The sequence below is a fragment of the Amphiprion ocellaris genome, chromosome 18 (genome assembly GCF_022539595.1).
Source record: "Amphiprion ocellaris isolate individual 3 ecotype Okinawa chromosome 18, ASM2253959v1, whole genome shotgun sequence".
In the NCBI taxonomy this organism is placed as follows: Eukaryota; Metazoa; Chordata; class Actinopteri; family Pomacentridae; genus Amphiprion; species Amphiprion ocellaris.
In genome coordinates, this window is record NC_072783.1 from 6,721,387 (window position 1) to 6,793,475 (window position 72,089).

The 72,089-nt window shown below is 39.4% G+C and overlaps 3 protein-coding genes and 1 long non-coding RNA gene across 8 annotated transcripts in view; 2 read left to right on the forward strand and 2 right to left on the reverse strand.

Annotated features, from left to right (window-relative positions):
- Positions 1–9,435, reverse strand: part of a1cf (apobec1 complementation factor) — a 17,813-nt gene extending 8,378 nt beyond the window's left edge. For all 3 annotated transcript variants that reach the window (XM_023270206.3, XM_023270205.3, XM_023270207.3), the window contains exons 1-7: positions 9,304–9,435; positions 2,641–2,791; positions 2,421–2,555; positions 2,214–2,344; positions 1,800–2,038; positions 712–876; positions 493–590 (exon numbers count right to left, since the gene is read on the reverse strand). In XM_023270206.3, coding sequence (XP_023125974.1) covers positions 493–590; positions 712–876; positions 1,800–2,038; positions 2,214–2,344; positions 2,421–2,555; positions 2,641–2,742 — 870 coding nt within the window. In that variant the 5' untranslated portion in view covers positions 2,743–2,791; positions 9,304–9,435. The remainder of the gene's footprint in view (positions 1–492; positions 591–711; positions 877–1,799; positions 2,039–2,213; positions 2,345–2,420; positions 2,556–2,640; positions 2,792–9,303) is intronic.
- Positions 9,436–12,662: 3,227 nt separating this feature from the next.
- On the forward strand, positions 12,663–51,145 carry LOC111568989 (cGMP-dependent protein kinase 1-like). Of its 2 annotated transcripts, XM_055004580.1 has the most exons (9): positions 12,663–14,807; positions 24,533–24,699; positions 39,147–39,260; positions 44,444–44,549; positions 46,841–46,904; positions 46,980–47,057; positions 47,162–47,256; positions 49,812–49,877; positions 50,790–51,145. In XM_055004580.1, the coding sequence occupies exons 1-9, from the start codon at positions 14,497–14,499 to the stop codon at positions 50,866–50,868; spliced, it is 1,080 nt and encodes a 359-aa protein (XP_054860555.1). In that variant the 5' UTR covers positions 12,663–14,496; the 3' UTR covers positions 50,869–51,145. The 2 variants fall into 2 exon arrangements, with proteins under 2 accessions (XP_054860555.1, XP_054860556.1); XM_055004581.1 differs by lacking the exons at positions 49,812–49,877; positions 50,790–51,145 and having other exon boundaries at positions 47,162–47,260.
- Positions 51,146–58,493: 7,348 nt separating this feature from the next.
- Positions 58,494–72,089, forward strand: part of LOC111585265 (cGMP-dependent protein kinase 1-like) — a 15,549-nt gene continuing 1,953 nt past the window's right edge. The window contains exons 1-11 of one of the 2 annotated variants that reach the window (XR_008599481.1): positions 58,494–59,049; positions 59,144–59,246; positions 66,129–66,268; positions 67,863–67,952; positions 68,042–68,183; positions 68,971–69,134; positions 69,217–69,339; positions 69,410–69,472; positions 69,546–69,612; positions 70,069–71,206; positions 71,310–72,089. The exon at positions 71,310–72,089 is cut by the window's right edge and continues 1,953 nt beyond it. Coding sequence is in view for 1 of the 2 variants with exons in the window: in XM_055004578.1 (XP_054860553.1) it covers positions 58,910–59,049; positions 59,144–59,246; positions 66,129–66,268; positions 67,863–67,952; positions 68,042–68,183; positions 68,971–69,134; positions 69,217–69,339; positions 69,410–69,472; positions 69,546–69,612; positions 70,069–70,167 (1,131 nt within the window). In the remaining variant the exon portion in view is untranslated. Of the gene's footprint in view, positions 59,050–59,143; positions 59,247–66,128; positions 66,269–67,862; positions 67,953–68,041; positions 68,184–68,970; positions 69,135–69,216; positions 69,340–69,409; positions 69,473–69,545; positions 69,613–70,068 lie in introns of both variants that reach the window. The other variant, XM_055004578.1, reaches the window with a different exon arrangement.
- Positions 63,707–65,257, reverse strand: LOC129347393 (uncharacterized). Its single transcript, XR_008599482.1, has 2 exons — positions 64,249–65,257; positions 63,707–64,134 (listed from the first exon to the last, which is right to left on the reverse strand). It is a non-coding gene; the product is annotated as an uncharacterized LOC129347393 (long non-coding RNA).

A 72,089-nucleotide genomic window follows, 5' to 3' on the forward strand; every position in this document is an offset into this window, starting at 1 on the left:
GTACACCACACACACACACACACAGACACACACACACACACACACATATATATACATATATATATATATATATATATATATATATATATATATATATATATATATGTATCTACACTACCGTTCAGTAGTTTGGGGTCACTTAGAAATGTCCTTATTGTTGAAAGAAAATCTGTTTTTTTTCAATGAAGATAACATTAAATGAATGATAAATCCAGTGTCGACATTGTTAATGTGGTAAATGACTATTCTAGCTGGAAACAGCTGATTTATAATGGAATATCTACATAGGGGTACAGAGGAACATTTCCAGCAACCATCACTCTTGTGTTCTAATGCTACATTGTGTTAGCTAATGGTGATGATTAGAAAACCCTTGTGCAGTTATGTTAGCACATGAATAAAAGTGGGAGTATTCATGGAAAACAGGAAATTATCTGGGTAACCCCAAACTAATAGGATAGATCGATAGATCGATAGATAGATAGATCTGACCTTCCCGTTGAGAGCATTCATGGCGTTGATGGCGTCCTCCCTCTGAGTGAAATGGACGAAGGCATAGTCTCTGATCTTCTTCACTCGTTCTACTGCACCTGGAACATACAGTTCAAACCTTCACGTCCTTCATGTCCTTCATCAGGTCCTAGTCCCAGTCTGGGTGCTGCTGCTGCCTTCAGGGACAGTTGGACATCAGCGCTGCCGATGTTTCAGTACCTGGTTTGAGGCTGTTGAACTCCTTCTCGATGCTCTCCTCGGTGGTCTGCAGCATCAGGTTCCTCACGTACAGGATCTTCACCGTTGCCATGGTGTCCTCATCTACCTCCACCTCAGGCTCCGCCCAGTCCACAGCGATGGCATGACCCCACAGCTGGATACGACCTGAGAGACACAACAGGTGACTAGATATGACCCGAGAGACACGACAGGTGACTAGATATGACCTGAGAGAGGACAGGTGACTAGATACGACCTGAAAGACACGATAGGTGACTAGATACGACCCGAAAGACACGACAGGTGATGAGATACGACCTGAGAGACACAACAGGTGACTAGATACGACCTGAGAGACACAACAGGTGACTAGATACGACCTGAGAGACACAACAGGTGACTAGATTCAACCTGAAAGAGGACAGGTGACTAGATACGACCTGAGAGACACGACAGGTGACTAGATTCAACCTGAGAGGACAGGTGACTATATAAGGATCAGATTGTGTATTGATTAATGATTTCTGATCGGTAAATCTCAGGTCTGAAGGTCTTTATGGTTGCGTCTGATAACTGTGATCACATCATCTAGAGATTATCTTATCAGAGCTGTCCTCCTATTGGACGCTGAGCCAGTGACGGGGACTGTGATTGGCTGATAACCGGTCTTACAGTTTCTGAGGAGACTTTGACATTTTTTATTGTCTGTTTGGTACTTTGGCTGCACATGTTCAGAACATCTCAACTCCATGTTCAGGGTTCAGAGTTCTGGTCTGACGATTGAAGGAATCAAAGATATGAGAGTCAACCAACAAAAGAATTCATTTTATGGATCTTCCTCCATCAGAGTTTGTCAGTGTTTTTCATCAGAAAGGTTGATCTTAAACACACCAGCAGGGAGATTCTACCTAAACTCCAACAACATCTTGACTGAACATCTGGTTTTGTTTGGGTCTACCTGGAAGCAGCTTCAATGAACATCTGGTTTTGTTTGGGTCTACCTGGAAGCAGCTTCACTGAACATCTGGTTTTGTTCAGGTCTACCTGGCAGCAGGTTGATGGAACATCTGGTTTTTTTTTGGGCCTACCTGGCAGCAGTTTGCGTCGAGCCATGGCGGCCGCTCGGTGACTCTCGTACTCAACGAATGCGAAGCCTCGGTTCTTGGATTTGTCGGCAGCGCTGGGATACACGATGACGTCCACAACTCCATCTGTGACCTTCCTCATCTCCGTCAGAATCTCCTCACGCTTCTTGGTTTTGGGAATCCCGCCCACAAACAGACGGCAGTTATCAACGCTGGCGCAGACGCCGAGGAGGCGGCCGTTCCTGCAAGACAGGAGAACATAAAGTTCTCATCAGATTAAAGGTAGATTTTTAAGGAAAATGATTGATGAACCGGTTAATCAGTAATATGCTCAGATTACCAGTAGAACATGTCAGTCCTTCAGTGAAACACTGAAACTTTTCTAACATCCTGATGTAGGAGCAGAGTGAACCGCACCTGATCTCATAGTTGTTGAGCTGCTTCATGGCTGCCTTGGCTTCCAGTTTGGTGCTGAAGGTGACGAAGGCGTAACCTCTGTTGTTCCCGTTGAAGTCCATCATCATCCTCACCTCGTAGATCTTTCCAAACTGCAGCAAGGAAGAAACAAAAGACGTCAGAACATTCAGTAAAACAGGACAATGTCTTACCAGAAGCTTCCCTCACCTTCTCGCACAGAGGAACCAGCTCATCTTCAAACAGATCTCTCGGTAGTTTCCCCACAAAGATCTCACTGCCCCTCTCCGGTGGGGGTCCGTCCCAGCTGGGCGGTGGTCCTCCATAGCGCCGCTGTCCGTTCTCCTGAAACACAACAAGAACAAACTTTATTCTTCTGGACGTGTTGATTCTCCAGAGATGAGGAGTTTCTGTTTTCAGAGTTTCCGACCTGCCGCAGTTGGTATCCGGTTCGTTGCATCAGCGCCCGAAGCGCCGCCTCCTTCTGCGTCCCGGCCAGTCCGTCCCCGCCTGCTTTCTGATTGGATTCCATTGGGTGTGATTGACAGCAAAATGTAAATCAGGGAAATTAAAGGTGCTCACTGGAAACAGCAGAACACAATGACAGACGTGTTACTTTTGTTGTTCTACACCTGAAGCAGCATTTAGTGTTTAAACTTCATAGACCGGAAGATCATCCTGAACCATCCTGATCACCAGGTCCTCAACAAACACCCTTTATAACATGTTCTAATCAACATGGAAGTATGAATCATATCCAGTCAAGTTAATTTATGCAGCACGTTGAGAAAACTGAAATATTCTCTAAATGTTAGAAGACAGACAGCAACAAACACGTGCAAAAACACAGACAGAACACAGTAAAAACCGATAAATTCAACTGTAAAAGAAAATAAAACTAATATAAAACAGTAAAACAGTCAGTCAAAATGGGAATAAACTCTTTTTAGGTCAGTTACTTCATGAATAATTGAAAAATCCTAAAGCATTAAGATCACTAAGAGCATCCAAAAGCGTCAACGGAGTGGAACATTACACATAATTCAGCTCATTTCAGTTTTATTTAAACAACATCAATTCACAACCGCTGCAGACTGTACGAATTTAAAGCAAGAACAGAAAACCAACCATCCAAAGCTCTCTGGATTCCAGGAGTTTCCCAGAAGCTGTGGTTTGAATCTCATCATAACCCCGATAAAGTGTTCTAGATCAGAACCCTAACCCTAACCCTGATCAAGTCTTTAGACATCGCCTACCTAAAATTCTACAGTACAGTTCTTCCTTTATCAAAATCCTTTTCTAAAACCATCATCATTTGGTAAAAATATCCCGACTTTCTAAAAAGATTTGATCTTTCCTTAAAAATATCCTCACATCTAAAAAAGTCTCCATGTTTGATTTCCTGAAGATCTGCAGAACAAAAAGAGCTGCAAAAGACCATCCATCATCTTTCCATCCATCCTTCATCTGTCCATCCATCCATCCATCCATCCATCCATCCATCCATCATCTGTCCATCCGTCCATCCATCCATCCATCCATCCATCCATCCATCCATCCATCCATCCATGCATCCATCGGTCCATCCATCATCCATCCATCCATCCATCCATCATCCGTCCATCCATCCATCCATCCATTCATCCATCCATCATCATCCATCATCCATCCATCTCCATCCATCCATCATCATCCATCCATCCATATCCATCCATCTCCATCATCCATCCATCCATTCATCCATCCATCCTTCATCGTCCATCCATCCATCCGTCCATCCATCATCCATCCATCCATCCTTCATCCATCCTTCATCCATCCATCATCATCCATCCATCCTTCATCCATCCTTCATCCATCCATCATCCATCCATTCATCCATCCATCCATCCATCATATGTCCATCCGTCCATCCATCCATCATCCATTCATCCATGCATCCATCGGTCCATCCATCATCCATCCATCATCCATCCATCCATCCATCCATCATCCATCATCCATCCATCATCTATCCATCCATCCATCAGTTCATCATCCATCCATCCTTCATCCGTCCATGATCCATCCATCCTTCATCTGTCCATCATCCATCTATCCTTCATCCGTCCATCCATCCATCCATCCATCCATCCATAGAGTTCAGGGTCTCCTTGGGTGCTTTGAGCAGCTCAGATGATTTATGAATCCAGAGGAACTTTATTCTGCTTCTTCTCAGAACCAGCTGGTCCAACGTTCACTTCATCTTGTTCATCAGCACTCTTCAAATATTATTATTATTATTGTTGTTGTTGTTGTTATCAATCAGCAGCAGCTCACAGATGAACACATTCAGGTCGTTTTGTGTTTGGTTGTTGATGTGAAATCATCTGAAAGGTTAAACCCAGAGTGGAGTCCAGAAGCTGCTAAAACCAGCTGAGAGATGAAAGCATGAGGAGCAGCTGGTGTCCACAGCGAGTGTTTTCCTGGTGGGAGATATGAGTGTTTTCCTGGTGGGAGATACGAGTGTTTTCCTGGTGGGAGATACGAGTGTTTTCCTGGTGGGAGATATGAGTGTTTTCCTGGTGGGAGATACGAGTGTTTTCCTGGTGGGAGATACGAGTGTTTTCCTGGTGGGAGATATGAGTGTTTTCCTGGTGTCCACAGCGAGTGTTTTCCTGGTGGGAGATACGAGTGTTTTTGCAGAGAGCAGCAGAGGTGAAGGTCTGTTCTCTAATCATTGACAGACTGTGAACACAAACCCTCTGATCAGCCTCACCCTTTATCACACTCTGAACGCTTCTTCTCTTCAGGTCTGCATCCAAACCATCTGAACTCACACAGTCTCTGGATGCTGAATGTGAATTAAACCAACTCTGGATAAACTGTAGTTTACAGACGCTCCTGAATGCCTCACAGCCATCAGTAGTTTTTATCTAAAGTCCTGCAGCTGAAACCAGAAGCACAAACGTCTCCTGAAGATGAAACTGAAAGTTCTGCAGATGGTTGGATCTTACAGTCTGGTAGTTTTTATTATTTAGTTTCCACTTAGCCCCGCCCATGACGACTGTGATTGGTTCAATGAAATACGAACCGGCCAATAAGGTTTTCTCCCCAGAAGAACAGATTTAGTTAGTTTAAATGAATATAGATGTTTGGCAGATAGATAATAATTCTGTGGTATTTTACAGATTTTGTTTTCTTAGATTCCTTTAATGATCCAATTAAACACAGAAACGTGTTCATGTTGACTAAAAACAAGACGACGCTGTAAATAATGTTCACATCACAAATCTGTATTTCTACTAGTACTGATGAGTTTTTTTTGGGTCTTTGGAGTTTTTGTTTGTTTGTTTTCCAGTGTGCTTTGTATTTATTCCTTTTATTGAGGAGATTTGATATAAATCAGTTTGTTGCTGGAATTAAAACAAGTTTCTCTGTTTGACAGAAAGAACTGAAGGATTCACTCATCTGACTGTGGATAAACAATAACAACACAATAACAACAATGATATCACAACAACAACACAATAACACAAACAACAACAGTAACAACAAAAACAACAACAGCACAACAGCAACAGTAATAACACAAATAACAACAACAATAACACAAACAACAATAACAATAACACAATAGCAACAATAACACAAACAAAACAACAGCACAAAAACAACAAAACAGCAACAATACAACACAAACAACAACAACATAAACACCAACAGCACAAACAACAATAACAATACAACAACACAAAACAACAACAACAGCAACAACAAAACAACACAACAATAGCAACAAAAGAGCAACAATACAACAACAACACAAACAAAAACAAAACAACAACACAAACAACAGCAACAACACAACAACACAAACAACACAGACAGCACAAACAACAACACAAACAAAACACAGAATCTAATGAATGTAACTATCAGTTTGTAGAGAAGTGAGACTGTTGACATCAGAGAAACTCTGAGATGAAATAAAATATTAACTTTAAGTTTTTAGATATTTATTCTGGATAAAATGTAAACAATTCAGGGAAAAACTCGAGTCAGAAACACGAGACAATAAATGAATTTAAAAAACGTTTTAACTCGTTAAACACTTTAGGAGAGTTTTCTTCTATAGAGATATTTTTAAGAAGACCCCATTTATCAGCCACAAACTGTAAAAACAGAAAACAGCTCCAGATGTTTAACTTTCCGACGGTCCCTGAACGCATCGTGACGTGCTGTCAGGAAAAAAATCATCAAATCTGAGGCTAAAATCATGAAGTTAAATCAGAACTGCCTTAAAAAGTCTCCAAAAATGAATCATCGGTCAATCTGGAGCTTCAGAGGAGTTCAGTCTGTTGATGAATCTACTGCTGGCTGCTGTTTAAATAATCGATTATTTTCTGTATTTAATTGATCAGCTGTTTGATCTAAAGTGTCTTTAGTGGTGAAAAATGTGGATCAGAGTTTCCTCAAACATCTAAAGGTCTTCGGTTTACTGTCAGAGAGGAAAGAAACCAGAAAATATTCACATTTAGGAGCTGAAAATATTTCAGCTCCTAAATGTGGATATTTTCTGGTTTCAGTAAATATTCACCCTTAAGGAGCTGAAATCCGAGAATTCAGACTCATTTTGTTTAAAACTGTTCAAACTAATGAGTCAAATATCAGAATAATTGAAGATTAATGATCAATAGCTACAGACTGAAGCTTCTTTCTGTCTCCAGAACGATTAAAATGATCTAAATGTGAGCAGATCGAAGGTTTTCTGTTTGAGGAGTCGATAAAGTTTTGTTTCTGTCGGGATGTTTCAAGGTGGAAATAACAGCAGCTGGAACCTGCAGCCAGATCGACCAATCAGAGCCCAGAACAGAGAGGGGCGTCAACCAGCAGCCAATCAGACGCAGCTATACTTTAATATATATTATGTAACTTTAATACCATCAGGAAAAGGATGTTAGTAAGTTAATATTCATAAACTATTAGACAGGAAGTGAATTCAGATCCTTCATGTGTTAAATCAGGAGTGTCCAACATGCGGCCCGCGGGCCAAAACCGGCCCTCCAGAGGGTCCAATCCGGCCTTCAAAGTGTAAAAATTCCAGAGAAGACATTAATTGCAGATTGTAAATTAATAAAACTATAAATTTAAAATAATTTCTAGACCATGACAAGTTGTTTTGATCATGAAGTAAAATACTAGATTGCTCATTGTTCTGTTGTTGTTTTGTGTCTCGTTTTTGTAATATTTTGTCTTGTTTATTTTTTTGTCTGACTTTTGTCATTTTTTCTCTTTTTTTGTCATTTTCCATCTCATTTTTGGAGTATTTTGTCTTTTTTTGGTTGTTTTTTTGCCTCGTTTTTGCTATTTTGTAAATTTTTACTCTCATTTCTTGTAGTTTTATGTCTCATTTTTGTAATATTTTGTTTTGATTTTGTTGGTTTTTTCGTCTTTCTTTGTAGACACTGTGAGCTGGAAGTTGTAATGTGGAAATGATAAACTGAGGCTTGCTCTGGGGTTCAGCTTGACTGTAACTGGTGCTATATAAATAAAACTGAATTGAATTGAATTGAATTGATATTTAACCACAAATTTGAGTTAAAATTAAGACAATGATGTAAAATTATTTATTATAAAATATTCAATCAACACCAAACTAACAGAATGCTGCACTTTGTATTATTATTATTATTATTATTATTATTATTATTATTATTATTATTATTATTATTATTATTATTATTATTATTATTATTATTATTGTGTATTTTTAACAATTTTTGCAGAAGTTTTTATGTAATTTTTTTTATTGGTCCAAATGCAGCTGAATTTGTTCGTTAATTTTCATATTTAGGGTTAATTATTGGTTTAAAATATAAAAATATATTTTAATGGTTTACTTTGGTTTCATTTTGATGTTTTTTTTAATAATAATGTTTTCTTGGTGTTTTTTTAATTATTGAACTTTAATTATAATAAAAATAGTAATTTATTCAACAGAGTTAAAATGAATTACAAAAACTCTCGTTCATTTCTGACTGAACGGTTTGAATAATTCCTGTTTTCCTGCAGTCGAGTTTCATTTTTCAGCTGTTTCAGGCTGAATTTCATTCATTTTAAGCCAAATTTCAGACATTTTAAGCTATATTTCCAGGTGTTTTAATCCATACTCCAGGTGTTTCTAGCTATATTCCACATATTTTAGACTATAATGCAGATGTTTTCAGCTATATTCCAGGTGTTTTAAGATATATTTCCAGGTGTTTTAATCTATTTTTCAGGTGTTTCAAGTTATATTCCAGATGTTTTTAGCTATATTCCAGGTATTTTAGGCTATAATCCAGGTATTTTAGGCTATATTCCAGGTGTTTAAAGATGATTTCCAGGTGTTTTAAGCTACATTCCATATGTTTTAAGCTATATTCCAGGTGTTTTAAGCTACATTCCATATGTTTTAAGCTATATTCCAGGTGTTTTTAGCTATATTCCAGATGTTTTAGCTATATTCCAGGTATTTTAGGCTATATTCCAGGTGTTTTTAGGTATATTCCAGGTGTTTTTAGCTATATTCCAGATGTTTTAGCTATATTCCAGGTATTTTTAGCTACATTCCAGGTGTTTTAAGCTACATTCCAGGTGTTTTTAGCCATATTCCAGGTGTCTTAAGCTATATTCCAGATATTTTAATCTATATTTTAGGTGTTTTCATCTATATTCCAGATGTTTTAAGCGATATTCCAAAGGTTTTAAGCTATATTCCAGATGTTTCCAGCTATAATCCAGGTGTTTTTAGCCATACTCCAGTTATTTTAGCTATAATCCAGGTGTTTTAAACTATATTACGGGTATTTTAAGCTACATTCCAGATTCTTTTAGCTATATTCCAGGTGTTTTTAGCCATATTCCAGGTGTTTTTAGCTATATTCCAGGCATTTCTGTCCGTCCAGACTGACACGTTCTCACTCTTCGGTCTGTTTGTTCAGTTTGCTGCTTTCAGCTCTGAAGCACCAACAGAGAAGAAGAAAAAGAGGAAGACGCTTCCTTCACGTCCTCTCTGAGTTCAGAACGTTAAATTTAAAGCTCGGTTTGGAGGAAAAAGAGAAAAACTCACCTGAGCAATTTCAGGATCACCTCCGTCCGATCAGAGCCGAGTCATTGTGTTCACGTGTCATCAGGTGTGTGTGTGATCATCATATCAAACTCCAAAGGTTCACTGTCCAGTTAATGATTAACGCCGCTATCTGTGGACATACAGCAAACACACACACACACACAGTAACACACACAGCAAATACACACCAAGAGAGTGTTACTGTGTGTCCTTTGACCGACTCTATCTGCTCACCAACTAACACAAGCACACATCTTCTATTTTTGTGAGGCTGACATGGTGTCTCCCCTACCCCTAAACCTGAATCTAAACCTGAATCTAAACCTGGATCTTAACCTGGATCTAAACCTGAATCTAAACCTGAATCTAAACCTGGATCTTAACTTGGATCTAAACCCGAATCTAAACCTGAATCTAAACCTGGATCTAAACCTGAACACTGTATTAATTTCCATTGTTACGCTGATGACACTCAGTTGTATTTATCTATGAAGCCAGATGAAACTAATCAGCTAGGCAGACTGCAAGACTGTCTTAAGGACATAAAGACCTGGATGACCTGTATTTTCCTACTACTAAATTCAGACAAGGCTGAAGTCATTGTATTTGGCCCCAAACATCTTAGAAACTCGCTTTCAAAGCATATAGTTACTCTGGATGGCATTACATTGGCCTCCAGTACTACTGTGAGGAACCTCAGCGTTATTTTTGACCAGGACATGTCCTTTAACTCACACATAAAACAAATCTGTAGGAATTCATTGGCTTCCTGTAAAATCTAGAATAGAATTCAAAATCCTTCTTCTGACATATAAAGCTCTTAACAACCAATCTCCATTATATCTTAAAGACCTGATAGTACCATATTATCCTAGCAGAACTCTTCGCTCTCAGACTGCAGGCTGAATGGGAGGCAGAACATTCAGTTATCAGGCGCCTCTCCTGTGAAACCAACTCCCAGTTTGGGTTTGGAAGGTGGACACCCTCTCTATTTTTAAGACCAGGCTTACAACCTTCTTTTTTGACAAATCTTATAGTTAGGGCTGACTGGGGGACCCTGAGAGGGTCAATTGGTGTCTTCATTTGCACAAATTACTTCCTCTTGGACGTCCCTTAGTTCTGCCCCTAGTTCTGCTGCTATAGGCCTCGGCTGCTGGGGGACCTCTTTGGGTGCACTGAGCCCTTCTCTAACTACCTTTATATTTAATATATATACCATTATTGCATTGCATTCACTCTGTTTCTCCTTGTGTTCTTTCTCTCAGTGTCCCTGGTCCCAGAGCTGGATGCTTCAGATCTGTGGTTGTTCTCCCATCAACTGGCCTAGTCTCCATCATGTCCACTGTGGGATGTTGCTGCTGACCTTCCTCCAGTTCACTGCTTCCAGCTTCCCATTTCCACCAGTCTACTCTGCATCACCCTCACTATACCTGATATGCTCATCTACATACTGTTTGAATTTTACTACCAGCTATACATGTAGGATATTTAATGCCAGAGCCGTACAACATAACAGTAAATTCCCCCTTTACCTCTACCCTTCTACCTCTCTTCTGTCCCTCTCAACCCTCCTTCCAGCAGCAGATGGGTCCCCCCACATCAAGAGCCGGGTTCTGCTCCAGGTTTCTTCCTGTTAAAAGGGTGTTTTTCTTGCCACTGTCTCCTTAGGGCTGCTCTGGAGGTTCATCTGGGTTCTGGAAAGCGTTGTGAGACAATTTGACCTGTAATTGACACTATATAAATAAAATTGAATTGAACTGAACATAAACCCGAATTGTTTCTTTCCTGCTGAAGCTGTTTCCCACCAGATGTTGAACAGCTGCAGCAGGTTGTAATGACGCTGATCAAACAGCAGATGGAGCCAAAACATTTCAGATTCAAACGGGAAACTCTGAAAACTTCAGATCAATAAATCCTCCAGTCGAAGCTGCAGGAGGTCAGAAGGAAACATCTGCTGAAGGAGGAGAAGAAGGAAGATCTCATTTAACTCCAACAACTCTACATTCCTTTATCATTCCATGCCTATTTTTCTCATTTGATGTCTCATTTTTCTCATTTGGTTTCTAGTTTTTGTCATTTTGTCTCATTCTTCTGTCGCTTCTTCTCCTTCTCCTTCTGTGATGGATGAATGGACACAGGAACAGTTTATTTGTAGAGAAACTCATCGTATCTTCAGGACTGGTTGGTCTGATGGAGCATCAGATGAATAGATGTTCCTCAGCAGAACGTCTGTGGTCCAGATCTCCTTCTCTTCAAAGTCTCTGCAGACTAGTGAAGCAGAGTTTGGTGATGTGAGGTGAAACTAGATAAGAGCTTCTTCCTCTGTGGTTCCTCTGAGTTCTGCTGCAGTAGAACCTGAAATATGTTCGGTTCATTCATCATCTCCTCCAGTAATAATACAATAATAATAATAATAATAATAATAATAATAATAATAATAATAATAATAATAATAATAATAATAATAATAATTTATTATTAAAACTGTGTAATATTCTAATGTTTTAAAAACTGAAAATAAACAGAAATGTTTGTCCAATATTTATATTTTATTTGATTTAAATACAGTAAATTTATCGTCCGACATTTTTTCAAAATTTATTTTTAAAATCCTGATTTTTTTTCAGTCAACCTGTAAATCAATTTTTTTCTGTGATTTTTACTTTTTTTTAACAAAACAGAGAAAATCTGTTAAACTTTATTCAAGCCTTAAAATAAATGTTCTGTTTGATGATGAATAATATCTGTGAATAAAATAAACATTATTTGCTGATTTTTTTTTAAAAGACAAAAAAAACTATTAAAAAAGGACGAGTTTTAATTTTTTTTTTTAAATTAGTTCCAGCTTTGACCTGATTTTATTTTTTATGTTTATGTATTTTTTAAAATTATTTCTAAAGATTAACATGAAAATAAAACTTTATCAGGTCTGATTTTATTGGATTTTATCTGTAACTTAACTAAACAGGTGACGCCTGAAGAACAGCAGGAATGGCTTTAAAATAGCAGTTTGTTAATATTAATGATTTATTCTTTATTATTATTATTATTATTATTATTATTATTATTATTATTATTATTATTATTATTATTATTATTATTATTATTATTATTATTATTATTATTATTATTATTATTATTATTTCCATTCTTCAGGATCTTTTATCTCCTTCAGATCTTCCGGTTCGTTTTGAGCTGAAAGTGGTTCATGAAGAACTTTTAGCTGCTGTCGGTTCTGACTAAACTGACTGGACCGATGAGCGGACCCGGTACCGGACCATCAGACCACCCGGTACCGGACCATCAGACCACCCGGTACCGGACCATCACACCATCAGCCTCCGGTCCACCGGAGAGTCTCCGCTGCTCTCCCTCTCTCCGCCTCCTCCGCTGCGCTCAAACCGAGCGGCGGTTCTCAGCTCGTCTCTGTTCCTCCGGATCGTTCCTCGTCGTTCAGACCAGACGGAAGTAGAACCCGGAGAACCAGGAGGTTCTTTTTCTGAACATCTGCTGATCGTCGCTGCGGATCTGCGGACTGAATTCTCACTTTTCGTCTGTTTTTTTTCTTCACTTTTCTCAGATTCCTGCTGGTTCGGTGCGTGGGTTCTGGAGGAGATGTTCTAGAGGAGATGTTCTGGAGGTTCTAAAGCTTCTGTTCTATCATCTCTGGATCTGTTTCACCTCCCAAACCCACCAAGAGGAACCAGAAGAGCAGCTGACGGTTTTCAGAACATCTGTTTTATTCAGAATTCCTGGATCTGGGGAGGAACCCGCAGAAACCCAAAGTACCTCAGGAACCAAGAAACATTCAGAACATCTGATTCACAGAAGAACCTTCTAGATCAATTCTAGTTTATTTATTTATTTATTTATTTATTGGCTTCATGGTGGAATTTGACAACTTTGAACATCCTGATAGTGTAGAGAAACCCAGAGGAACCCAGATGAACTCCTCTAGAACCCAGAGGAACGTCTCTAGAACACAAGAAATGAAATATATTTTTTAATAATTCGGAAGTTCTCCACCAGAACCTGCAGCTGAACATTCAGGGACCATTGGGAACCCAAAATTCCACATTAGAAAACTCAGAAGAACCTTTTGGATTCTGAAAGTTTTTTTTTCTTTATGAACCTTTTCTGACACTTGAGGGAAATACCAAGAATGTAGAGGAACCCAGAGGAACCTCACAAGAACACAAGAAATACGACATGTTCTGGAGTAATTCTGATGTCTGCCTCTGAGAACTGTTGGGGTTCTGTAGAGAACCCTGAAAAACGTTAAGACTTTAAAACTTTAATGAGTTTTATAGATTCTCAGGAACTCTATAGAACCCATTTAGAACCTTGCTGGATTTCTGAGGACTTATCCAGAGGAACCACAGAACGACCTTTCAGACACTTAGAGGCTCTTTGGGAAGCTCTAAAGATTTCTGTAGCTCCTAGAAGAACCTTTACAGAAACTCTGATGGGACCCTTGAAAACTCGATGAAATCGGAGTTCTGCTGGGAGTCCAGAGGTTCCTTCAACGCTCTAAACCCAGTAGAACATGGATTACATTCAAGACTTTACAAACGTTTGATCAGTACTGTAGATTCTACAGAAATTTTGAAGAACCCTTCTAAAACCACTCTAGAAAACCCTTTAGTCCCTCTGAAAATCTGAGGATTTATCTAGAAGAACGTCTGAAAACCTTGAGGTCTCTCTGGGAAGCTGTGAAGGTTCCATCTCTTACAGAAACTCTAAGAGGACCTTTGAGATCTTGATTAAATCTGAGGTTTTGCTGGCAGTCTGTCCCAGAAGAACCACAAGAACCCTGAAGATTGGTCCCAGAGGAACCCTGAGAACACCTTCAATGAGAGACCTGAAAGACTCTGATCAATGCTGGGAACAGATTTTGGCCTCGAGTAACCTTAGAACTTTTATGAATTCATTAAAGCTCTGAGGGAACCTCAGATCCTCTGAGGAACCCTACAACAAGACACTGAGCATGTTGGAGCATGTAACGGACATTGAAGAACCCAAAACAAAATGTTTAAGTGCCTTGAGGAACCCTAAAGAACCCTGTGGACCCTGAAGACCTCAGAGAAATCAGGGTGGATCAGCGGAGGAGTCTGAGGACCCTGAGAGGAACCTGCAGAGCCTCTGTGGACCTTCATAAAGTGTCGAGGAATCCCGAGAACCTCCAGAGAACCGATGGGAACCCTGAGGGACCTTCAATACGCCCTACAGGAGAAGATCGAGGAGCTTCGGCAGCGTGACGCTCTGATCGACGAGCTGGAGCTGGAGCTGGACCAGAAGGATGAGCTGATCCAGCGGCTGCAGAACGAACTGGACAAGTACCGTTCCGTGATCCGACCGGCCACGGCGCAGGTCCAGGCCCACGGTCTGGTTCTCCAACCCGACCAGCACCGCAGCAAACGCCAGGCCATCTCCGCCGAGCCCACGGCCTGCGACATCAGCGCCCTGAGCCACGTCACGCTGCCGTTCTACGCCAAGAGCCCCAAGTACGTAAGGTTCCCAACTTCACAAGGTTCTCCACTGCTCTCCAAGGTTCTTTAAGGTTCTTCAGTGTTCGTTGTTGTTCTTTGTTTCACATTTTTTCATGTTCTTTAAGGTTCTTTCTTTAATGTTCTTTATGTTCTTTAAGGTTCTTTCTTCAATGTTCTTTATGTTTTTTAAGGTTCTGTCTTTAATGTTCTTTCATGTTCTTTAAGGTTCTGTCTTTAGTGTTCTTTAAGGTTCTGTCCTTAATGTTCTTTAAGGTTCTGTCTTTAATGTTCTTTCACGTTCTTTAAGGTTCTAGTTCTTTAAGGTTCTGTGTTTAATGTTCTTTATGTTCTTCAAGGTTCTGTCTTTATTGTTCTTTATGTTCTTTCAGGTTCTGTCTTTAATGTTCTTTCATGTTCTTTAAGGTTCTGTCTTTAATGTTCTGTATGTTCTTAAAATTTTGTTTTTAATGTTCCTTATGTTCTTTAAGGTTCTTTCAGATTCTTTCTTCTGTCAGGAATGTTCAGATCAGAGTTTATGTTCTTACAGAACCCGCTTAAACAAATGGTTTGTTCTGGTGAATATTTGAGACTTTAGAGCAGGCGTCACTAACTGGCGGACCGCAGTCCGGATCCGGACCCAGACACCGTCTTATACGGACCCGGATTTGTAATCAGTAAATTGTAACAGGATTTAAATTTGACCAGTCGCTTCTATTTTACCGGCGCAGCTTTTCCAGTGTTTACGGCATTGGTTTATCAGCTCAGGAAACACACAGACCAATTACGTACGAGTTCAGTCATCCCACGTGACGCTACTCAGCCAATGAAGTCTCTGTATTACAAGGCGCGGAACATCGCTCTGTCTGCATTCCGATAACAGCTGAGAGGCGAGGGACAGACGAGAGGAGGACAAGCAGTAAAGAAAAAGAAATAAAGCGACACCGAGAGGAAGATGAAGGGACGTGTGAGCCAGATAGGGATAGAGTAAAAGGCAAAGAAACTGGTGAGCCATAAAAAATTACAAATGTCTAAAAAAAGTGGACAGAGTCGTTTGTGTTTATTCTTCCCTCTGAGAGCACAAAACCTCTGTGTTTGATATGTTCAGAGACCGTGGCACTCAAAAGTGGGAATGTGAAACGCCACTATGAAACAAAACACAAAGATTTTGACCAATCGTACCCCATCAAGTCTGAACTGAGGGCACAGAAAATAAGCAGCCTTAGAGCCCAGTATAATCAGTCCACCAGGATCCTGACACATTCATTCACTGCCCAGCGACGTGCTAACAAATGTTCCCTCAGACTTGCTTGGATTCTGGTGCAACACAAAAAAACATTTAGTGATGGGGAGGTTGTCAAGGAGTGCATGAGTGCAGTAGCTGAAACCTTCCTTGAGGGAATACAAAAAGAAGAGCTTTGTAACAGAATAAAATACCTATGTCAGCATCATCAGCTCCAAAGAAAAGTGACATATTAACCAAAGATGTACTAGCTCAACTAGACGAAGCTCTTCATAAAGCACCATGTGTAGCTTGGGCTGTAGATGAGTCCACTGATGTGACTGACGATGCTCAGTTATTAGTTTATGTCAGGTTCTTCAACAAGGACAAGAACATTTTCTGTGAAGACCTGTTAGGTCTTACTCCCCTTCAGACCAGTACAAGAGGAGAGGACATCTACCTGGCCATTAAGGAAATGTTAATAAAGAGAGGAATAGAACCAAAACAAGTGGTTTCAGTGACTACAGATGGAGCCCCTGCCATGATAGGGAGAGAGAAAGGAACTGTGGTGAGACTGAAGAAAGATAATCCTGAGCTCATTCCTTACCACTGTGTAATTCACCAGTCTGTCCTCTGCTCAACCCTGTCAGATGAGCATGCTGAGGTGATGAACACAGTGATGAAAATGATAAACTTTCTCAGGGCATCCTCCTCCTATCAGCATCGCATGCTTAGGGAATTCCTCAGAGAAGTTGAAGCAAATGCTGATGATCTTTTGCTGCACAGCAATGTGAGACGGCTAAGCAAAAGCAGGGTGTTGGAGCGGTTTTGGTCCATCAGAAGGGAGGTAGCAGCTTATTTGACAGAGGTGAAGAATCAAAAGGCAACACAGTTTTATCTCTTTTTAAAAGATGAGAAAAAGATGGATAATGTGGCCTTTTTGGTTGATATCACCTCCCATCTCAGTGAACTGAATTTGAAGCTTCAGGGCAAGGACAACTCAATTAGTGAACTGATAACATCTGTCTGCTCCTTTCAGAGGAAACTTGAGGTGTTCAAAGAAGACCTGCAGGGAGACTGTGTCCACTTCTTAGCATTGCAGCAACAGATGTGTCTTCTTTTGTTGACTTTGTTGATAAGCTGATTGTAAACTTCAGCAAACGTTTTGACAGCTTCAGCTTTTATACAGCAGCTGACCTTGTTCATTCAGAACCCATTTCTCCTCACAGATGTCAGGGGGTTCTCAAAGGAGGCCACACAGCACTTCAAGTGGGAAATGCTGGGTCTCTTCAGATGGAACTGGTTGATCTCCAAGTAGATGTGGCCCTTAAAGAGCAGTTCAGAGGAACCGACCCTGCCACTTTCTGGCTCCAAATGGTCTCGGAGACTGGTTTCCCATGTCTTAGAAAACCAAATGCAGTTCCAGACTCACCAATGAGCACCTCCAAATGTGCTTGAGAATGGCCTTGACACCATTCAGGCCTCGTTTTAAAATACTGGCAGGGCAAGCTGCAGCTCAGTTCTCCCATTGAGCAGCAGGGGATGGAAGGGGAGTGATAGAAGACATGAAACAAAATGTAAAAATGTTCAATTGCTTAACTTTTTTCAGATGTAGGTATTGTTAAAGATGTATATAAAGTGGTTCAAATTGTTCAGTCATTTTTTTTCACGTTCTGCACTTTTTTTTCAGATGTACAGTTATATCTAAAGTTATTTATTAATAAATGTTATCAAAATGAATTCATTTGATTTGATGGTCAGTTATTGATTACATGCAGACGTTAATAGAACTACTAGGTTACATCAACATATATCACACTAATTCAAGTTAGACATTATGATGTTCCGGACTTTTGCTTTAACAAATTATCTCTGACTGGACCTCTATGAAATTTAGTTGCATACCCATGCTTTAGAGGAAACATCAGGATTTGATTTTAGGTTCATTTTTAGCTTCTTGCTGTTTTTTAGATGTCATGATGAAACCAGCAGCAGGTTCAGGTCAGAGAATTCTGGGTCGGCAGGACGCTTCTGGTTCTGGTTCTGGTTCTGGTTTTAATTCTGGTTCTGGTTTTAGTTCTTGTCCTGGTTTTAATTCTGGTTCTGGTTCTGTTTTTGGTGTTTGTTTGTTTTTCGTTGGTTGTTTTTGCTTTAATTTTTAGTAATTCCTCGTCTTTCTGTTGCTGTTTCAGACGTTCTCCATCATTCTGATGACGTTTTGTCACATTTCTGTCATTTTGCAGTTTATTTTTTTGAAAGTTTCTTCCACATTTTTGTTGCTGCATTTCTTCAACAAGGAACGTGGTGAAGTTATGTGACAATCGGCATACTTCTGTCTGTCTGTCTGTCTGTCTGTCTGTTAGCAACATTACTCAAAAACAGACTGATTTCGATGAAATTTCCAGGGAGGGTCATAAATGACACAAGGACCAAGTGATTAGATTCTGGCAGTGATGCAGCTTATAGTCTGGATCCATGGATTTGTTAAAGATTTCTGTATCATTGCGAGATAGCAGCACAGCATCACTGTAACTATGACAGCAAGTGAACACTACGTCAGCTGCCTGCTGATGATCACATGATTATGATCCTACTACAAATCCACCACTGAGGACTTATCAAGACTTATCTGTCAGAAATGATCCAAGGAACAACTGATTAAATTGTGGGGGTGTTTCTGAGTCCCATCAATTCCCGCCGCCTGCTACATATTTAGGTCACATGATTCGGTATCAGTACATAACGTACACATGCAGAATACACACCTGTGCTCAGGTCATTTAATTTGTGGGTACATCTATATTAAATAGACACATTCTATGATGCTGTGATTTCTGATCATCAATAAATAAATGCTGCATTTCTGACATATGGGGAAATGAGCAGCCTTGGAGGAGGACTGCGCTCTCTGAGTGCTTTTCTTGTTCTATATCTTTGTGGTTCTTTGCATGAACTTTCACTCGTCTTGCGTCACATTTCAGTGATTTTATTCCATTTTGTGGTTTCTCTGTGTTACATTTTGGTCATTTTTTTCAGGTTTTGCTTCATGTTTTTGTTGTTTTATGTATTTTTGTGGTTCATTGTGCTTTATTTTGCTGGTTTTGTGTCATATTTTGGTGTCTTCCACTAGTTTTTGATCAAATTTGATATCTTTTTCTACATTTTTGTGGTCATTTGTTTAACTTTGTGTCATATTTTATTATTTTACGTTGGTTCTGTGGTAGTTCAGGTCCAGACTGAGTTCTTGAAGAACCAACTGATGATGAAACCTTTTCTGGATCTTTGCTTCATCAGCAGCTCGTCAGCTCTCAGTTAATTCCTCTAATTGAATCTCCTGATCTGCTCTAGTTTGGACGCTCTCTGGGCTGACGGATGTTCCTCTAATTCAGTTTACAGAAAGATGGCGAACAAATATTAGATCTGTTTATTCCATCAGCAGCTTCTGTTCTGGGACCACGTCGAAATTAGGCTGCTTCGTTTTCTCTGCTGCTTTTCTGCCACACTTCTGCTCGGATTCAGTTTTAGACATTTTTCATCACGTCTAGTCATTTTATATCTTTTTGTGGTTGTTTGCATGTAATTTAGGATCACATTTTGGTTACTTTATGTGTGTGTGCTCATTTTCTGACACTTTTATTCATTTCATGTATTTTAGGACAAGTTTTGCATTATGTTTTGGTGTTTTACATCATTTCGTGGTAGTTTGGCATCACATTTAGGTTGTTTTGTGTATTTTATTGGTCATTTCTGTTTAATTTTGGCCAATTCACATGACATTGTGTTCATTATCTGGCATGTCTTAATCATTTTGCATCTTTTTGAGGTAGTTTTTAGTCACATTCAGACTCTTTTATGCATCATTTTGGTTGTTTTGCATCATATTTTGTTCGTTTTATGTCTCTCTGTGATCATTTTTGGCACATTTTGGTCATTTTACATCATTTTGTGGTAGTTTGGCATCACATTTAGGTTGTTTTATATAGTTTTGTCATCATTTGCATTTAATTTTGGACATTTTTTGTCACTTTTAGTAATTTTGCAGCATTTTGAGGTTGTTTTGTTTAACATTTTTAGGCATATTTCTGATTGTTTGAATTAGTTTATTGGGCTTAGTAGGGTTAGGATTAATTTAACTAGTTTAGTAGGGTTAGGATTAGTTTATCTGGTGTAGTAGGGTTAGGATTAGTTTAACTGGTTTAGTAGGGTTAGGGTTAGTTTCTCTTGTTTAGTAGGGTTAGAGTTAATTTATCTGCTTTAGTAGGGTTAGAATTAGTTTATCTTCTGGTTTATTTTAGTGTGTCTCTCCACAGTGAATCTGATTCTATTGGCTGTAATGTGATTCTTCCTTCAGGTTTTCATACAGGTCTTTAGAACGTCTGGATTAAACCATAAAACCTGCTGCTGGTTCAGGAACTGACGTCTGTTTCCTGTAGATTAGTTCCTCTTTGGTTCTCTTCACGTTGTCGGTTCTGTCTGTTTATTTCTGGTCTTGTGTTGTTTGCAGCTCGGCCTCTTTGTCTCTCTTTGATTTATTCCTCTGTTCTTATCGTTCTTTCTTTGCTGTCTTTTATTCAGCGGCTCTCCCTCCTGCAGTAATAATGGGTGTTTTATTGAAGCTGTTTCCTCCTGAGGACAGTTTTCATGCAAATACTGAAGCCGGGCTCAAATATTTCTTCTGAAATAGAACCCTCTGGGTGCTGGATGAGACCTCCAGGAGTCTTTTACAGCACATTTATTCTCATATTCCAACGTTTCCTGCTCAGATTTTCCGCCTCAGAACAGAACTCTGATTCAAACTGTAGCCTGAGTTTGACAGAAGAAAGATTCAGGAGAAGCTGCGTTTCCTCAAATGTCCACTAGATGTCGCTATAAAAGCTGTTCCCTTGAAGTGATCGAGAAAAACTTCGTCTATGTTCGAAAAAAAAATCCTAGTTAAACTGTTAGCATTAAGAAATATATTTAGCATTAAAATAAATATAGTTAGCATTAAGATAAGGGACGTTAGCATTAAAATATATAGCTAGCACTAATATATAGTTAGCATTAAACTAAGGGATATTAGCGTTAAAATAAGTGATGTTAGCATTAAAGTATGGTTAGCATTAAAATATAGTTAGCATTAGAAAATACAGTTAGCATTAAAATATATAGCTGGCATTCATGTAATTAGCATTAAAATATAGCTAGCATTAATGTATACTTAGCATTAAAATATATAGTTAGCATTAATATAGTTAGCATTAAAATTTAGTGAGCATTAAAATATATAGTTAGCATTAATATATAGTTAGCATTAATATATAGTTAGCATTAAAATATATAGATAGCATTATCATCCTCATCTCTCACCCCTGTATATATTGTAAATAGTATTACTACTGTTCTATTATTATTTTATTCCTATTACTATGTCCATTGCTACATAAGCTGCTGTAACAATGTAAATTTACCCTGGCGTGGGGAGAAATAAAGGACTTATCTTAATATAGTTAGCATTAAAATATATAGTTAGCATTAAGATAAGGGATGTTAGCATTAAAATATATAGCTAGCATTAATATATATTTAGCATTAAAATAAGTGATATTAGCATTAAAGTATACTTAGTGTTAAAATATATTTAGCATTAAAATACATAGTTAGCATTATAATATAGTTAGCATTAAAATATAATTAACATTAAAATATATCGTTAGCATTAAAATATATAGCTAGCATTAATATATAGCTTGCATTAAAATGGTGGTAAATGGTGGTTCTGGTGGGTTCTGGTGCTTCTGTGTGGTTCTGGTGGTTCTATCTGCTTCTGGTGAATCTGGGAGTTCTATATGATTCTGGTGGTTCTACCTGGTTCTGTCTGGTTCTGTCTGGTTCTGGTGATTCTGTCTGGTTCTGGTGGCTCTGTCTTGTTCTAGTGATTTGGATCTCAGATGGTTGGACCCTTGTGGATTAACTCTGACTGCAGAACGTTTCCGTGGCAACTCTTCATTCTTTTATCTGAGAAACTGACAGAAAACAAAGATCTGAAAATGAAAGTAAAAACATTTTGAGGCTAAATTTAACTTTCTGCTGAATCTGGAGGACGAGGACCAGATGGAGGTTCAACCAGACACAAGGTTCCTTTAAAGACGACAACAGAAGATCTGCTCACAGCTACACCAGTAATACTATACTATATTATACTATACTATACTTTACTATACCATACTATACTATACTATACTATACTATACTATACTATACTATACTATACTATACTATACTATACTATACTATACTATACTATACTATACTATACTATACTATACTATACTATACTATACTATACTATACTACAGTACAGTAGTAGTACAGTACTAGAAGCAGCACTACAGTAGTACTACTGTAGTAATACTACTCTAGTGCCACAGTAGTATTACTACAGTAGTACTACTGTAGTACTGCAGTACACACATGTACTGCAGTACTACTGTGATGTGTTTTAGAACTTTGATGATCAGTGTATTGATTGATTAGTTGATTGATTGATTAGTTGATTGATTAACTGATTGATTAGCTGACTGATTGAATGGTTGTGAGGATTTATTGTTTTTAATCAGATTTTCTGAACAGATTTAATTCCTTATTCTTTGTGGTATTTATGAGTGTAAATGTTGAGCTTGTGAAGTACTTTCTGTCCTTCAGTACTTTTATTCATTTATTTCTTCATGTCAGCAGCAACAAACCTAACATTCACTTTTAATGCTCACGTTACCTTTTAATGCTAATGTTACCTTTTAATGCTAATGTTACCTTTTTAATACTAATGCTACCTTTTTAATGCTAGTGTTGTCTTTTAATGCTAATGTTAACTTTTAATACTAATGCTACCTTTTAATGAAAACATTGCCTTTTTAATGCTAGTGTTATCTTTTGATGCTAGCGTTACCTTTTTAATGCTAACGCTACCTTTTTAAGTCTAATGTTATCTTTTAATGTTAGCATTGCGTTTTTAATGCTAATGTTATCTTTTAATGTTAGCGTTACCTTTTTAATGCTAATGTTATCTTTTAATGAGAACGTTGCCTTATTAATACTATCGCTACCTTTTTCATGCTAACATTACCGTTTTAATGCTAATGTTATCTTTTAATGCCAACGTTACCTTTTTAATGCTAACACTACCTTTTTAACGCTAAAGTTATCTTTTAATGCTAATGTTACCTTCTAATGTTCGTTTTTTCTGGTTACATTCCTGTTTACTGCATTTTTAAAAAATGCTAACATTACTTTTTCTTACTGCTAAGTAAGTATATTTTCTTAATGCTAACATTATTTTTTTAAATGATCGCTATATTTTAAATGCTAACATTACTTTTTGTTATATTTTATAGCTAACATTACTTTTTCTTTACTGAAAACTACATTTCTAATGCATACATTACTGATTAAAATGCTAACTATATTATTGCTAACATGTGTCAAATGTCAACTATATTTGTTTGATGTCAACATTCCTTGTTTATGACGAACATATTTTAATTGTAACCTTTTTGAATGCTAACATTGCATTGTCTTAATGTTAGCTATATTTTTAATGCTAATATTGCTTTTTAAATACTGCTGAGTATATTTTTAATGTTCAAATTGCTTATTTTAATGCTCACTATGCATTTTTAAAGCTAACATTAATTTTTCTGAATTCTAAGTGCATACATTTTTAATGCTAACATTACTTTTTTAATGCTAGCTATCTTTAAGGCTGACATTACTTTTGCTTAATGCTAGCTATCTTTTCACGCTAACAACTTTTAAAGAACGGCTAAGTATATTTTTCATGCTAACATTACTTTTTCTTAATGCTGACTATTTTTTAAAGTTGACATTACTTTTTTAATGCTATATATTTTTTAATGCTACCATTGCATTTTCTTAATGCTAACTATTCATTTTTTAAGGCTAATGTTACTTTTTCTCAATCTAATTATTTATTTTTTAATGGTAACATTACCTTTTCTTAATGCTAACTATTTATTTTTTATGCTAACATTACTTTCTCTCATTGCTAATTATTTATTTTTTAATGCTAACAATACTTTTTCTTAATGCTAACTATTTTTTAATGCTAACATTACTTTTTCTCAGTGCTAGTTATTTATTTTTTACTGCTAACATTACTTTTCCTTAATGCTAACTTTGCTTTCCTAAGTAGTTTTTTAAACTAATTTTCAAACTGTTTCAGGTCAGGAGGACATTTTTATTTGGATTTGATGTTTTTGTGAGATTTATTGAAACTGTGAGGGTTTTTATTTTTTAAGTGAACATATTTTTCAGATCAAGGTTTGTCACGGAGATTGTTGGTCGGATCTTGTGGATTTTTAAGGTTTAACTTCTTTATTAAAACTCAACTGAAACGTTCTCTGTGGTTCTGGTCCTTTAAACATTCTCCATGGTTCTGGTTCTTTAAACAGTCTCTGTAGTTCTGGTTCTTTAAATGTTCTCTGTGATTCTGGTTCTTTAAATGTTCTCCGTGGTTCTGCAGGTCCAAGGAGCTGATCAAGGAGGCCATCCTGGACAACGACTTCATGAAGAACCTGGAGCTGTCTCAGATCCAGGAGATCGTGGACTGCATGTCCCCTGTGGATTATGGGATGGAGGCCTGCATCATCAAGGAGGGCGACGTGGGATCGCTGGTCTTCGTCATGGAGGGTGAGTCTAGAACCCGTCTAGTTCCATCTGTTGGTGGCTTTATGTCACTCTGGTTTGGTTTGTTGGTTCTCGTGTTTTCTTTCTCCAGAACCAGTCAGACCAGGTCCAGTTTTAGGGTCTGGAGGAGTTCCTGGATACTGGTTTGGTCTTTATCTTCTGTCTCTCTGGACTCAGAGGTTCTAGACTCCATGTGGTCTTCATGTCTGGACAGTTTTCTGACAGAACGTTGAGTTTTCAGATCAGCTTCTTTCCTCTCAGACAAACAGAATCATTTAAAAGCTGCTGAATGAACCGTTAATGTTTCTGAATACTTAAACTCTGAATTATTTTATTTTTCTTTTAAAGAACAAAGGTGACGTGTTGCTGCACCTTTATTGTTCTTTAAACTCAGTCTGATGGACAGACCCGTCTCCTGATTTTCAGTTTTCGTCTGTCTAGATGATAAATCTTTGATAACTGATCTGCAGTAGAATGAGTTTCTGAGGTTTTCCAGTAAACTCATGAATTCTCATCTTCAGATCAGTGATGGAGAAAAACCAGAAGCTTCTATTTCTGCTCTGAAGTTCACAGCTTGAAGAATTTCTGCAGATGATTACTGAAAACGACGAGCAGCAGCAGTCAGGAGGTTTAGTCATTAACCCTCCTGTTGTCTTCATTTACGGGCACCAAAAATATTGTTTCCTTGTCTGAAAAAAATCCAAAAATTCAGCAAAAAAATTCTCCAAATTTCTGAAAATTTGCAAAACCTTCAGGAAGAAAATTCCAATAATAATTCCTTAAAAATTTCCCTTAAAAATTTTATTTAAAAAAAAATCCCCCAAATTTAGCAAGAAAATTCTTGTAAATATTTTCAAAAAATGAGAAAAATCTTCCAAAAAAATCCTGAAAATTTTTTAAATGATTCCATATAGATCAATAAAACTTCTGATGTTTTCTTTAAGAACATTCACAAAAAAAATCAACCAAAATCCAGTGAAACCGCTGGATTTTGGTTGATTTTTTGTGAATGTTGTAGGATTTCTTAATATATGTTTGTAAGGGTTAAATAGTTTCTCCACCAATTATAACTATAAGATTATTAATAATGTTTCTCCACCAACATATAAAATGTAGGATAAATGTTTGCTTAAATAGGTTTAAGGGATTTTATGCAGAATTATTATCTAGTCTACCTGATGTTCGACCAGCCAAGTATTTAGATTAGACAAATATAATAATGCAGCACATGAAACACTTTTTGTTGCGCTGTCAAGAAGAGCTTCAGGAATTGTAAGGGGAATTATTTAGCTAAAATGACCAAAATGTGAACGACAAAACAATTGAGGCACTGAGCTTATATTTATGTACATTTATTTAACTAAACTATAACAACAACAATAACACACATTGAGACAAACAGCAACAACAACACAAAAGGATGGTGAAATGTGAGACATGGAAAAGGAAGGAAGAGAACACAATATTTTAATGTAACACTTGGATTAAATATTACGCTTGAAATATGGTGTTCTGGAGGAAAGGGATAAATAGACCACACCTGAAAGCAGTCAACTTGATAGTAGGCTAATTTGTTAGCCTGTAATTTTTCTCTTTGAAAAGATAATTTGGGAAAGTTCCACCAGGTTCCAGTGACTGAAAGGTACTTGCATGCTGCTGCTGCTGCTGCTGCTGATGATGATGATGATGATGATGCCTCAGTGGATGGTCCGGTCGGCCTTTGTTGATGTGGGTCAGAACAGTGGTGGACAGAGTGGAGCCTCGGAGTCGGGAGAACTCTGATGGTACAGGAGGATTTTGGATTGGAGGACTGATGGTAAAGGAGGACTCTGATGGTAAAGGAGGACTCTGATGGTAAAGGAGGACTCTGATGGTAAAGGAGGACTCTGATGGTAAAGGAGGACTCTGATGGTAAAGGAGGACTCTGATGGTAAAGGAGGACTGTGATGGTAAAGGAGGACTCTGATGGTAAAGGAGGACTCTGATGGTAAAGGAGGACTCTGATGGTAAAGTAGGACTCTGATGGTAAAGGAGGACTCTGATGGTAAAGCAGGACTCTGATGGTAAAGGAGAGCTCAAAGTGGTGTTTTCAGATCTGTTCTTTTAAAGTGGACTTTTGCATGTCATTAAGGAAGGGGGGCATCTTCACCAACCTCTGTTGGGGAGGGCTAAAGTCCAGATGTCCCTCGCATAATTACATTTGCAGATAATTTTGTGGTTTCTATAACTCTAAACGGATTGTAATTTGGTGAACAGGATGTACCAAGGTGTATTACTGACTGACAAGGGATCAGAACGATACTAAATATGATCATGTAATGACAGACATGTTACGAATTATCATATTGATACCAATCAGGAGAAATAAAAGATTAAAGGCAAGGCAAGATGTGGATTAACCATGAAGTCATTGAAAAGTTCATTTGTTCTGTGAAATATGTACATAAAAGGGAGTTGAGACCAGAATTGTGGGATGATTGTCTATGTTGGTTGTGATTTTGAGTTAAGAGATCATTTGTCAATGAGTGGAATGTCTTTAAAGTTGTCATCCAGGTTCCTGAGCCTCCCTTCAATGGCTCAGGAATCCGTCTGAATGTTTATTGGCGGTCATTTGGTCCCTTGTAGGCCTGATAGTGGCTGGGGGTTTAAGCCAGTCTCTTGGGTAAGTCAGGCCTAATTTACATCCTGGAGGTCTGTGTAGGGAAGCCTTTAAAGTCTGGTTTGGAGCTCTCCTACTGATTCATTACTTTGCATCCTGGTACCAGATCTGGAAAGCGTCTTGCTTGCAGCGTCTCGGTGTCTCAGCTCCACTGATCACAGGGAACCCCGTCTCCAACCTTTGGCTGTGAAGGTGTTAAACCCAGAGCAGGAAAGGGACAGACAAAATCTGCTCTTGTCCTCTTCCACTGTGTAATAATGGCTGGTGGATCCTACAATGTTCTTCAGAAACATTTTTAACATTTCTTTTTTTTCCACCAAAAAACTTTAGAAAAATTCCTAAAAATGTTGAAAATGTGGACATCAGAAGTTTCACTGTGAAAATACTTTTTTTCCCACATTTTCAAACTTTAAAACTGGTCAATTTGACCCGCAGGACAACACCAGGGTTTAAGTCAATCTGTCAGCGCATGTAAAGAACAACCCGTTAACGTGAGGAGTTCTTTAGTGTTTCTTTGCTGTAGAACAATAACAGCAATAAAAATCAATGCTGTGATTCTCTGAGCTCCTATTATAGACAAAATGTGAGATTTATGATGTTTTTCATTAAAACCAACAGCACTGAAAGTTTTAAAATCCTAGAAATAAATAAATATTAAATAGCTATGATCAGTAAAAGTGGAAAATTTTGACAAACACATTTTATTATTATTTTTATTAACATATTTTTGTGATCGCCTTCTTCACGGACATTCGTGTCTTTAATCCTGAGAGTCAGTTTGTTCTTTGGTCTGAAAATATTAATATTTCATCAGAATAAATGCTGCTGCTGATGACTGTGACAATAAAAACTCCTCTTTGCATTTACTGTCATTAAAATGTCAAATTTTCTCAGTTTTTTTAAAATTAAAAAACAATATTTAAAGAATTAAAATGCTGAAAATAAAGGAATATTTAGTTACAATCAGGGCTGATGTTGACAGAAAATAATATTGATTTATCATATTTTTATAGACGTTTTTAGCTGCTGACAGTTTTGTCTTTAATGTAACTTAATCAGTTTAATTAACTTTAATCTGACTCAAACATGTTCTACTTTCACGCCAAGTTAATTATTTACTGAGCTTCATTTTCAAAACAACAAACCATGAAATCACCAAAATAGCAACAATAATCAACAAAATATCAACAATATTCAACTAAATAACAACAATAATCAACAAAATAACAATAATCAACAAAATAAAACAACAATAATGTGTCCAAACGAAAATGTCCTGTTAGTGTTTCTGACTAAATGTAATAAATCTGTATTTAGAGACAAACTGATTGCGCTGAATGTTGGAGATCCCAGACAGAAGTAACAGAACGTCAGGTAGAACTTATTAAACATTAGATTTGTGTTTCCTATCAGAATAAAGTCGTTGATCTCCAGAGGTTCCATCTGCAGCTTCCTGTTATTTCATTTTGACGCTGACGTGAAGCTCAGCGACCTGGAAACGTTCTGCAGCTTTTAGCAGCTCTGAGCTCCGTGCTGCTGAACCTGAAGCTTCCTGGAGCTTCATCCGACCTTCAGCCGAGAAACCAGCTGAAGGTCGCCGTCCAGGGAGGTGTCAGACTGAGGGAGGGTTGGGGAACCGTGCAGAACGCTGCAGAACGCTGCAGAACAGAAACGCTAGAGTAAAATCAGGTTTAAAAAATCAACCAGACTGTAAATGAATCGTGGGACTCTTCAGTGTTGATTCAAACTGAAATCATTCTCACAGGTTTAAGAGTAAAACTGTTCATCTGAGTTCACTTTGATTTGTCTCTTTGTGGTTGTTTTGTGTCTCTTTGTGGTTGTTTTGTGTCTCTTTGTGGTTGTTTTGTGTCTCTTTGTGGTTGTTTTGTTTTTATTTGTGGTGATTTTTTGGTTAATCGAGTCATCTGCTGGGGGATTTTATTTGATTCTATTCTGCAGAACAACTTAATATCATCTTTTCTATCCTGCTGCTGTTTGTGTAGCTGATAATATCTGGTAATATCTGATCATCCTTTGTAATATCTGTTAGCTGCTGCTAATGACATCTCTCTGCTGTGTTTCCCATTAACGCGTCGTGCACGCCCCTCGTGCACTAGGAAGCTGGATGTGGATCAACCTGCAGCTCTCCTGTATTCATGTGAGCCTGTGGTTGTATTTATAGCCGCTCGGCGTTACATAAGATCCTCCCACTGAACCCCTGAAGCTCCGCAGGACGTTTAACCTGCACGTTAGCAGCATTAGCGCCGTTAGCAGTCCTTTATTTTGGCGCTGAAGCTCCACAGTGGTGAAGCTCTTCAGATGTTCTCAAAGAGCTGCAGCTTCTGAAACTCCTGAGGATGCACCAGAGTTCCACAGTGGTGGAACTCTGGTGCATCCTCAGGGGTTTTTAGAAGCTGTAGATCTTCTTCCCTGAAACGTGTGTTCCTAGGACATTTGAAGTCCTTTTGTCTCCACAACAATCCTCCAGATGGCCGATCCCTGGAGCTGGTGGGCGGCAGCGAGCGGTGTGAACAACCGACGACAGTTCCACCGAAGGAAAAGCTGCTGGACAGCAAATGTGCTGCATTTAAGATCCTCACCATGTGAAAAATGTCTGTTTGGCAGGTTTTAGATTAGACATGGATCAGTGGAGATCTGTGAGGACCGGCTGGAGAATTCAGACTCAGCTTCTTTCCGCTTTTTCTGTTTTTATTGCATTTGTTTGGCTTTTTAAAGACGTGTTTTGTTCTGCTCTGATACATCTGAACACAGAACCACTCTTGACTTAATTAGTAGCACAATTCCAGGTTTAATTCCAGGTTTATTTATAGTTTAGTTCCAGGTTTACTTCCAGGTTTATTCCAGGTTTATTTACAGTTTATTTCCAGGTTTATTTACAGTTAATTCCAGGTTTTGTTCGAGCTTTAGTTCCAGGTTTATTTACAGTTAATCCCATGTTTATTTACAGTTTAGTTCCAGGTTTTGTTTGAGGTTTAGTTCCAGGTATATTTGCAGTTAATTCCAGGTTTATTTACAGTTTAGTTCAAGATTTATTTACAATTTAGTTCCAGGGTTTTTTCCATGTTTATTTACAGTTTAATTTCAGGTTTAATTACAGTTTCATTCCAGGTTTTATTCCAGGCTTATTTACAGTTTAGTTTCAGGTATATTTAAAGTTTATTCCAGGTTGATTGACAGTTTAATTTCAGGTTTATTTACAGTTTAGTTCCAGGATGAATTCCAGGTTCATTTACAATTAATTCCAGATTCATTTATAATTAATTTCACATTTTTCTACAGTTTAATTCCAGGTTTAGTGTCAGGTTTAGTTCCAGGTTTAGTTCCATGTTTATTTACAGTTTAGTTTCAGGTTTATTTACAGTTTAATTCCAGGTATAGTTCCAGATTTAGTTCCTGGTTTAATTCCAGGTTTAGCTCCTGGATTAGTTTCTGGCTTAGTGCCAGATTTAATTCCAGCTTTAGGTCCAGATTTAGTTCCAGCTTTAATTACAGCTTTAGTTCCAGATTTAGTTCCAGGTTTAGCTCCAGGTTTAATTCCAGGTTTAAATCCAGCTTTAGTTCCAGGTTTTCTTCCAGGTGTAATTGCAGCTTTCGTTCCAGGTTGAATTACAGCTTTAGTTCCAGGTTTAATTCCAGGTTTAAATCCAGCTTTACTTCCAGGTTTAGTTCCAGGTTTAATTCCAGGTTTAAATCCAGCTTTAGTTCCAGGTTTAATTCCAGGTATAAATCCAGATTTAAATCCAGCTTTAGTTCCAGGTTTAATTCCAGCTTCGTTCCAGCTTTAGTTCCAGGACAGTAACGTCTTTCTGAAGTCAGATTATCTTTAATCCCACAAACCAGGAAATGAGTGACTTTAACGGTGGCTAATGCTATGCTAACAGCTAGCAGCTACGTTATCATGCAACCACATGTTAACCTGAAACAGAGTCTAAAACAATAACTAATAAAACTTTAAGGTCTGGACCTGAGTGGGAAGTGAAAGAGAGGAACAGCAGGAGACAAACTTACTGATCCAAACAGCCGATCTATCAATAAACACTTCTGTTGTCCATATTCAGTCATAATGATCCTCCTTAATGAACCAACCTGGTTATTAATGGCAGGTTTCTGTTATGACACGCTGGTAACTTATAATATTTAATGTACATCAGATCCACGTGTCAGTTACTGATCACTCTGGATAACCAATAATCAGTGATTGATCTTTGTGGAGTGTGTCGCTGTTGGAGGTTCATGTCCTCACAAAGACACAAAAACACATCCATGTTTGGGACGCAGATGGAGGCTAAAATTATCTGTGAGCGGAAGACGGAGTTTAAACCAGACCTCTGTGTGTCTGGTTGTGTGTGTGTGCGTGCGTGCGTGCGTGCGTGCGTGCGTGCATACGTGTGTGTGTATGTGTGTGTGTAATAAATAGTTCTCATTAATTTTCTGTTTGCAGGAAGAAACAGATGCAGCAGTTTTGTCTAATTATGTAAAATCAAAACAAACACACTCAGGGACATTTGTGTCTCTGTGAGGACCTCAGTGTGACTTCAAACAGACCTTTGAAGCACAGCGTCCTCACAGAGATACACACACAAACACACAGCTCTCTGTTGGCATGGCAACCTGCTAGATGGCCATATTTGGCGGTTAAAATGTTTTCAGTTTTGAAATTTAGAGTCAAGAAAAGAAAAAAGATTAAAAACAGATGGAGAAAGGAAGGAAAGAAGGAAGGAAGGAAGGAAGGAAGGAAGGATGGATGGAAGGAAGGAAGGAAGGAAGGACGGAAGGAAGGAAGGAAGGAAGGATGGAAGGAAGGAAGGAAGGAAGGAAGGAAGGATGGAAGGAAGGAAGGATGTAAGGAAGGAAGGAAGGATGGAAGGACGGAATAGAGGAAGTGATTTAAGGAAGAAAGGAGGAAGCAGAAAGATTTGTTATTTTTCTGTAAAACTTGTTTGTTCTTCAGCTTTAATCTGAACAGAAATATTGACGGTGGAACGTTTCTTCTGATCAATACTTTCATCAATATTTCTCCTCATTCTGATCAAAAAGAACAAACTGCAGAAACAGTTTATTTCTGTTCGAGTGAAGCTCCTGTTTGTAGTCCAACTGAGGAGATCTCCATCAAAAAATTATCAAATTAAAACCCCAGAAATATAAAATAAAGCAAAATATCCAAACATATTAATGTCAGAAACATATAAATGAACATCAGGAGGCTTTTAATAAAATATCCCTTATATTAATAATAAGGTATCAGTAAAATATTTATTGGATGTTCAAATATAAAGGACATCTCAGAAGATTATTATTATTATTATTATTATTATTATTATTATTATTATTATTATTATTATTATTATTATTAATATTAAGGTGTCATAATGAATTCAGGTTTGTACATTTTTGTAAAATAAATATTCAAAGAAATGTTTCTTTTTCTGAATTCAAATTTGACAAAACAACACAAAATGAGAAGAAAGAGACACAAAACTAAACAAGCAAGACACAAAACCATGAAAATGAAAAAAATGAGAAAAACAAGAAACAAAATGGCAAAAGAGACAAAATGAGACATTAAATGAGAAAAATGAGACATGAAATAGGCAAAACAAGAAACCAGAATGAGAAAAATGAGACAAAAAAAGCGAAACAAGAGAAAATCAGAAAAACAAGACATAAGATGAGATAAATGAGACACAATGAGAAAAATGACACATAAAATGAGAAAAGCAAGAAACAAAATGAGAGAAACAAGACATAAGATGAGAAAAATGAGACACAAAATGAGAGAAATGAGACAAAATGAGAAAAAAGACACAAAATGAGAAAACAACTGAGAAAACTAAGACATAAAACATGAAAAACGAGATACAAAATGGGAAAAATGAGACATAACGTTAGAAAAGCGAGATACAAAATAAAAAAAATGATACATAAAATGAGAAAAATGATAAAAACGAGACAAAATTAAAAAAACGAAACAAAATCAGAAAAATAATCTAAAATGAGAAAAATTAGACACAAACAACAGATAGGAGGTTAAACTTCCTGGTTTCCGTTGTTCTGAGTCCTACTGACAGAAGACATCTCTGAGTTCTTCTTCATGATGTTCTGGTTCCACAGAGCTGCAGGACTTTAAAATGAACCACGGTGAGTTAAACTGAACCATTAAGGAGTTAAAATGAACCACAGTGAGTTAAAATGAGGTTAAAATGAGGTTAAGTGATGTGATCTTTCCTCTCTCAGATCTAAATGTCTTCTCTCCATCTCTGGTCTGAGGTCAGTTCTTGTGTTTTATTTCATCCTCCTGGTTCCTTCAGTTAAATGTGGATGTTTGAGCCTCTTTGTGTTCCAGTCGCCCACGTTCTGCTGTCACTGTTTAAATATAAAACATCAAACCTGTGATTCCTGCAGAACACTGAGCTCCGTCTGAACGTTCACCTGCTGCTCACACAAGTTATCATTATTAATAAATCACCTGGAGATAACAGCTCTAATTATTATTATTATTATTATTATTATTATTATTATTATTATTATTATTAATAATAATAAGAAGAATAATTATAATTATAATTATTATTATTATTATTATTATTATTATTATTATTATTATTATTATTATTATTAATAATAATAATAATAATAATAATAATAATAATAATAATAATAATAATAATAATAATAATTTCCAGGTTAATCTTTTGTCTGGTCTTTAAAAGGTCATAAATATTCAGTGTTGAAGGATTTAAACTAAAGCATCCAGATGTGATCAGAGTTTCAGTTGTCATTCAGACTGTTTCATAAAAATGTTCCAGAATTAGAACCATTTTTAAACTACAGATATAAAGGCTCCTATGAATAAATCCTTCCTGTTAATTCTATCAGCGGCTCCATCTGCATCCCATAATAGAACACGTTCTGGTTCTTTTACAGCTTTAATCTCTTATTTCTGCTCCTGTTGATCTGAACTGAAGGAAATCCTCCGTTTGTTCATCATGAATGTGTATATATGTGTGTGTGTGCGTGTGTGTGTGTGTGTGTGTATATATATGTATATATATATATATATATATATATATATATACATATATATATATATATATATATATATATATGGTAGTGTGTGTTTATAAATATATAGAGATATTATATTAGTGTATATATAAATATACACGGTTGAAACTTTATTAATCCTGAAATAAATTCTTATGTCAGATCAAGAATAAAATAAAAACAGTGAAATAGAAACATGACACACCATGAAATTGCTGAAATACAAATATGAAGTCGGGTAGAACTGGAGAATATAAAACAACAGTCTGTTGTTGTTCTGTTGTTGGTTTTTTGTTTTTTCATTCTGTTGTTCTATTTTTCTGTTGTTTTTGTTTTGCTGTCATGTTGTTGTTCTGCTTTTGTTTTTTGTTGTTGATTTGTTGTCGTCATGTTGTTGTTGTCGTCTTGTTTTATTGTTGTTGTTCTGCTGTTGTTGTTCTTGCTTTGTTGTTGCTGTTCTGTTTTTGTTGTTTTGTTGTTGTTGCTTTGTTGTTGTTGTGTTGTTGTTCTGCTGTTTTGTTGTTGTTGTTCTGCTGTTGTTTTGTTGTTGTTGTTGTTGTTGTGTTGTTGTTTTATTTGTTGTTGTTCTGCTGTTGTTGCTCCACCAGATTTGCAGCAGCTTCAGGTTTGGAATTTTTAATATCGTCTTAAAACACGATAATATGAGAACATGAAGAGTCTCCTGCAGCAACTGTGTGTGTTCTAGTGTGTGTTCTAGTGTGCGTGTGTGTTCTAGTGTGTGTGTGTGTGTGTTTTAGTGTGTGTGTTCTAGTGTGTGTGTTATTGTGTGTAATTAATCTAATGATGGTTCCAGGTTGTAATTCCAGCATCAGATCCTGTTTATCAGCTCAATGATCAGAACCAGCTGCTGTTTGTTATAGTAATATTACTACTATCACTACTACTAATTGTAATTATTATTATTATTAGTGATTATTTCTATTTGTCATTTCAGAATCAAGCAGAACCAGAATCTTATTTAAATCTCAGGAGGTGAAATCTCTAAATAAACATCAAGAATATTCAACATATTAAATAAAATGTGTCATAAATCATTAATAGAATCTTCGTTCTGCTGTTAAAAGTGTGGAGAGACTAAAAGCTTCAGGAAACGTCTCTAAAACCCACAAACTGTTTAAGAGCTGCAACTATTGATTATTATCTGGATCAATTGATCGATCAGTTTACTGTCAGAGAGGAAATTATTCTGTGATTAATCACAGATTTCAGCTCCTAAATGTGATTTGGTTCTGGTTTCTTTCACACTTTAGAAGCTAAAATCACAGAATTTCAACGGATTTATTAAAAAATACTCAAACTGATTAATCAATGATCAGAATATTTGGAAACTAATTGAATTAGTTTCGACTCAGAGACGAGGAGTGGGAAGGTTGAAAATCTTGGTTGGTCTCAGGACAAGAACATTTACACAACGACTGCATGTTTAATATGTGGATTATTACTCTGCCAAGGAACACAGCGGAGTTATGAGACGATCGGCGTTGGTTTGTCTGTCTATCTGTCAGCAACATTACTCTAAAACAGACTAACGGATGCAGGAGGACTGAGCGAAGTTGGAGGAGGACTGGCTCTCTGAGTGATTTTCTTGTTTGAAGTTAGATGGGTGGGACGTAAAATGTCCTCCAGTTGTGGAATGATCCGTAAATGTCACCAGAACCTCTCCGTGTTTCAGAGTTTCTGTCGTCTTTAGTGGAATCCAGTGAATGAACCTGATCTGCTGGTTCTGATGTAAATAAATAGCAGCAGCTCAATAATCAGACTTTATTCATAATAAAAGATAAAACGGCATTAAGAAAATTTTCCGTCGGATTTATCTCCGATGACTTCGAGCATCTTCTCAGAAAACCGTCGAGTTTTGAGCCCGGTGCAGCTTCAATTAACCTCCAACAGAAGAACCAAGGAGCTCCTTCTGTCTTTATCTGCTTTATCTGAATCTTTTACTTCTATGTTATCTGTTCATTAATAAAGTTGGACTGGTGGACTGCAGGCGACGTCTCACCTCTGATCTCTAAATCTCTGCTGCTGCTCAGAACTCCAGACAGTTCAAGGAAACATCTCAAGGTTCTGCTTCAGATCAAAGTAAAACGGTAAAACTGTGAAGAACATCTGCATCAAAGTCGTCAGTTTGGCTAAATCTCTCCTTAAATCTCTCAGATTGAACCAAAGCTTCATTCTTCATTTACAGCTTGTTGTCTTCACATGTAACTCCACCTGACCTCCTCCAGAATGTCTCGTCTGCTTCGTGTTCGGTTCTTATGACTCTGACATTTCTGCCTCTGGTCCGTTGATCCGTCTTCATCAGCAGCAGTTAGAAATGTCAGTGTTTAAATGCCAAACGCCGTCTGACACCTCAGAAACACCATGAGAAGCTTCAACAGCATCAAACAAACCGTCCATGAATTATTCATCAGATTAAACCCACAGCAGAGAAGATCCAAACACAACCACGCCAAACCAGCAGAATGAAGACCAGCTGGAGAACACAAGATCATCTTCTTACAGCAGCAATAGTAGAAAAAATATAATCTAATGAAAATGAGGCAGAATTTATCGGCTGGAGAACCAGAATCTCCCTGAGGAGGAAGAGACCAGAAACTGTGATAGAAAAACACCATGGAGACTGAAGAACCAAGAAACTCTGGGGAAAGGTTGCTGAGAAGCATCAGTCAGGACGATACAAGAACATTTAAAGTTCCTGAAGATCTCCTGGAGTCCAGTTAAATCCATCATTAAGAAATGGAAGGAAGATGGAACATGAATAAATCTGACTAGAGCAGGACGTCCTCAAGACCTGAAAGACTAGAGAGGGAGGCCACCAAGACTCCTATGACTCCTCTGAAGGAGTTCCAGCTTCAGACTGTTAATCCAACAACTGTTGTCTGTTCTTCACCAGTCAAAGCTTCATGGAGACAAAGAGAAAGACTCTGATGGAAAAAGCTCCAATTAAATGTGGACTAGAGTTCACCAGAAGACATGTGGAGACTCTGAAGACACCTGGAAGAAAGTTCTTTGGTCTGAGGAGACCAGGATGGAGCTTTATGTCCATCAGACTAGATGATATGTTTGATGGACACCAAACACTGAACATCATCACAAACACACCATCCCCACTGTGAAGCACGGTGGTGGCAGCATCATGATGTGAAGCACGGTGGTGGCAGCATCATGATGTGAAGCACGGTGGTGGCAGCATCATGGTCTCTTCATTTAATTAATTGATGTTCCTTTTTTTTCCACTGAAAGAGTATTTTTCTAAGTTCTAGTTCTGGTGGTTCTGGTTCCAGGTTCTGGTTCCAGGTCGGTTCTTCTACAGTAGTCTCTTAAGCTTTCATCAGCAGGAATTATTTCTTTAGTGATGACAATCTTTTGTTCAGACTGACCTCATGATGATCAGAAAACACTGATCAGCTCAGAGATCAAACCTTGAACTCTGCAAATACCAATAGAAAGTAGTATTATGTATTATTATTTGCGTCACTGTGATTATTTTGTGTTATTTTCTTGTAATTTTGATTCTCTGTGGAAATTTTGCATCTCTTGTTTGTAATTTTGCATCTCTACATTGTGATTTTGTCTTTTTGTGGTCATTTTGTGGAGTTTTCTTGTAATAATTTGTCTCTTGATGGTTGTTTTGTGTCTCTTTGTGGTCATTTTGTGGTTTTTTTTGCTCATAATTTTGCACCTATGTAGTTGTTTTTTGCCTTTTTGTTATAATTGTTGTTCTTTGTTGTTATTTTGTGTCTCGTGATAATTTTGCATATTTTTGTGGCTGTTTTGTGTCACTTTGTTGTAATTTTGCATCTCCTTGGTGTGATTTTGTCTTTCTGTGGTCATTTTTTGGGTTTTTTGTCATAATTTTGCATCTTTTGTGTTAATTCTGTCTTTTTGTTCTGATCATGCATGTGTTTGTAGTCATTTTGTGTGTCTCTGTTTAATGTCTCCTACATGGTGGACTTTCTCTGTTGCCAGTGTTATCTCTTGTCTGAACCAGTCAGCTGGAACATGTCCATCAGCCTCTTAGATCCTGGTCCTCCTGGTTCCTTTAGGACTTTAGGTTCGGTTCCTCCTGAGAGAAGCTTCTTCAAGCCTCTTGATTTGTTTGCTGATCTGAAACTTAAACCGTTCATGACTGGAGGTCATCAGATGTTCTCCAGAGTCCCTTCACTCATCCTCAGCTCTGATGTCAGCAGTGGAGACAGAAGAAAAGGAGATTTATTAAAAACATCCGAATGCCACAGAATCTAAAATCTAAACTTGGATGGAGATGAATGATTCAGCTTCACTGATGAACGCCGAGGCTTTGAAATGTAAAAACCTCCTTCGGCTGCACAAACGGACCCAGTGACAGGTGGCCTGATGGGAAGAGTGTGTGTGTGTGTGTGTGTGTGTGTGTGTGTGTGTGTGTGTGTGTGTGTGTGTGTGTGTGTGTGTGTGTGTGTGTTACAGACACACACACACACACACACACACACACACACACACACACACACACACACACACACACACAGATGTTGATGAATCATGTTCTCAGTAAACTGATGCTGATCTGACTCCAGACTTGGTGTTTTATCTGCTAGAAGATCTTTAATTACTTCATGTTTTCTGAATCTCCTACATTTCCCATGATGCCTCCGGGTGTCCTGTAGTGCTGTGACATAACTGTTTCCAGGTGAGAATCTGATGCTGGTGATGTTGTTTCTCTCAGAGGGGAAGGTGGAGGTGACGAAGGAGGGCATGAAGCTGTGCACCATGGGACCAGGGAAGGTGTTTGGAGAGCTGGCCATCCTCTACAACTGCACCCGGACGGCCACGGTCAGGAGTGAGTAGAGAACGCTGAACGTTCACACAATGTTCACACAACGTGCACACAACAATCACACAACATATACACAACGTATACAGAATATACACAGAATGCTCACACAACGTATGCACAATGTCAACACAACGTCCACACAACATATACGCAATGATCACACATTAACACAACGTCCACACAACGTTAACACAACGTTAACATACACACAACGTCCACACAACATCCACACAATGTTCACAGAATGTCCACACAACATTAACACAACGTCCACACAACGTTAGCACAACATACACACAACGTTCACAGAACGTCCACACAACGTTCACAGAACGTCCACACAACGTTTACGCAACATCCACACACCGTTAACACAACGTTAACACAACATACACACAATGTTCATACAATGTTGACTGGCAGGTTAACAATTAAAACACGTCAGGATCCATCAAAGAAAACTCACACAGTTCCATGTTCTATGAAGAACCACAGAAGTCTGATAGAACATGATTCTGTTGTGGTGGTTTTGCATCTTTTTTGTGTCACAGTGAAACTAAACATCATGACCTCAGTGGATGAGATCATTAGCCGGTCACTGATTGGTCGGTTCAGAGTTGATTGTTTCAGGTAGAAACAGCTGATCTGTTTCCATGGCAACTTGTTGAACATCTGCTCCCAGACGCTGAAACAGTTAGCCGCTAACCTCCAGGCTAACTCTGACCTCAGAACTGCGTCTCCGTGGCAACGCTCACAGTGATGGAGGCTGAAGGTGTTTCTGCTGCTGTCAGAGTCAGAGCTTCACAACACGACACACACACACATCTACAGACACATCTACACACACATCTACACACACAACATCTACAGACACACACAACATCTACACACACACAACATCTACAGACACACACATCTACACACACACAACATCTACACACACAACATCTACAGACACACATCTACACACACACCCAACATCTACACACACACACACAACATCTACAGACACACACAACATCTACAGACACACACAACATCTACGCACACAACATCTACAGACACACAAGATCTACAGACACACACAACATCTACAGACACACAGCGTTTACACACACATCTACACACAACTACACACATCCAAAGTTGTTTAAATCAATCCAACTGGACTTTAAGAAAGTTCCTTAAATTTTCTTAAAGTCCAGTTGGATTGATTTAAACAACTTTGGATAACCATGACCTGGATGAATGAGAAACTACACATACACAACTACACACACAACATCTACAGACACACACAACATCTACACACAACATCTACACACACAACTACAGACACACAGCACAACTACACACAACTACACACACATCTACAGACACACAACATCTACACACACATCTACAGACACACACATCTACACACATCTACAGACACACAACATCTACACACACATCTACAGACACACACGTCTACACACACAACACATCTACACACAACACAACTACACACACACAACTACAGACACACCACATCTACAGACACACACATCTACATACAACACAACTACACACACACAACTACAGACACACCACATCTACAGACACACATATACAGACACACACAGCATCTCCACACAACTATAGACACACAACACAACTACACACACATCTACAGACACACACAACAACAAAGAGACAACAAACAACAATACAGCTTGAATGACCGTGAACAGACTAGATCTCAGCCGTGTCATTGTGTTGTTGTGTGTCTATGCGGGATGTTGTGGGTCTGTGTGGGATGTTGTGGGTGTCTGATATTCTCTGTTCCCCTCCGCTGGTTCCATGGTGTTTAGAACCTCAGTGACTCTGTGGTTCTGTGATAAAACTGAAACTGAACCAATAAAAAACCAATAAAACTCCAACACTGCTGGCAGTGTGTGTGTGTGTGTGTGTGTGTGTGTGTGTGTGTGTGTGTGTGTGTGTGTGTGTGTGTGTTTGTGTTTGTGTATGTGTGCGTTTGTGGACAAAACTTTTTGTCAGGGCTTCCTGGTAGAGTGCTCGCTAAGCAGCGGTTGCCAGGCAACACCATCCGGGCCAGCCAATGAGCTAAGTTTTGGCAAGTGTGTCTCTTGGCAACAGCGTTGGGTTCGAGGGGATTCGTTTCCGTCTGCAGAAGCTTTTAGCTCGTTATCTTCACATTCACACACAGATCCAGCTGGAGTCGACTAGCTTCTACTAAAAAAGAGCTGCTGCTGCTGCTACACTGGTTCAGTAAACAACACTCAACTCAGAGCAACAATACATAAACAAAACTCACAACAGACCCACAACTGACAGCTGGACGAAGGAGAAACCCATCAGCTGTCAGGCTGTAGCAGTGTCAGCTTAATGTTAGCTTAGCGTTAGCAATAGTAGGCTCAGCAGTTGTAGTGTTAGCTTAGAGTTAGCTGTAGTGTTAGCAATAGTAGTAGTGTTAGCAATAGCAGGTTTAGCAGTTGTAGTGTTAGCTTACTGTTAGCAATAGTAGTAGGTTAGCAGTAGTAGTAGTGTTAGCAATAGCAGTTTTAGCAGTAGTAGTGTTAGCTTGGTGTTAACTGTAGTGTTAGCAATAGTAGATTTAGAGGTAGCGGTATTAGCTTAGTGTTAGCTGTAGTGTTAGCAATAGTAGGTTTAGCAGTAGTAGTGCTAACTTAGCTATAGTGTTAGCAATAGTAGTAGTATTAACAATAGTGTTAACTGTAGCGTTAGCTGTAGTCATAATAGTGTTAACAGTAGTAGTGTTAGCTGTAGTAATCATGTTAGCAATAGTGTTAGCAGTAATTACAGTGTTAGCCGTAGTAGTTGTGTCAGCAGTTGCATTAGTAGTAGTGTTAAGTTAGCAGTAAGTTAACAGTAGGCTAAAAACAGTAATAGTTCACTGTTTGTACTTAGTAGCAGCATTAGCAGCAGTATTAGCAATAGTAGTAGTAGTAGTAGTAGTAGTCGTGGTAGCAGTCATAGAAATTGTAGCAGTTGCGTTAGCAGTGATATTAGCAATGTTAGCAATAGCATAAGTTATATAGTCAGTAGTGTAAGCAGTTGTAGCAGTAGTATTAGTGGTAGTCTTAAATTAGCAGTAAGTTAACAGTAGCCTAAAAATAGTAATTGCTAGTAGTGTTAACAGGAAGCTAATAATAGTAACACACACACACACACACACACACACACACACACACACACTAACACAAATGTTACATGGTCATTCCTGATCACTAATATTGATCAGTGAGTGATATTACACTCACGAGTAATATATAACAAATTATAAACCATCATATCTGCTGTCCCCTGTTGTTTCCGTGGTTACAGAGACACTTGGTGTCTCCGTGGCAACAGACGGCAGGTCATAAAGCAGCGGAGACGAGTAATAAAAAGTAATGAGCAACCAGGGGCTACACACTACTACACACTGCTACACACTACTACACAGTATTACACAAGACTACTGCAGGAGTGTTGCAGGAGTACTACAAACTACTTGGAGAGTACTACACTGTACAGCATCAGTGTGTAACAGTGTGTGTAGTTGTGTATAGTTGTATGTGTATTAGTGTGTAGTAGTGTGTATTAGTGTATAGTATTGTATAGTATTGGTGTGTATTAGTGTGTATAAATATCATTCTCTGCTCATTAAACTGGAGGAAGTTTGTAAAAGTGAGCGTTGCCGTGGCAGCAGCTCCAGCTGGGTGACTAGTATCCGTAGCAACTGTCTCCACATCTGAGCATCAGCCTGGAGTTTGTGGGATGTTTGACAGCTGGAGCAGCTGCAGATGTTTAGGAAGAATTCACTGTTACTGTTCCAATAATCAGTAATCAATAATTCACTCTGCAGCTTCCATCAGGCTTTTCCTTCTTTCTTTCTTTCTTTCTTTCTTTCTTTCTTAACTCCTCCAGAGATCCTCTATGAGTAAAGATGCTCCACTCTGTCCCAGCAGCGTTTCTGTAGCTCCATCAAACCCGGCAGAGTGAGACGTCCTGGCTAACAAACCATCAGCTGATGGATCAATAACTGGAACTGATCGGGTTTGGATTGTTTTTCCCAGTCATCAGATGTGTTGAAGGAAACATCTGGAGGTGTTTAGAACTGTTAGCGGGCTGCTGGACGTTGCTAGGCAACAGAAGAAGCAGGTCTGAAACACAAACTGTGGAGTTAAAGTTCGTCTGATCAAACCTGTCTGACCCCATCCATCGATTTTCAGATGTATGAGCTGTTGCCATGACAACACCTGCCACTGTATGCACATGCACACACATGCATTAATGTTCAGACGTGCAGCTCCATCAGTATTCTTCCATGTTCTCAGCCTCAGGTTCTCCTGGTGTTTATGTCATCATCAGCATCCCTTTAGTTGACTTTAACAACCATCTGAAGCAGCGACTCTGATGAGTCTGATGATGGTTCTGATGGTTCTAATGATGGTTCTGATGATGGTTCTATCAGTTCTGATGATTCTGATGGTTCTAAAGATGGTTCTGAAGATGGCTCTGATGACTCTGATGATGGTTCTAATGATGGTTCTGATGGTTCTGATGATGGTTCTAATGATGGTTCTGTTGGTTCTGATGATGCTCTGGTGGTTCTGATGATAGTTCTGATGGTTCTGATGACTCTGATGATGGTTCTGTTAGTTCTGATGGTGGTTCTGATGATTCTGTTGATAGTTCTGATGGTTCTGAAGATGGTTCTGATGATAGTTCTGTTGGTGCTGATGATAGTTCTGATGATGGTTCTGATGGTTTGGATGACTCTGATGATGGTTCTGATGGTGGTTCTGATGGTTCCGATGACTCTGATGGTTCTGTTGGTTCTGATGATGATTCTGTTGGTTCTGATGGTGGTTCTGTTGATGGGTCTGTTGGTTCTGATGGTTCTGTTGATGGTTCTGATTACTCTGATGGTTCTGTTGGTTCTGATGATGATTCTGTTGGTTCTGATGATGGTTCTGATGATGGTTCTGTTGGTTCTAATGATGGTTCTGTTGGTTCTGTTGGTTCTGATGATGGTTCTATTGATGGTTCTGTTGGTTCTAATGATGGTTCTGTTGGTTCTGATGGTTCTGATGATGGTTCTGATAAATCTGATGATTCTAATGATGGTTCTGTTGGTTCTGATGATGGTTCTGATGATGTTTGTGTTGGTTCTGCAGCTCTGGTTCCAGTGAAGCTGTGGGCGATCGACCGACAGTGTTTCCAGACCATCATGATGAGAACCGGACTCATCAAACACGCCGAGTACATGGAGTTCTTAAAGAGGTGAAAACAACAACAACAGCAACATGACAAAAGCCGCGTGTCCACTAGATGCGATTTTCCCGCATGGCAACGCACTGCATTTGAAAATCGCACAGATGGCGGGTGGTCACTAATGGACCACAACATTGTTACATGACAGAGCTTTCAGCTGGACAGTCCGGCAGATGAGTCAGATAAACACAGCAGCTCGGCCGCAAACTTTCCCTTTAATTTCAAAAACACTTCAGCGAAAAGTATTTCAGAAATACTTTTGCTGAAGTGTTTTTGTAATAATAGACAAAGTTTGCGGCCGAGCCGCCATGTCGGTCCGGCTTGAAATCCAGCGTCTGAGCCGCTGTGTTTATCCGACTCATCTGCTGGACTGTCAAGCTGAAAGCTCAGTCACATGACAATGTTGTGGTCTGCTAGTGACCGCCTGTCGTCCGTGCGATTTTAAGATGCGGTGCGTTGCCATGCGGGAAAATGGCATCTAGTGGACACGCACCTTAACACACAAACAAACTAGCAGGAAACCAACAGTTTACACTTCAGAAGTTAGTTCACCCTCAGTGAGGATCATTTTAGTGTCTGTAGATCATTTTAATCCCCATAGATCATTCTAATGTGCATAGATCCCAGCTGGTTCAGTCAGACCTCCATAGCATGGGCCTGACTGTGAAGAAGAGAGGGTTAGTGTGATGATAATACAGGATGATGGAGGGTTAGTGTGATGATAATACAGGATGATGGAGGGTTAGTGTGATGATAGTACAGGATGATGGAGGGTTAGTGTGATGATAGTACAGGATGATGGAGGTTAGTGTGATGATAGTACAGGATGATGGAGGTTAGTGTGATGATAGTACAGGATGATGGAGGTTAGTGTGATGATAGTACAGGATGATGGAGGTTAGTGTGATGATAGTACAGGATGATGGAGGTTAGTGTGATGATAGTACAGGATGATGGAGGTTAGTGTGATGATAGTACAGGATGATGGAGGTTAGTGTGATGATAGTACAGGATGATGGAGGTTAGTGTGATGATAATACAGGATGATGGAGGTTAGTGTGATGATAGTACAGGATGATGGAGGTTAGTGTGATGATAGTACAGGATGATGGAGGTTAGTGTGATGATAATACAGGATGATGGAGGTTAGTGTGATGATAATACAGGATGATGGAGGTTAGTGTGATGATAATACAGGATGATGGAGGTTAGTGTGATGATAGTACAGGATGATGGAGGTTAGTGTGATGATAGTACAGGATGATGGAGGTTAGTGTGATGATAGTACAGGATGATGGAAGCTGCATCAGTGTAAAACATGTTGATGACATTTCTAGATTTAGAATCTGCTGTAGGTTTTCTGAGGTTTATTTCCAGCATTGTTAGACTGACGGACAATCGTGTAAATGAATGACATATATAATAAATAAATATAATATAATTTATAAATTAGGGCTGGGCGCACTAACCCAATAATTAAATAACTCCGACAATCGCAATGAATGACGTCAGTATGAGCCTCAACTTGCATCACTGGAAGGTTTAATGTGACGATATAAACCGGGACTATAATCCCAGATGCAGCAGTCATGGGTTCCAGTCCGACCCACGGCCATTAGCTCTTCTCTCCGTGTTTCCTGTCTCTCTCCACTGTCCGATATATTGAAGCCTAAAAAGGCCAAAAAAAAAGAAGTCCAAACATGGACTTCAGACTATAAAGTTTTCTTCAGTCAGTCCCAGCTGCTACTGAACACAAACTGTTTCTGCTGGTACCTGTTCAGAGAAAAAATATAGCTTTATAAATGTTAACTTGCTGTTGCTGGGAAGGTTCCTGTTCTAATGTTATGATCGTGGCTCTGGACTCTGGGGGGAACTTGTTTTAGTACATTTAGTAGATATTAGTGCACCAAACCACAAAAAACCTAGATATTAGTGGACTGAAATGGCAAAAACTAGATCTTAATGCACCAAACCTTCAAAAACCCAGACTAAATGTTGGTGTGTTTTTGTTCAAATAGCAGTACTTTCAAAATAAAAGTGCAGAATACACTACTGCTAAATTCATTATTTAAAGTTAAGCATAACAATGTGATTAATCGCAATCAAACTTTTTAATCTTTGCCCAGCAGTAACATAAATCTAACAAATATAAATATAATAAATATAAACATTATATATATATATATATATATATATATATATATATATATATATATATATATATAAAAATAAAAAATACATATAAATCTAATAAATATTAATATAATCAATCTAAATGTAATACTGGTGTTTCTCTGCAGCGTTCCAACCTTCCAGGGCCTTGCTGAGGAAACTCTCAGTAAACTGGCCGACGTCATGGAGGAGGTGAGTCCTTTTACTCTTCTTCTGTGGTGGATCAGCTGCTGCAGGCCGTCCAATCAGACGCTGCTCTGTGTTTAGACTCACTATGAGGACGGAGATTACATCATCAGGCAGGGGGCCCGAGGAGACACCTTCTTCATCATCAGCAAGGGCAAGGTGGGGTCAATGCCAGCCCATCGGTCCCCATCACCGACTACTACACACTAATATACACTAAAACACACTACTACTACTGACCTGTTGACTCCGTCTCCCCACAGGTGAACGTCACTCAGGGGGATTCAGCCAATCAGGAGCCGATACACCTGAGAGAGCTCAGCAAGGGAGACTGGTTTGGAGAGAGAGCACTGCAGGGGTAACACACACACACACACACACACACACACACACGCACACACACACACACACACACACACACACACACACACACACACACACACACACACACTCACTAATAACACACACACACACACACCCACTAATAGCACACAGAGGTCGAAGGTCAATACTCATGACACTGAGTCTGACAGGAAGTGATGTCATCAGGAGAGGTTCTCACTGGCGGCCGGTCTTCACTGTGAACGTCCATCTCTGTGAGGACCAGCGAGTGTTAAACCTGCAGACTGACGGCTACTTCCTGTCTCACTCGTTTCATTTACATTATTTTCATTATATATTTATATGTACAGAATTTGGGAGGGACCAGACAAAGAGTGACTCAGAAAACCCAGATGAAAACACAGCAAGGAGAAGCTGCCACCTGGCCCAGGTTAGAGATACCAGGGCCTCCTCCTGGATCCAGGTCTGGGGGGGAGGAACCTGAGCTGGAGGAGGTGGAGCGGTACCAGCTAGAGATAGCAGGACTCACCTCCACGCACAGCAAGAGATCTGGAGCCAGAATCCTGGAGATGGGTTGGACTCTCTTCAGGAGACTCAGAAGCTTTGTTGGTGTTGTATCTGGAGAACCGGAGGGTCTCCTCTCTGAGGGAAACTCTGAGTGGTGTCGGTTCTTCTGCACTGAACAGCAGATCAGAGGATTCAGAAGGGGGAACCACCTGGAGACTCCATAGTTCTCCTGAGGACTCCATAGTTCTCCTGGAGGACTCCATAGTTCTCCTGGGGGACTCCATAGTTCTCCTGGAGGACTCCATAGTTCTCCTGGGGGACTCCATAGTTCTCCTGGAGGACTCCATAGTTCTTCTGGGGGACTCCATAGTTCTCCTGGAGGACGTGGTTGGGAGGAACGGTCTGATCTAAACTCATCTGAGTGGTATTTAGTTGTTGGACTTGTGTTCTAGTCATAGACTGGTCAGAACAAGGCTCTCATCAGTTTTCCTGGAACCAGAACACCTTAGACCAGAGGTCTATGATGGAGTTCATAATTGTATCATCAGACCTGTGGTCGTATGTCTGAGACACTAAAGAGAAGATCAGAGCTGTCAGCTGATCTCCGCCTGGTGGACCTGATGGTGGACCTGATGGTGGATCTGATAGTAGATCTGAACCTGTAGGGAGGTGAACTGGGAACATCTGGTGGAGAACCCTGTCTGTGGGGTTTTTAGTCCCCACCTATTCTATGATAATAGAACCATAAAATGCATTAAATACGATAAAGTTAATAACACTGTCAGCTTTTAGCTCTAATAACTATATTAATTCTATATATTATTATATTAGTTCTGCTTCGCTGCAGGGACTCTGAACACAGATCCCAGTCCGGTTCAGGAATATTTAATATAATGTTGACTTAATCAGGTCTTTATTTATGATCTTTCATATTTCAATGTTCTGGACTGGTTTATTGGTTTTATTATTTGTTGGGTTTGTTTGTCTTGTTGTTAAAAACATGAACACAGTTAATATTCCTGATTTAATCTGTATGTTCTGAGGAAACATGTAGAAAAGAATTTAAATTCAGCACATGGCAGCCCAGATGTTCCCCGGGGTCTGGACTGCACACACTAAAAACACGCAACAAAACGGGTGCTAAAAGCTGCAGAAATCAATATCGAGAGTTTACCGTGTTTATCTGGTCATACGTGTCCATTAGAACACGCTAATAGGTCTGAAGTGTGTTTCACTGTTTCCTCTGGAGAACGTTCACACACCGAGGGTTGTTGTCTCTGTGAGGACCAGACTCAGCATCAGTGCAGATGTTCAGGATGTGATGAAGTTTAGAGAATCAGCAGGAAAACCAGACCTGAAGCTTCATCCCACAAGAAAAGTACTTCAACATAATGACACAAAGACACAACAGAAAGACACAGAGACAAAATCACCATAAAGAAACAACAGAAAGACTCAAAACCACCACAAAGACCCAACAGAAAGACTCAAAGAGACAACAGAAAGACTCAAAGAGACAAAACAATGACAAAGAAACAGAGAAAGACTCAAAGAGACAAAGACTCAAAGACACAAAGAAAGACACAAAAAAGAAAAGGGAGACACAAAGAGACAAAAACATTTTAGTGATTCTGTAGGTAAACAGGATATCTCAGGAAGTTGAACTGTTTTTGGAGACTGAGAACATTTTATAAAAGTCTAGCTGGACATGGTGAGGAAAGTTCAGAAACAGGTGAAAACATTTGATGAGAACATTTATTTGTAGATAGAATCTGGAGTATTGACGTCACCGTTCCATCAGGACTCTCTGTGGTCGTTGGTTCGACTCCCAGATCCTCCTGATGATCTCCTGAAGAGTCTCTGAGCAAAACCTGAAGTCCAGCCTGAGACTGGACCAGATCAGAACCAGCTGAGAACACTCAGAGTCCTGTAGATCCAGAATATTTACCCTCAGAGTCTTGTAGATCCAAAATATTTACCCTCAGAGTCCTGTTGGTTCAGGATATTTACCCTCAGAGTCCTGTAGATCCAGAACATTTACATCAGTACTTCCTGTGTCCACAGGGAGGACGTCAGAACAGCCAACGTCGTCGCCGCTGATGATGTCATCTGTCTGGTCATCGACCGAGAGTAAGAAAACCTAAAGTTGACTTCCTGTTTCAGTTTGTGAACCTGTAGGAAACACCTGGAGGCCTCAGACAGAGGAGATAAGATAACATCAGCTGATGAATGTGGAGAACATCAGCAGTATGAGATGAGACTGGAGTGGAAGCAGTCATTAGTGATGCTGACGATGATTCTCAGGTTCTAAAGTTCCTTCACACATCAAACTAGAACATCAGATGTGGTAGAGGAAGGATGGATGTTACCTCAGATGAATAAAACCTGGTCAGACACAAACGTTCCTCCTCATCAGGATGTTTAAAGCTGACAGACTTCCTCCAGTGAAGCTGCTGCAGGTGTTTCAGGTGTTTCAGGTGCTTCAGGTGTTTAAGGTGGTTAAACATCAGTTTGGTTCCTCAGACTCAACCTGCTGCTGGTTTCCTTCAACCTGCAGCTGCCCTCTGCTGGTCACCTCCTGCAACTACACACATTTAAACCACTGCATGGTTGCCATGGCACCGGATCTAACAGGCAGCAGTTGGACAGTCAGAGTCTCAGGAACAGCAGGTGGTACAGGTCATACGAGTGTTGCACAGGTAACATGGGGGTGTTATAGGTGACATGGTTGTGTTATGGGTGTGTTACCAGTTTGATACAGGGAATACAGTGGTACTAGAGGTGTTTTGCAGGTGCTACATGTGTGCTACAGGTCATACAGGTGTGCTACAGGTCATACAGGTGTACAGTGATTACTAACGGTGTCCAACGAAGAACCAGTGAACCAGAGACACAAAACAAACACAAAGAATAATAATGTATTCTTATTGTTTATTGCCGTGTTATTATTATTGTTGTTGTTGTTGTTGTTGTTTGTGGTTCTGCTCTGTGTTCAGCCGTGAAATGCTGTGTTCTGATTGGCTGCTCTCTGTCCCTCCTCAGCTCGTTCAAGCATCTGATTAGTGGACTGGACGACGTGTCCAATAAAGGCTACGACGATGCCGAGGTCAAAGCCAAGTAGGTCCAACAACACAAACACGGATTTACAGGAGAGTTCCTGAAACATTAGAAACATGTTGGAGCTCCTCAAGACCATCTCCATCTGTTATTTATTAAAGACAGATCATCTCCATCAGTTATTTATTAAAGACAGATCATCTCCATCAGTTATTTATTAAAGACAGATCATCTCCATCTGTTATTTATTAAAGACAGATCATCTCCATCAGTTATTTATTAAAGACAGATCATCTCCATCAGTTATTTATTAAAGACAGATCATCTCCATCAGTTATTTATTAAAGACAGATCATCTCCATCTGTGGTTGGGAGGAACGGTCTGATCTAAACTCATCTGAGTGGTATTTAGTTGTTGGACTTGTGTTCTAGTCATAGACTGGTCAGAACAAGGCTCTCATCAGTTTTCCTGGAACCAGAACACCTTAGACCAGAGGTCTATGATGGAGTTCATAATTGTATCATCAGACCTGTGGTCGTATGTCTGAGACACTAAAGAGAAGATCAGAGCTGTCAGCTGATCTCCGCCTGGTGGACCTGATGGTGGACCTGATGGTGGATCTGATAGTAGATCTGAACCTGTAGGGAGGTGAACTGGGAACATCTGGTGGAGAACCCTGTCTGTGGGGTTTTTAGTCCCCACCTATTCTATGATAATAGAACCATAAAATGCATTAAATACGATAAAGTTAATAACACTGTCAGCTTTTAGCTCTAATAACTATATTAATTCTATATATTATTATATTAGTTCTGCTTCGCTGCAGGGACTCTGAACACAGATCCCAGTCCGGTTCAGGAATATTTAATATAATGTTGACTTAATCAGGTCTTTATTTATGATCTTTCATATTTCAATGTTCTGGACTGGTTTATTGGTTTTATTATTTGTTGGGTTTGTTTGTCTTGTTGTTAAAAACATGAACACAGTTAATATTCCTGATTTAATCTGTATGTTCTGAGGAAACATGTAGAAAAGAATTTAAATTCAGCACATGGCAGCCCAGATGTTCCCCGGGGTCTGGACTGCACACACTAAAAACACGCAACAAAACGGGTGCTAAAAGCTGCAGAAATCAATATCGAGAGTTTACCGTGTTTATCTGGTCATACGTGTCCATTAGAACACGCTAATAGGTCTGAAGTGTGTTTCACTGTTTCCTCTGGAGAACGTTCACACACCGAGGGTTGTTGTCTCTGTGAGGACCAGACTCAGCATCAGTGCAGATGTTCAGGATGTGATGAAGTTTAGAGAATCAGCAGGAAAACCAGACCTGAAGCTTCATCCCACAAGAAAAGTACTTCAACATAATGACACAAAGACACAACAGAAAGACACAGAGACAAAATCACCATAAAGAAACAACAGAAAGACTCAAAACCACCACAAAGACCCAACAGAAAGACTCAAAGAGACAACAGAAAGACTCAAAGAGACAAAACAATGACAAAGAAACAGAGAAAGACTCAAAGAGACAAAGACTCAAAGACACAAAGAAAGACACAAAAAAGAAAAGGGAGACACAAAGAGACAAAAACAATTTAGTGATTCCTTAGGTAAACAGGATATCTCAGGAAGTTGAACTGTTTTTGGAGACTGAGAACATTTTATAAAAGTCTAGCTGGACATGGTGAGGAAAGTTCAGAAACAGGTGAAAACATTTGATGAGAACATTTATTTGTAGATAGAATCTGGAGTATTGACGTCACCGTTCCATCAGGACTCTCTGTGGTCGTTGGTTCGACTCCCAGATCCTCCTGATGATCTCCTGAAGAGTCTCTGAGCAAAACCTGAAGTCCAGCCTGAGACTGGACCAGATCAGAACCAGCTGAGAACACTCAGAGTCCTGTAGATCCAGAATATTTACCCTCAGAGTCTTGTAGATCCAAAATATTTACCCTCAGAGTCCTGTTGGTTCAGGATATTTACCCTCAGAGTCCTGTAGATCCAGAACATTTACATCAGTACTTCCTGTGTCCACAGGGAGGACGTCAGAACAGCCAACGTCGTCGCCGCTGATGATGTCATCTGTCTGGTCATCGACCGAGAGTAAGAAAACCTAAAGTTGACTTCCTGTTTCAGTTTGTGAACCTGTAGGAAACACCTGGAGGCCTCAGACAGAGGAGATAAGATAACATCAGCTGATGAATGTGGAGAACATCAGCAGTATGAGATGAGACTGGAGTGGAAGCAGTCATTAGTGATGCTGACGATGATTCTCAGGTTCTAAAGTTCCTTCACACATCAAACTAGAACATCAGATGTGGTAGAGGAAGGATGGATGTTACCTCAGATGAATAAAACCTGGTCAGACACAAACGTTCCTCCTCATCAGGATGTTTAAAGCTGACAGACTTCCTCCAGTGAAGCTGCTGCAGGTGTTTCAGGTGTTTCAGGTGCTTCAGGTGTTTAAGGTGGTTAAACATCAGTTTGGTTCCTCAGACTCAACCTGCTGCTGGTTTCCTTCAACCTGCAGCTGCCCTCTGCTGGTCACCTCCTGCAACTACACACATTTAAACCACTGCATGGTTGCCATGGCACCGGATCTAACAGGCAGCAGTTGGACAGTCAGAGTCTCAGGAACAGCAGGTGGTACAGGTCATACGAGTGTTGCACAGGTAACATGGGGGTGTTATAGGTGACATGGTTGTGTTATGGGTGTGTTACCAGTTTGATACAGGGAATACAGTGGTACTAGAGGTGTTTTGCAGGTGCTACATGTGTGCTACAGGTCATACAGGTGTGCTACAGGTCATACAGGTGTACAGTGATTACTAACGGTGTCCAACGAAGAACCAGTGAACCAGAGACACAAAACAAACACAAAGAATAATAATGTATTCTTATTGTTTATTGCCGTGTTATTATTATTGTTGTTGTTGTTGTTGTTGTTTGTGGTTCTGCTCTGTGTTCAGCCGTGAAATGCTGTGTTCTGATTGGCTGCTCTCTGTCCCTCCTCAGCTCGTTCAAGCATCTGATTGGTGGACTGGACGACGTGTCCAATAAAGGCTACGACGATGCCGAGGTCAAAGCCAAGTAGGTCCAACAACACAAACACGGATTTACAGGAGAGTTCCTGAAACATTAGAAACATGTTGGAGCTCCTCAAGACCATCTCCATCTGTTATTTATTAAAGACAGATCATCTCCATCAGTTATTTATTAAAGACAGATCATCTCCATCAGTTATTTATTAAAGACAGATCATCTCCATCTGTTATTTATTAAAGACAGATCATCTCCATCAGTTATTTATTAAAGACAGATTATCTCCATCAGTTATTTATTAAAGTTTCTGACTTCATTGGGAGGGTTTGTGTGTTTTCCTGCTCAGTGTCTCTGAGCTGAAGGTGTTTTTCTGCTGCCGTAACAAAATCCTCGGTTATATAAGAGCAGCTAATAATAATACAGCAGGACAGACACATCTACAGGAGCGCAACATTTTATAGTGTCCCCCATCTGCCTAGGAACGTTGGTTCCTATTGAGGCTGTAGATCAGAAGTGTTAGTCCAGTCTGATCTCAAGTAGAACCACAGCATAACCTGTAAATAACCACAACCCCTAATGGTTCCTTTGTTCACATTTAAGGAATTATCTTTTTCTAAACAACATTTAGCCTCAGTTTATCTTTTCCACATTACAACTTCCAGATCACAGAGTATCCACAAAGGAACACAACATTTAGTCATCTGGAGCTGAACCATAGAGAATTTTACTTTAAAAAAAAAAAAAAAAAATTAAAAAAAAATATTACAAAAATGAGACAAAATATTACAAAAATGAGAAACAAAATGACAAAAATGAGAAACAAAATGAAAAAACGAGACAAAACCGTGAGACAAATGACAAAAGTCAGACCAAAAAAATGACAAAAACAGCAAAAACAAGACAAAATATTAGAAAAATGAAACACAAAATGACAAGAGACAAAAAATTTGATAAAAACGTTACAGTGACAAAAACGAGACAAAAAACAACGAATAATACAAAACTCAAAGTGACAAAAATAACACCAAACGCAAGCAAGACAAAAAGGAAACACAAAATGAGAACAGCGAAGAACAAAATGACAAAAATGAGACAAATGACACGAATCACAAAAAGAGACAAAAAATTATCCAAAAAAGTTACAAAGTGAAAAATTATGGACAAACGACAAAAACGAGAAAATAAACGACCCAAGCGAGAAACAAAACTACAGGTCAGACAACAAAAGACCAAAAACAGACAAAATATTACAAAAATTAGACACAAAACAACAAAAAATGAGACTAATGACATGAAACAAAACAAAAAAAGAATCAAAAATGACAAAAAAATGAGACAAACAAAAGTCAGACAAAAAAAGACCAAAAAAACCCAACAACAACCAGACAGAATATTACAAAAATGAGACACAAAGCGACAAAAGAACAATGAACAATCTAGTATTTTACTTTCTAATCAAAACAACTTGTCATGGTCTAGAAATTAATTTAAATTTTTAGTTTTATTAATTTAAAATCTGCAGTTAATGTCTTCTCTGGAATTTTTACACTTTGAGGGCCGGATTGGACACTCTGGAGGACCGCTTTTGGGCCTAGGGCTGCATGTTGGACACCCCTGGATTAGATGGTTTCACCTTTAAACTATAGAAACATAGAAATACAAGCACAAACTTTAGCTTTCCTGTTGACATGAGCTGTTTTTTATTAAATCGTTTTTAGTCTTTAGAATCTAAAATGATGTTTTTATGCTCAGATTTATTTATTTATTTTAGCCTCACATTTTATGCTAAATTTCAGTAAAATCATTTTTAGTAGCATTAATTCTTTAAGCATATTTTTAAAAATTCTAGTGTATTGTTTTACTGTTACTGTTAGGTTTTATTCCAGGTGATCAGGTTTACTACAGCTGCTGCCAGTCAGCTGTTTCCATGGTAACGGTAAACAACAACAGAGTGTTTGTCCTTCACACCTCTGAGCAGCTTCACTGTCTGTTATTTACACCTCTATATATTTATATCTCTACATTTAGATTCTAGCTTTTCTCACACCTGCTGAATTTTCACTTGAAGATTTTTCCCTCAAAGTAGTTTTTATTCCTCAGAAATGAAAATACAAACATGCAGGACACAGTTTACTGTCATGTTTCTGCAGGGTTTTGTGTGAAACGATGAATATCTCCTGGCTATGAGGGCTGCTTATTAGTGAAACACAGAAAGCTTCAAATCTAAAACCAGGAGATGTGAGTCATCTGGATCTGATCTAATGATGGAAATAAACTGACATGAAGCAGATTAAAGAGGAAACAGAAGCAATAGAACGTGTTGAAGTCATCAGAGCAGGTTTTTATATATAATATAAATATATAATATATAGTTTATTAAATGAATTAAATCAGATCATTCTTTATAAACCTGCAGAGTTCCAGCAGAGAAGAAAAACACACACAAAATACAACAAATTTACTGAAGTTCTGCTGGTCTGGTTCAGGTTCTTCCATCAGTACAAAACACTGGTTTGAGGAAAAACACACATTTCACACATTCTTGTCTGTTTAGAGGAAATTTTAAAATATATATTAAAATATTTATTTAAAATATATTTAGTCTTATTTAAAATGTATGAAAAGAATATTAAAAACTATTAAAAATTATATTAAAACCATATTAAAAATATATTAAATATTCCCCTTTTTGTCATATTTTACTTATTTGTCTTCGTTCATCTCTCAGAGTTGTGTTACTGGTGTTATGTTGTTGTGTGTCTGTGTTGTGTTGTGTTATGTTGTGTTGTGTTACTGTGTTGTTGTGTAACTGTGTTGTGTTGTGTTACTGTGTTGCTGTGTTGTTGTGTGTCTGTGTTGTGTAGTTGTTGTGTTGTGTTGTGTTACTGTGTTGTGTGTCTGTGTTGTGTTACTGTGTTGTGTGTCTGTGTTGTGTCACTGTTGTGTTGTGTTACTGTGTTGTGTATCTGTGTTGTGTTGTTACTGTGTTGTTGTGTGTCTGTGTTGTGTAACTGTTGTGCTGTGTTGTGTTACTGTGTTGTGTTACTGTGTTGTGTTGTTACTGTGTTGTGTTGTGATATTGTTGTGTTACTGTGTTGTGTGTCTGTGTTGTGTAACTGTTGTTGTGTTGTGTTGTTGTGTTACTGTGTTATGTTGTGTTACTGTGTTGTATTGTGTTACTGTGTTGTGTGTCTGTGTTGTGTAACTGTGTTGTGTTGTCGTGTTGTTACTGTGTCTATGCTGTTACTGTGTTGTGTTACTGTGTTGTGTTACTGTGTTGTGTGTCTGTTGTGTTGTGTTATGTTGTGTTGTTGTGTTGTGTTACTGTGTTGTTGTGTAGCTGTGTTGTTGTGTTGTGTTGCTGTGTTGTGTGTGTATGTGTTATGTAACTTGTGCTGTGTTGTTACTGTGTTGTGTGTCTGTGTTGTGTAGCTGTGTTGTTGTGTTGTGTTGTGTTGTTGTGTTACTGTGTTGTGTTGTGTTATGTTGTGTTACTGTGTTGTTGTTACTGTGTTGTGTAACTGTTGTGTTGTGTGTCTGTGTTGTGTTACTGTGTTGTGTTACTGTGTTGTGTTGTGTTAGTGTGTTGTTGTGTAACTGTGTCATTGTGCTGTTGTGTAACTATGTTGTTGTGTAGCTGTTGTGCTGTTGTGTAACTGTGCTGTTGTGTTACTGTTGTTATGTGTGTCGTTGTGTAACTGTGTTGTGTTGTGTTGTTGTGTAACTGTGTTGTTGTGTTACTGTGTTGTTGTGTAACTGTGTTGTTGTGTTGCCTTGTGTTGTTTTGTCACTGTGTTGTGCTACTGTGTCGTGTTGTGTTACTGTGTTGTTTTGCTACTGTGTTGTTGTGTTGTGTTGTGTTGTTGTGTTACTGTGTTGTGTGTCTGTCAGGTGAAGGTCGCTGCATTTCAGTCTCAGACTATTTTCAGAGTGTTTATGAGTCCTGAAGAAATCTGAGTCCACAACTTCCAGGAAGTAGATCAGGCCCACACACACACACACACACACACACATATATGTATACACACACACTAATAACACACACACACACACACACACACACACACACACACACACACACACACACACACACACACACATATATACACAAGTAAATCTAAACACAAACTTTATTGAGTTTCCTGATGAGACAAACGACGGAGGAGTTCCTCCTCAGAGTGAAATAATAATAAAAATCATAAATAAATAATAATAATAATAATAATAATAATAATAATAATAACAATAATACATAATAATAGTAATAATAATAAAAAAAATAATAAAATTAATGATGATAATAATCAGTCTTTGTTATTATTTTTATTTATTAATTGTTCATGTTAACAGATTAAACTCCTGAAAAAGATGAACAGAAACAGAAAATATTAATTTAATTATTATTGTTAAAAACTAAACTTTAGTTTGAACTTTTCTCTGTTGGAACCCGGAAGTAAATAAAAACACTGAGATCAATTTAAAGACAAACAATAAACACGAAGGATTCACCACCAAAGGTCAGATCTGGTTTATCTGGAGTGGAGCTCTGGTTTGTTGGAGGGGAACGTTGAGGTCACCTCTGAGGATCTCCGTCCAGCAGCTAAAAATATCTGCAGCAGCGTCGCAGCTCCTCCTGCGGCTGCATTTCCTGCTGCAGCTCAGACGGACCTGAGGCTGTTTCAGGTTCTGTCCTGCTCCAGCTGGACCTTCAGACCTTCAGACCCTCAGCTGGTCTTCAGGAGATCACAACCATCTAAGGTTCTCCGCTCAGGTTGGTTCCTTCGTGACCTTGATGCTCAGAGATCTGGAGGATCTGGACCAGCGCCGGTTCCCCCTCAGCAGAACCTCGGACCTCCAGCGCCGCCTCCATCATGTGAACTGGACGTGGAGCTATTCGTTTCAGACGGTTCTCTTACGGACGCTCTGCAGAACCTTCTCCTGAGGCTTCAGCTTCTCAACAAGTCCAGATCAACGTTCCTTCACATTCCTGATTTATTCCTGGTTCTACGTGGACTAAAGTGTTCCCTCCTGCTGCGTGGTTCTGCTGGTTCTGGAGATGAGGGAGCTCCTTCCTGACCTGACCAGGCGCCAGCGGCAGCGTCTCACCAGCCTCCCTGCTCCTCCAGCCTCCTTCCCCATCACCTCCTTCTCCATCCACACCTCCAAGAAGTTCCCCTTCTTCCACGTGGTCAAATGCTGCAGGTGTGGAGAACCTTCGCCTGCCCTGCTGAGGGTTCTAGTGAGAATGTTCTGGTGGTTCCTGAGCTCAGCGAGGCTCTCTGTGTTTCACCTGCAGGTACGAGGCCGAGAACGCCTTCTTCTCCAGCCTGAAGCTCACCGACTTCAACATCATCGACACGCTGGGAGTCGGAGGCTTCGGACGAGTCGAGCTGGTGAGTAGATCTGAACCAGAGCCTTCAGAGAACAGAACCAGAACCTTCAGAGAACAGAACCAGAACCTTCAGAGAACAGAACCAGTGTCTAGAACCTTCAGAGAACTGAACCCGAACCTTCAGAGAACAGCACCAGAACCAGGTTTAGTCTGAGACTGATCGAATTGTTTCAGTTTCTTCTCATCATTGTTCCAACAAGAAGATCAGATTAAACTCAGCTTCAGGTTCAAGTTTAATTAGAAACTAAAACCAGGTTCAGTCTGAGATCACATTAATAAATAATAACAATAATAATAATATATTTAATGTCAGAACATTGTAGTGAGAAACAAGTGTGTTTCTTGTGTTATTTGCAGTAACTTTCCAGTAGCCTATCAGTAACTGGAAACCAGTTCATCCTCATGTGATCCAGTCAGAACCACCAGTGGAACCTGGTTCTAAACCTGCAGCAGCATTATTGGTTTCCATGAAAACAGAGTGTTAAATTAACAAGTTTATTTTCCTTAATGAGGTCCTGGGCTCGTTAGTTCTCCTCGTAAACTTGAAGCTGCTTCACTTCTATGGAGGACTAAAAGTGCCAAAATTAAATAAATAAATACATCATTAAATAATTAATTAAATATGTCATTAATTAATTAAAATTGGAATTAAATATTTCATTAATTAATTAAAATTGGAATTAAATATGTCATTAATTAATTAAAATTGGAATTAAATACTTAAATGTGTTATTAAATAAATATATCATTAAATAATTAAATATGTCATTAATTAGTTAAAATTGGAATTAAATATGTCATTAATTAATTAAAATTGGAATTAAATACATAAATGTGTTATTAAATATGTCATTAATTTATTAAAATAACAATTATTTTAAGTAAAAAACATATTTCATTATTTCACGATTTAATTAATTATTTCATGGTCCTTGTGTTGCAGTGGATCATGAATTAATTTTATCTGTCAACCTCGCCCGTCAAAGTCCGTGGGCGGGACTAACGTGAATCAAGTCTAATCCACTGCTTTTGTCTGCCTTGAAACCGGAAGTAGAAGTCTTTCTAAACATGGAGGCTGTGTAGAGGGAGAGTCGCTGTGAACTTTCTAGAGAGTTGGTGAGAGATATTTTAGACCTTGCAGAGTATGTGGAAGCAGGACCTGCTGACCGCGAGCATGTAGCGTGTAAAGCAGAGGAATTTATTGAAGTTGTTGAAGTTATTTCCGCACTTTCCGACCAAGATGTTGACCGTAGAGTGACTGCAAATTTAGAGGAAGTACTCCGCCGGTTTTCTGGTACCAGGGTGCAACAGGAGCACACACAGGGACCAGGGCGTTTGGCATACCGAGGGAAGTTCTGGAACATCACGTTCTTTGTGGATTACCAGCCTGTCAAATTGCAGCGATGCTCGGAGTGTCGAGCGCTTTTCCTTTAGGACCTACTCGGCGCGGCACGGCTCCGCTCGTCTTTGTTTAGCCGCGATTCCACAAGCATCTACTCGGCACGGTACGGCTCGTCTCATCTTTGTTTGCGAGCGTTTCCATACGGACTAATTTTCAGCACCTTCTCGGCTGAGGTTCCCAGCGAGCTGAGATGAGCCGATAATGTGGCGTTTACATAGTGCAGGCCACTGATTGGGCAGGGAGTGACGACACAGAGCAACTTCAGCACGAAAACAAAATCCTGCATTAAAAAATGACTGTAAACAGCGACGGTGTGCATTGCTCTTCACGAAACTCTCTGTTCTTCATAATTTTAATGTGACAGCCAGACCTGTACCGTGGGTGAATGAAGAGGTCGAGACTTTGTCTTTGGTGGTGGATCAAAGAATACAGAGAGAGCTGGACGGAGAAAGTTTATCAGGAGGTCTCTGAGCGGATGGCCGCTCACATATACAGTAGACTGTATATAAAGAGAACAGAAGCAGTGTAGGGAGAAGCTGAAAAAGCTCAAAAGTGACTATCGGTCCACCCAGGACCACAACGGCCGGCGTGGGTCAACCAGGAGGTGTTGGAAGAGGTTTAATGGACGCTATTTACTGGCACCGCACCGGCGAGCAACAGGAGGGAGACTCAGCCGCTTCATTGTTGGAGACGTTCGAGGACGGTGAGTGTTTTGTGACTTCAAGAAACGTATACATCATTTATTCCATTGGTGGCAAGCTTCTTTTAAGCAAACAAGTATTTTTAGAAAGTAACGTCGTTGTCTCCTGTAGCAGACAATAAGATAGCTAGTTAGCCATCGGCGCTAACTCCGTGCTCTGCTTGTATTTCGTGCTGCTGTTTCTAACGTTTAGCTCTCAGAAGCTAATACTTCAGTCAGCATGCCGTGTTTTTCTTGTACTTAGAGTGAGTGTTTATTTCTGTTCAAGAATCCCTTTCCACATGCGAAGCCTACTCCACCTCCGTCGCGGAGCCCCCGGCTGCCCTGTCTCCTCTCCAGCACCAGCTCGGACACCGACACCAGCACGTCACAGCAACGTCTTATCACCGGTAAGACACGGTAAACAGAGAGCATGGTTGATTTTCGTATTATTATTACTACAGGTGTAAATGCCTGCAAGCATGATCAGAACAGCGAGACCAATGACCAAGAATTGAGGCAGGTGTAAATGCAAACTGTGCAGCAGCCAGCTCAGGAACGCCTGATGAAAGCTACATGTAGCTACAGTGACACATAAACAGAACACATGCAGCTGCATTTATTTTCCATTGACTTAACAAGTAAGTCACTCTAATTAATTTACGTTCTGGTGCAGTGTAGTATTGCAACCATTCTTCTTATAGTCACTAGGTAGCTGTGAAACTGAATGAAAATATACATAAAATGAGAAAACATAGCTCTTCTTAGCAACTCCAAAATGTGCACAGGATGAAATGAAGTTCACACCACGTCGTTTTTGTTTGTGGTGGAGGAGTTACTGCTTGTGCTTTGGTTAAAGCGAAGAGTGCCAGAAGTTTATTAAAGTATCAAAGACATGATCATGATTGAAAATGGATGGACGGGTGGCTAAACACATCACATCATAGCTGTGGAGTCCTTCTAGCTCCTGGGGACTACAATCTCTCAGGACCTCCTGAAAAAGGCTCAGCAGAGGATGTATTTCCTACAACAGCTGAGGAGACATGGCCTGCCACAGGAGCTGTTGATCCAGTTCTACACTGCAGTCATCCGATCTGTCCTGTGCACCTCTGGATCAACCACACAGCAGGACAGAAACAGACTACAGCCCATAGTACGGACTGCAGAAAACATCATCAGAGACCCCACTCACCCTGGACATTTGGACTACAGAGCCCTGTACACAAAAATCACCACTACTGTGTTTATAGCAATTACCATTTTGCTAATGTGTTCATACATTCCAGTCTAGCTGTACATTTCTGTTTATATTGTGTTCTATTTTACTATTTCTTTTTCCTCCCTGTTCCTCTTTCTATTGTTTATTTTTTATTATTCTCTTCCATATTCCTAGGATGACACCAACAGCCGAAACCAAATTCCGTGTATATTGTGTACTTACTTGGCCATTAAAGCTGACTCTGATCACTTTTCTGTCTTTGGTCTAGGCAAGAGGAAAAGGGGCAACAGAAAATTGGACCTTCCTAGCGTACTTGTGGAGATGCAGGCTGAGGAGGAGTGGAGTCATGCCCAGCATGATGAGAACATCTGGTTGCTCCTCAGCGAGGCAAGAGAGAATGAAGCGGCCTTGCAGCGGGAGGAGATGGCCCAGAATACTGCCTTCAACCAGTCATTCCTGGGTGTGCTGGGGCAGCTGGGGCAGGCAGTGCTGGGTGTGCTGGGGCAGCTGGGGTAGCTGGGTAGGCAGTGGGCAGCCGGCGAGTGTGAGCGAGTCCACCTCCCATAGACTTGAGATTTACAAATGCTGGTCATATAATTAGAATATCATGAAAAAGCTCGTCTTTTGGACAACTGTCAGGTCAGTAGTCTTCCCCATGATTGTGTAGCCTACAGAACTAGACTGAGAGACCATTTAAAGGCCTTTGCAGGTGTTGTGAGTTAATTAGCTGATTAGAGGTGTCTTCAATATTGAACCTTTCTACAATATTCTAATTTTCAGAGATACCAAATTTGAGATTTTTGTTAGTATTCAGGTATAATCAAAGTTAAGAGAAATAAACATTTGAAATATATCAGTCTCTGTGTAATGAATGAGTATAATATACAAGTTTCACTTTTTCAATGGAATTACTGAAATAATGAACAACTTTTTTCATGATATTCTAATTATATGACCAGCACCTGTAGTTGTATATAGTTTTACTTTTAGCCCTCCACTGTAGGAGAGGCCCACCACAGTTTGTACTTTGCACATTGTAAATAGTTTTGATTTTGCTGCTGACTAATAAACTATTTTGTGACTTATGTGACTGCATCACAACTTCTCATTTTGTCTGTTAAGACACTGGTAGAAAAAGAGTCAACAGTCTGAACCAAACAATTCTATATTCCCTAATAATGTATTTGTGTTTAATGGGATTTAACATGTTTTAACACAAACTCCTTTATGGTTCATAATTCCGGTGACTGAATTACACCAAAGCAATACTGATTTATCAAACTGTAATTTTCTTAAAACAGCTGTTTTAATGTTTTGGCGTTTAATTTTTTATTTAATCTTGCTAACCTTCACAAACAAACAATAGCATAGACACATCTACAAAAGTTTATTGTCAGAATTGCATTAAAGAAAACAATAGCGGTCCGGGGACCGAAAAACAGAAGTATAACAAGAAGAATAACTTTGCATGACACGTAGTGCATCAGTGCATCCTGTACATCTCTGCCCTCCTCCTCTACACCTTGTGCTACTGCAGGCTCATGTGCTGCTGCTTCAGGTAAATCCCATGAAGTCTCATCAGACAGCATCTGAAACACATACACAGCACACATATTTTAATACCTAACAGCGATAAACTGCAGCCATTACAGGGTCGTTCACAGGACTGATACACGATAGCTAGCGAACTAGCATTAGCTTACCCTCATATGTCGTCTAGTTCATATCCTCTTGTCTTCGGCTTGATACTGCTGCATCGCCTCCCAAACTCTCCTGTGTGTCTCCTCAGTGTTTCGACTCGCCGCTCTCAGCTTTCTCCGACTCTTCTATTACTCTGAATCTGACAGAAAGCCACAGACCGAGCAGCAGGTGTACTATCGCCTCCATGTACATTGTTGCATTGCGTTTGTGTCGCACAGAAATGACGGTAAGGGACTTTCGGGCCGCCGTGCTATGACGACTCCACCCACGATGAGGTGGTTCTCAATGTAATGGAAAAACAACTAAACCGAGACGAGCCGTGGCGCGCCGAGTAGATGCTAAAGGAAATGCTAAAGGAAAATTTGTCTTGCACCGCATGTATCAACATTTGGGAAAGAGGACCGAGTCTTTAGCGGTTGCTAATAAAGTTTTGTTTTATTGAGTATCCAAACCAACGTAGAGGTGAATAGCGCCACCCAGTGTATCGGAATGTGTTCACAAGCTCTGCGTCAATCCATTATCTGGAATCGATTTGCCTTGACTTGATGTGCAGGGTAACCAATCAGGTGTTAGGATCCGCCCACCGACTTTGACGGGCGAGGTTGACAGATAAAATAAATTCATGATCCACTGCAACACAAGGACCATGAAATAATTAATTAAATAGTGAAATAATGAAATATGTTTTTTACTTAAAATGAATTGGTATTTTAATAAATTAATGACATATTTAATAACACATTTATGTATTTAATTCCAATTTTAATTAATTAATGACATATTTAATGCCAATTTTAATTAATTAATGACATATTTAATTATTTAATGATATATTTATTTAATAACACATTTAAGTATTTAATTCCAATTTTAATTAATTAATGACATATTTAATTCCAATTTTAATTAATTAATGAAATATTTAATTCCAATTTTAATTAATTAATGACATATTTAATTAATTATTTAATGATGTATTTATTTATTTAATTTTGGCACTTTTAGTCCTCCATACACTTCCAGTCTGATGGATCCAGCAGCATGATTGGCTGCTGCTCTGGTGGCGAGGGGGGCGGAGCCTAAGGGAACCCCTGCAGAGGTTTGTCCAAAAACTGGAAGGAACCTCCTCAGGGTCTGTAGAGTACAGATATTTATAGACGGAGGAAAATCTTGACCTCCAATCTGCTGCCTGGCCTCAGCATGGGCTGACATCATGGCAAGAACACGGACCGATCAGTTTACATCATGGCAAGAACACGGAACCGATCAGCTTACATCATGTCGAGAACACGGACCAATCAGTTTAAATCAGTTATTATTATTATTATTATTATTATTATTATTATTATTATTATTATTATTATTTTATTTCAGTTTAGTTTCAGTTTAGCAGTTCGATGTTCCGTTAATGTTTCTGGACCCGTCTGGATGTTAGCATGTTCCAGTTTTCCTCCAGCTGCTGCCGTTCCTCCATCAGCACCTCGTTCCTCCAACATTTCAGCCGGAGCTCAGATAACGTAACACGAAGAACCGGCCACAAATAGAGGATTATGTCATGTTCTAATTACAGCTCAGAGACTGTTAATGTGCAGTGGAACCCTTCAGAATGTTTAAGGAACACGTCAGAGCATGTTGAAGAACCAAGCAAACAACCAAACACAGTAGTTTAGATGTTCTGTTAAAGGTTCCCTGTTGTGTAAGGGCTGTTCTGCTGAGAACCTTATGGGTTCTGTAAAGAGTACTCAGACAATTTGAACTGTAATTGGAACTATATAAATAAAACTGAATTGAACCGGCTGTCATGTGACCTTCTATCATGTGACCTTCTGTCATGTGACCTTCTATCATGTGACCTCTTGTCATGTGACCTCCTGTCATCCAGGTGCAGCTGAAGAGCGACGAGGCCAAGACGTTTGCCATGAAGATACTGAAGAAGCGTCACATCGTGGACACGAGGCAGCAGGAACACATCCGATCAGAGAAACACATCATGACCGAGGCGCACTGCGACTTCATTGTCAGGTTTTAATGTCAAATATTATTAATTTACTCCAGTTTTACTGTTCATTAGAAAATGCACTCATTACCTCAGAAACACACGTCATATTTAAGTACAGTATTTCATTGAATTCATGCACTTTTCACAAACCACTAGCTTAGAATAGCATAAAGATGGAATACAGGGGAAAACTATTAGCTTAGCTTGGCATAATAGATGAAAACAAAGGGAAACTGCTAGCTTTCACTTAGCATAAAGACTGGAAACAAGGACAAACTGTAACTTAGCTTAGCTTAGCATAACGACTGCAAATGGGGCAACTGCTATGTTAGCCTAGCACAAACACTGGAAATGAGGGGAAACTGCTAGCTTAGCTTAGCATAAAGATTTGAAAGAAGGGGAAACTTCTAGCTCAGCTTAGCATAAAGATTTGAAACAAGGGGGCACTGCTAGCTTAGCTACCTTAGTGACAAGAAGCAGGGAAGACTGTTAGCTTAGTAAAAAGACTAGAAACAATGGCAGACCACTAGCTTAGCTCAGCTTAGCACAATGACAGGACACAGGGGAAAGCTGTTAGCTTAGCTTAGCATAATAGCTGAAAACAAAGGGAAACTGCTACTTTTGCTTAGCATTAAGACTTGAAACAAGGGGAAGCTTATAACTGAGCTTAGGATAAAGACTGTAAACAGGGCAACTGCTAGCTCAGCTTAGCATAAAGACTGCAAACGGGCAAATGCTAGCTTAGCTTAGCATAATGACTGAAATGGGGCAACTCCTAGCTTTGTTTAGCATAAAAGCTGTAAAGAAGAAAATTTCAAAAGATTCTTTCACGATTAACAAATTTTGAATCTTATTTTATCTTTAAACTGTTAGTTTAACTAAGCATAAAAACTGCAAACATTAGGAAACCACTAACTTAGCTTAGCATAAAAGTGGGATACAGAGGAAAACTCTTAGCTTAGCTTGGCATAATAGCTGAAAACAAAGGGAAACTGCTACTTTCGCTTAGCATAGAGACTGTAAACAAGGGAAAGCTGATGACTTAGCTTAGCATAAAGACTGCAAACATAGGGAAACTGCTACTTTTGCTTAGCATAAAGACTGTAAACAAGGAGAAGCTGATGACTTAGCTTAACATAAAGACTGGAAACATGGGGAAACTGCTAGCTTAACTTAGCATAGAGACAAGAAGCAGGGAAAAACTGTTAGCTTAGCTTAATGTAAAGAGTGGAAATGGACAAAAACGGTTACCATAGCTCCGTAAAAAGACAGAAAACAAGGGGAAAAGGCTAGTTTAACTTACCATAAAGGCAGGAAGGGGGAAAACTGTTAGCTTAGTAAAAGACTGTAAACAAGGGGAAATCACGAGGTCACTTAAGCATAAAAATATGCAATATCAGTAAGTGAACTTTTTTGTCCAGAAAACAAAATAATTTAGTGAAGAAGTTGTTTGTTTACTCATGAAGCTCTTTGGCTTTAAACAAACATTAACATCAAAGCAGATGAACAGCATATAAAACACACAGTAGTACTGAATGCAGCAACATACAACATATAATAGAATAACAGAGTACATTGAGTACATTATTTATACTGATGGGTTGTTGTTATGTTCAGGTTGTACCGGACGTTTAAAGACAGTAAGTACCTGTACATGCTGATGGAGGCCTGTCTGGGTGGAGAGCTGTGGACTCTGCTAAGGGACAGGTAACCTCCATCAAAACATTTTTAACTCCAGGTTGGTGATGATGATGAAAATGTCCGTCAGCATTTTACAGCTTCCTGACCTGTTTCAGGGGTTCGTTTGAAGACTCCACCACCAGGTTCTACACCGGCTGTGTCCTCGAAGCCTTCGCCTACCTGCACGCTAAAGGCATCATTTACCGAGACCTGAAACCCGAGAACCTCATCCTGGACGGCCGAGGATACGCCAAGCTGGTACTTCCACTGCTGTTAGCATGCTAGGCTAAGAGGGGTCCACCCTCTGAGTGGAACCACCACCAAGTGTCATTTAAATCTTCATGCTAAGCTAAGCTAAGACAGTTGCTTCTCCTTGTTTCCAGGTTTTGTTCCAACTTAAGCTAGGTTTCTCTCTTGTTCCTAGTCATTATGTTAAACTAAGCTAGCACTGTTTGTAGTCTTTATGCTAAGCTATCAGTGTTTTGCCCTTGTTGTCAGTATTTAGGGTAAGCTAAATCAAGAGAGTGGGTTTTCCCTTGTTTCCAGGTTTGACCCTAAGCTAAGCTAAAGATAGCAGTCCCCTGTTGTTTCTAATCTTTATGCTAAGCTAAGCTAAGCTAAGCTAAGATAGTGGTTTCCCCTGGTTTCTGGTCTTTATGCTAAGCTAAGCTAGGGATGCTTGCTTCCAGTCTTTATGCTATGCTAAGCTAGGATTTTCCCCTGGTTTACAGTCCTTAAGCTGAACAAAGCTAGAAGTTTCCCCTGGTTTCTCCTCTTTATGCTAAACTAAGGTTGAGTTTCCCTGGTTTCCAGCCTTTATGCTAAGCTAAGCTAATAGTTTCCCCTGTTTCCAGTCTTTATTCTAAGCTATGCTAATAGTTTCCCCTGTTTACAGTCTTTATGCTAAGCTAAGCTAATACTTTTCCTCTGGTTTCCAGTCATTATGCTAAGTTAAGCTAATAGTTTCCCTGGTTTTAACAGATTCAACTGCTCAGAGATAAATACTGAACCGTGAGTTCAGGTGTTACCAGCTGTGTGTTTTCAGGTGGACTTTGGTTTTGCGAAGAAGATTGGGTTCTGTAAGAAGACCTGGACATTCTGCGGGACTCCAGAGTACGTTGCTCCTGAGATCATCCTGAACAAAGGCCATGACGTCTCAGCAGACTACTGGTCTCTGGGCATCCTGATGTACGAGCTGCTGACAGGCAGGTGAGGAACCCACAGGTGCGCGGGTGGAGTGGTTGCCACGGCAGCAGAGTCGGGTTCTCACAGCTTCCGTCTGTCTGTCCAGTCCTCCGTTCTCAGGTCCGGATCCCATGAAGACCTACAACGTCATCCTGAGGGGCATCGACATGATCGAGTTCCCCAAGAAGATCACCAAGAACGCCGGCAACCTCATCAAGAAGCTGTGCAGGTAGGAGGTGCTGTGGGCGGAGCCTGTTCTCACCTGCAGAACCAATACTGAAGGAACATTTGTGTTTCAGAGATAATCCGTCGGAGAGACTCGGAAACCTGAAGAACGGAGTCAAAGACATCCAGAAGCACAAGTGAGTGAGCAGCAACCACAGAACGTTTAGAACGTTTACAGAACACGAAGTAACTCTGAGTGTTTGTGTTCAGGTGGTTTGAAGGTTTTAACTGGGAGGGGCTAAAGAAAGGAACTCTGACTCCACCCATCACACCTGGGGTAAGTACCAATCAAACGCTCCACAAACTCCACACCCTGAAGGTTCGTTCCTCCAAGAACTTCTGGTGTTTTTAGACTCGTTTTTCTTCACTGTGGTTCATTTTTACAGTCCTGCAGCTCTGTGGAATCAGAAGGACATGAAGAAGGAGAGAGAATTCAGAGATGTCTTCTGGCAGTAGGACTTTAAAACTTAGAATAAACCAGGAACCAACGTGTCCACCAGGTTTCCTCAGATGTTAAACTCTGAACTGATGTTGTCTCCTCAGACTTCTAGATTCTCAGTCATCCAGGTCCTGGTAGTCATAGGAGATCTAGAACTGGAGATCCTGGAAGACATTCCTAGAAACGTCTTCCAGAACCTCCAGTTGCTTTCCCCTGAAGCTCCTACCATCTCCTCATCCTGTAGATGTTTTTCCATCTCCATGTTTTTCTGACTTTGTGTGTTTCTGTGTTCAGGTCTCATCTGCGACCGACACCAGTAACTTCGACAGTTTCCCTGAAGACACAGATGAACCGCCGCCAGACGACAACTCTGGGTGGGACTACGACTTCTAAACCTGGAGGAGGAGGAGGAGAAGCTCCTCAGCAGGATGAGCAGATGTTTCCTGATGTTTCTCAGATGATCTGAGTTCTGGATGTTTCAGGAAGCAGGAGGACGATGAAACCGAACCGACTGATCCTGGTTCAGATCCAGGATCCACCTGAAGCTGCGTCTTCATTGCAGGTTTCTACCTTTTACAGCTTCAGAACTTCGATCAGCTGATCTGATCTCAGAGCTGCAGAAAAAACCTTGAACATGAAGCTTGAATAAACCAGAAGAGTCGGATTCATCTGCAGAAGAACTTTGTGGATATTTAAAATGCTGCAAGAAGATTATTCAGAGTCTGTCAGCTCTAAAGAGGAAGAACTCATTTCTGCCGGAGAACGTTTGGACAGATGTTTCAGTTCAGGCTTTGTTTGGTCCCACATGATGCTGCATCTCCTAAATCTGGTTCATCTGGAGCCAAAGTCACCATGAAGTGCTTCCAGAGGAGGAGGAGGATCCTCAACGTGCTACTTCAGAGACCCAAAGACCTCTAGAGTCCACAAAGACCTTCAGAGGTTCCACGAAGACCTTCAGAGTCCACAAAGACCTTCAGAGGTTCCACGAAGACCTTCAGAGTCCACAAAGACCTTAAAAGTCCACAAAGACCTCCAGAGGTTCCACAAAGACCTTTAGAGTCTACAAAGACCTCCAGAGGTTCCACAAAGACCTTTAGAGGTTCCACAAAGACCTCCAGAGGTTCCACAAAGACCTAAAGAGGTTCTACAAAGACCTCCAGCGGTTCCACAAGACTGGAGGTCTTCTCACTGAAGGTCACGCTGTGGATGTTAAACTGTATTTCCAGAGACTTTTCCTACATTTTGGCCTTCAGACCAGGATCTGCTCATTAGTCCATCATCTCTGGAGGAGGATCCTCAACGTGCTACTTCAGAGACCCAAAGACCTCTAGAGTCCACAAAGACCTTCAGAGGTTCCACGAAGACCTTCAGAGTCCACAAAGACCTTAAAAGACCACAAAGACCTCCAGAGGTTCCACAAAGACCTCTAGAGGTTCCACAAAGACCTCCAGAGGTTCCACAAAGACCTTTAGAGTCTATAAAGACCTCCAGAGGTTCCACAAAGACCTTTAGAGGTTCCACAAAGACCTCCAGAGGTTCCACAAAGACCTAAAGAGGTTCTACAAAGACCTCCAGCGGTTCCACAAGACTGGAGGTCTTCTCACTGAAGGTCACGTTGTGGATATTAAACTGTATTTCCAGAGACTCTTCCTACATTTTGGCCTTCAGACCAGGATCTGCTCATTAGTCCATCATCTCTGGAGTTTCTTGCAATTTTTCAAATCAGACCTGAGAGTTTTTCAAAGTCTAAAAACTTTTTTATCCAGTTTTATTATTTGTGGTTTAACTTTTATCAAAAGATCAGAAAAGCAGGAAGCAGTTTGTTTTTACTGGATCTTCTTCTAGATGTTTAATCTGCAGCTTTGAGGTTCTGGTTCTGGTTCTGGTTCTGGGGCAGGAGACCTCTTGGAGACCTCGAAGCACCGCGATGCCTTCAGTCTCTGGACGCCATTTCTACTTTTTAACTTCCTGTTTCCTTTCGGTTGTGAGTCTTTGGATGCAGATGTTCTGAAACCTCCAAATCATCTCAGACACGTTGGTGGATCAGCTGGTAGTCTGAAGATGTTTTGTAGAATGTTTCAGGAATGTTCCAAGTGTTTCTGAGATATTTTCAAATCTTTCAGCTTTTAAACAGAATTCAGTAACTTTTCCTAAATCCACAGATTTGTCGTGAAGTTTGTTTAAATAAAGTTATTTTTTCTCAGACTTCAGCAGAAACATTCAGAGATAAACTCTGGATCCAACAAACACTTTTATTCTGATTGTTTTATTCTAACGTTCTGCTGCAGAGTTCAGATGAAGAACATCTGCTGCTT

Bases quoted from the DNA above. Each gene is read 5' to 3' on its own strand.
- LOC111568989 (XM_055004580.1), top strand. From the start codon at position 14,497: ATGGGAACCCTGAGGGACCTTCAATACGCCCTACAGGAGAAGATCGAG. The intron at 14,808-24,532 runs GTACGTAAGGTT...GTGGTTCTGCAG, and splicing joins TTCTACGCCAAGAGCCCCAA to GTCCAAGGAGCTGATCAAGG. The intron at 44,550-46,840 runs GTGAAAACAACA...GTTTCTCTGCAG, and splicing joins TACATGGAGTTCTTAAAGAG to CGTTCCAACCTTCCAGGGCC.